This window comes from Crinia signifera, chromosome 3 (assembly GCF_055691185.1).
Source record: "Crinia signifera chromosome 3, ASM5569118v1, whole genome shotgun sequence".
Classification (NCBI taxonomy): domain Eukaryota; kingdom Metazoa; phylum Chordata; class Amphibia; order Anura; family Myobatrachidae; genus Crinia; species Crinia signifera.
The window spans coordinates 162,572,689-162,644,777 of NC_139219.1; the positions used below are offsets into that span (position 1 = coordinate 162,572,689).

At 44.4% G+C, this 72,089-nt stretch overlaps 3 protein-coding genes across 3 annotated transcripts; 1 reads left to right on the plus strand and 2 right to left on the minus strand.

Moving 5' to 3' along the window:
* The first annotated feature begins 3,122 nt into the window (after positions 1-3,122).
* Positions 3,123-9,456, plus strand: LOC146062935 (uncharacterized). The gene is made up of 6 exons (XM_083174944.1): positions 3,123-3,576; positions 4,326-4,403; positions 5,616-5,798; positions 7,228-7,472; positions 7,563-7,684; positions 8,934-9,456. The coding sequence occupies exons 1-4, from the start codon at positions 3,123-3,125 to the stop codon at positions 7,461-7,463; spliced, it is 951 nt and encodes a 316-aa protein (XP_083031070.1). The 3' UTR covers positions 7,464-7,472; positions 7,563-7,684; positions 8,934-9,456.
* Positions 9,457-23,076: 13,620 nt separating this feature from the next.
* Positions 23,077-41,512, minus strand: RWDD1 (RWD domain containing 1). The gene is made up of 7 exons (XM_083176851.1): positions 41,148-41,512; positions 33,579-33,647; positions 31,741-31,871; positions 26,554-26,697; positions 25,888-26,020; positions 24,650-24,712; positions 23,077-23,350 (listed from the first exon to the last, which is right to left on the minus strand). Exons 1-7 carry the CDS (start codon positions 41,218-41,220, stop codon positions 23,241-23,243), a joined length of 723 nt encoding a protein of 240 aa, XP_083032977.1. The 5' UTR covers positions 41,221-41,512; the 3' UTR covers positions 23,077-23,240.
* Positions 41,513-48,159: 6,647 nt separating this feature from the next.
* On the minus strand, positions 48,160-58,340 carry CALHM4 (calcium homeostasis modulator family member 4). The gene is made up of 2 exons (XM_083176852.1): positions 57,184-58,340; positions 48,160-48,912 (listed from the first exon to the last, which is right to left on the minus strand). The coding sequence occupies exons 1-2, from the start codon at positions 57,742-57,744 to the stop codon at positions 48,493-48,495; spliced, it is 981 nt and encodes a 326-aa protein (XP_083032978.1). The 5' UTR covers positions 57,745-58,340; the 3' UTR covers positions 48,160-48,492.
* Positions 58,341-72,089: the final 13,749 nt, after the last annotated feature.

Sequence of the window (72,089 nt, forward strand, 5' to 3'; positions counted from 1 at the left end):
TCACGACCTATAGGGGGCATATGCTTCACATGCAGGTTATGTTCTTAGTACTAGATTTGAAGAGGAACTAGCGTTGTTTAAAAAATGAGCTAAATCCACTTCAAATTTTGTTCACGACCTATAGGGGGCATATGCTTCACATGCAGGTTATGTTCTTAGTACTAGATTTGAAGAGGAACTAGCGTTGTTTAAAAAATGAGCTAAATCCACTTCTAATTTTGTTCACGACCTATAGGGGGCATATGCTTCACATGCAGGTTATGTTCTTAGTACTAGATTTGAAGAGGAACTAGCGTTGTTTTATAAAATGAGCTAAATCCTCTTCTAATTTTGTTCACGACCTATAGGGGGCATATGCTTCACATGCAGATAATGTTTCATAGGGGCGCACATAAAATGCTGGGCATTCTCATGCCAAAGACCGGTGTCCAACCCCGCCACCCTCCACTACTCGTACGAATACATTGGCAACTGTGCTAGTCACCGAAGGCATTCAAACTGAGAAACTACACATGCACATATATGCACAGAGCCACACCATCGGTCCCCAGCACGAATACACTGGTAATGCTAGTGAATCACCCTCTTTATACAAATTCAAAAGTGGTTCTAGACACATTATAATAAATTGGCTAAATCCACATCAGTTTTAGTATCTGACAGCAAGGGGGTCATAATAAATTACATAAACAGAAGTGGATGAAGGCACAACATAATAAATGGGCTACATCCACTTCAATTCATGTACTAGGTACAATAACAGAAGTGGATGTAGACACAAATAATAAAGTAGGCTAAATACACTTCTGATTCCGTTCATGGCCTCCAGGGGGGAAATATTTACACTAGCAGAAGAGGAACTAGCTGGCATAATAAAAAAATGCTAGTTCCCATGCAGTAACTGTAACTGATTTACTGAAGAGGAACTAGCTGAGATAATAAAAAAGTGCTAGTTCCTAAGGCAGTTACTGTAACTGAAGGGGATCTAGTCTCTACCCTTTCCTTAGGTCCGGAGTGTAGTCAGGTCCGGTTTTTACACAGTCCCTATTCTCTGCTTTACGCGACGGCGCTGTCTCTCTGACGTCGGCCGGAAGTTGGAGCTGTTACTAACGATCCACACCCAGGCTGCATCTCCTCCCTGATGCCATCTCATTGATTAGGAGCAACACTTTTTATTCAACTAGCGCCGCATTACCCTCTAAACTCCTCATCTCCGCGGTGTTCCTACTCCCTTAACAGTGTAGTCACACGAGACAGGCAATGGTCTTATTCGTGTGAGAAGACTTGACAGGTACCTTTCATTAGTCGTCAATGTTTCTTCGTGTCAATATTTTTATTTTTATAATTTTGCATGTATATTTTCTTTTCTTTTTTTGGTAACTCTAGCCCTTGTCTGTGTGGTCATCTCAATCCTTCTGTAGTGTGCAGGCATAGCTTTCTGGTCACAGGCAGATGAAAGGAACCCAGTCACTGGGATGCCGTCCTCTTTCCCGACCGACAACGTTTCTGTGCTTCCTGTTTCCGTTCACATCACAGACTAGTCAGTGCGCTCCACTCACTTGGGTGCGTCGACTTCGTGGGACTACACCTCCCAGACACCCCCACGAAGTCTCCTCACCAAGTGAGTGGAGTGTACTGACTAGTCTGTGATGTGCAACGGAGAGTGTTGGGGAGAGGGGGCAGGGGGGTGAGCACACTGCCTAATCCAGGCTACAGCCAAGGTGTCTGTTGCGGGCGGCATTAAGCCCCGCTCCCTTAATACCCGCAAATCATGGAACTCTCCGCCCCTTCTGAGCGGTTGCAGCCTTGTTGTGAGGGCTGGGGACTTACTCCCATACCATCGGTCTCCAGGAGGTGCTGCAATGGTGTGAGGGAGGGGGGGTGCTACTCATTAGGAGGTGCCATGCTCTTGTGCACTTTTGCACAAGGTGAGGGCGGGACTTGAGTGAACGCATCACATCCGGCTAGCGGGGTGTGAACGGAAGTGCGCACTTAACAGATGTCACCCTTTGTGACTGTTCATCGGCATGGCAATGGCAGAGAGTCAGGAAGTCAAGGCCCAAATCTAATGCGACTGGGCACGCCCGACAGACTCTACCAGACTTTGTGTATCCGGCTGTATTGGTCTGCTCCTGCCCTATCCTCGACCAGCGGTGAGCTGCCTGTCCCAACACTCTGCTTGCTCCCTTCATCCCATGAATCAACACAGATGCATGATTATTGTATATACAGGGTTCTGTATGTAATCTGTTCGTGGTAAGTTGTGGAGTTCTTGAACAGTGGTGTGTACACAGAACTTGTTGTGATATGAGTTGAGTGGTGTGTAAAATTTTTTGGTTATGTATTTGATGTTGTAGAAGTGGGTGTTTACGCTGTAATATTGGTTGTGGTGGAATTGGTTTAATGTGTGCAAGGTATCTAGAATATTTGTATGCAGTACAAAGATAGGTAGGCGTTAGGTTGACACCATTTCTTGTATAAGCACAAAGTTAGACTTGAAAAAAGTTAGACAATCCAATTTTTTTCCCAAAAAAAACTTTAATTTGAGAAAAGTTGACATTGGAATGAGTCAGTCTCTAGGCCAACTGTGAAAACAGACAGGCAGTATTTAATGACCTACAATGCACTAAGGAGAGATCTAAAGTTGCCCATACACGTAAACATTTTCCTGTAATTTTTGTGCTAAAATAGCAACGTTGTGCATGCAGTGTACATGCGATGCAATGCTATTTTAGCACAAACACTAACGGGAAATTGGTACGTGTACGGTCAACTTAAAAATAAAATATTGTCGCGTGCCTGAAGCTTAGCGAGCTAAATAAGCAATGCGAGGGACTGCGTTTCAGTTCTAAATGTGTTGACTGTGTCACATTTTGTTACATATAAAACTTGATAAGAACATGTTTGATTTTTGCCTGTTGAGCTTGACACTGTGAACCGATGTTTTAATTTCCTTTGGTCATAGAATGGTGGTATAACAAGCTCACATTGTTCATATTTTTTTTTTTTTTATATACTAATGAAAATACATTTTTGATCAGTTATGCCCGTTTCAAAATGGTTTTACTTTGCAATTAGTATCTGTGTTCTTAAAAAAAAAATTTTTTTTACAGTTTAGAAATATGACAGAATCACATACTTTGACACAACACTCCCTTGTTCAAGAGGGACTTCAAAAATCCCCGAAACCCCCCCCAGAAAAACAGGTTGATCTGCGCAAATATGCATCATCATCTAAAGTCAGCAGGAAAAGGGCGAAAAAGTTCAATGAAGTTGAAACAGAGACCCTGGTTGACCAAGTGATTTATCATACTTGTCTTCTTTTTGGTTCGGATTATTTAAATGCGCATCGAAATTTTGAAGATTCAACTTGGGCAGATATAGCAAAATCGGTGTATTATGCAGGAGGAGTTCAACGTACGGCTGAAAGTTGCAAGAAGAGGCTACGCGATTGTAAAATTAATACTATGCATAAGGTGCAGTGTAGACGAAAACTGCCAACGAATTGGGAAAAAAAGATACAAAAGCACTTTAAAATGCAAGCAAGCGAAGACCGTCCACACAAATGTATGAAAGGTAAACTTTATTTAATATTGTGATACTGCTGCATATTGTAATATTTACCGGGCTATATAGATAAATTCGAGTATACCTAGCTTTCTAGGTCTATGGCTGGGTCTATATAGAAAACATGCTAAGCCACTCCACTCTTGTGAAAAAATCTGTGTTATGTTGTGTAAAAAAATGTTCAGACATCTCATACCGGTGTTACCACATTTCTAAACTTATCATGTAATTTATAGTATGTTGCAATCTGAATAAAACAATTTCCTCACATTGTATGTGATAGAAATTTGTGATAGATACTGCATGCAGTGAAGGTGACATTAGCTGTTGAATAGTGCTTATTGAACGGCGGCCATCTTGACCTGTTTAGATGGTTTTAATTGAAATTACATAACTGCATCAATGCATCTTCTATGCATCTGATAGAAGTCAATATGAACAACTAGTGCCTTCCACACTACTTAATTTCTAAAGATTACATGCAAGTTTGATGTGCAATTTTACACTTTTGGACTGCCTGCAGAAAGCCACATGTAAATATATGATTATTTATTATTAAATAGTATTTTATCGCATCACCCCAAAAAATTCCATGAAATTAATTGTTCTTTTGACATAATAGTAGGCTAATCAAATGATTATGCAATAGGTTGTTACACGTAACCGACATAATGAATATGTATTTAGCAATGTGTGTTTGATATAACTTGTTTGACTCATTTACATATGCTAATTGTGCAATTTTTCTCCTTTTAAAGCCCAAAAGGTTGACCATGATAAAAAGACAAAGAAAAAAAAAAAAAAGCAACGTAAGACATTGGAACAGCCTAAGTCTGGTAATTACATTACAATGAATTTCATTGGAAAATGGAATCTGTTTGGAATGTTTAATTATGTTAGATAGGAGGGAAATTACGGATTCATGCAAATGGTCCACATAGCTGGAACGCATTGTAAAATGCTTTCATATCCCTGGGATGGTTCATCACTGTGACTGCAGGGACAGGGCTCATAAATTCGTGATGTCCGTATCTGGAAGCCAGGGGGCTGTGGGGCAGCGCATGCGTGATTATTTCCCTGTCCCCCGCCGACCTCTCATATCGCAGTGATGTAATCTCACGGTGGAATATGTAGTCATATGGTACAATAGGCTCTGGCCCACCTCAGCCGGGGCAATTTTTATACAATTTTTTATCGCATCACATTGTATGGCATTGTATGCCGTATACAATGTCATACAATTTTTAAATTGTATGCCATTGTAAAACATCAGACGGTTTTGCGTCACATTGCATGCCTATTGGTATGCGATGCGATTGGCGCGGAACAGGTACACAAGTACATGATTGTTACTCTTTCACGAAGAAGACAGGTCATGGGTCATGATTGTTTGTCTATTAAGACAATCCAGACTTTTAATTCCAATCCCCCTTTTTTTATTTTGATGGTATTAAATTTTTTTTTTGGTAAAACTAACAATTGGGCATAGATGTGTTTGTAATTTTGAAAAAATTTTAAATCCACTAACACGGGCTTCATCAATATAGGTAGCTGTAGTTGTTTGTGAACTACACTTCCCTGTATTCCATTTTTTGAAGAAAATGCAATCGTTGTCGGTATACCATGTTTGTTGTTAGCAGTATCTTAACTAACAATTGGTGTGTCCATTAGCCAGATATCCAAATGCAACAAATCACATCACACCAATATAGTCGATTTATAATATCAACATTCCACTGTATACTCTGTGTTATTAATTTAAATTTTAGGGTGTTGATCATGACAACAATGGTTGAGTTAACTTTAATGATTATTGAGTATGCACACATGTCCTTACTTATTCAGCTGATTGCTTGTATTGTCTACTTTTCGTTTACTTTAACTTGCTAAACAACAATAATGGAAATTCGTTCCATTTCTAATATATTTTAATGGGCCCTTTCAACTACTCACATATAACATAGTAAATGGCCTGAAAAAATCAACATGCCTATTATAGCAAGGTTATCCTTATGTTACAATGCTACTTTTATTTGTTTGTTCGACAGGAACACACATGTTGAATGACCAACAAAGGCATGTAAGCGAAAATGTGGACGATGTGTCTCATACTCAAGACAATGATTTTCAAATTCTGCATTTGAGAAATACACAATCGAATACAGAGAATGAAAAATCTACCATGCTAGTCCCAGGCCTTCAAGTTGACAACATTGAATCTACCAATCAAGGTAATTGACCTATAAGTATTAATAGCTTTTATATGGCTCGTCTTGGCTGTCGTTTAGTGGCTAACAACATTTCCACTAAATTTGGTGGGCAAATATATAATGCTGGATGCACTTTACACATTGTACTCTGAACGCTGACCCAGGTTGACCTATCGGACTTTCACAACGACATAGCCTTCAACCCCGGCATACCCAACATCCATACTTGAAGTTTCATGATTTGTAAACTGTAAGCCTAAGGAAAATCTTTTTTGAATATTTTCAGTAGGACTTTAATTTGGTTAATGAAGGTTACGCCTGTAGGGGACACTATTGTGTAAAGCGTTTTGGTAAGGGGCTTACTGTTGATGGAACCGCACATACAACTTTCTTTGGATAAATCCAACCATGTACCTTCTAACTACACATTATCCAAATGGGCACCTGAATATACTGTGCACATTGGAAGACTATAGTTTTTGGATTTGAACAGTTTCTATCGATCTTTGCGCACCCACACCATTAATATAACACATTGCAAAAATGATGTGCTGCATATACTTTTTTAATTGTACTGCATATCATTGTCTTACTTACCATTCAAAACATCACATATTTGCTCTTCAATTTTCGAATGTTTTAAGTGAGGATTCTGTGGATACTTATGCTGGAAAATACTGTGTGGCTGCGTGTCCCAGTTAACACCAGGGTCATTAAATATACAGGCAATGGGTACCAATAATGCTCAATGCTGCCTGCATACGGTTTAATACCCGTCCAGAACGGGTGAGCAAAGTGTAGGAACCTGCTTTTCGACCATTTTAAAATTACTCTGATTTTTAAATGGTAAAATCAGTCTGGACCTTTCAGACCGCACATATTATTGCTTTGAAATGGTATCGAAACGTCAATATACAGTTTCATTGGTAGGGTCTTAAAGTGGAATAATATCATTTACACTTTTGGATTTAAAAGTATGTCTATGTCGAGGAAGTAGCATTAAATCTTTTACGACGATGCATTCTCATGGTTAAACTTGTGTATTAACTTCTTATTTCAACAGTTGATGAATTGTATAGAATGAATTACACCATGACAAAAGACTCTATACAGGAAGCCTTTCTGCTTTTTCAAAATAATTTCAATGAAGACATCGAAAAAATGGATAATAAACTGAATTGTCTATGCCAAAAATTTGATAACATACAAGAAACTCAAAGAATACAGAATGACACAATATTAAGTATGTCAACTTTACTGGATAATATTGCATCATCACAGTATGTGTCAGCGATCCACTGGCAACAAATTCAAAATAGCATTAACAAAATAGTTTTGACACAATATGAGTCTTTCAATATCACACGCAGTATTTCGAATAGCATGCAAATCTTGACAGAGGCAAGAAAATCACAAGCTGTTTTAGAAAACACTTCCTCTGTTTCCGTAGCTGCACCAGAATCAGTTAATTTGATGACTTCAGTGACCCCATCTGAAGACAGCCTTGAAAATAGTAATTCAACATCCTCTGCTGTGGCATCTGATCTTCAATCTCGAATTAATATGGCATACAGAGCAAGGTCCCGATATGATGAGATAATGGATCTCCGAGTCAGATTGGAACATGCAAATCAACAGATCCAAAATTTTCAAAGTCTGGATGAGAATTCTATTATTGATGTTTAAGTAGTTATGGTAATAATAAATTTTATGAAAAACAAGTACCAATCAAAAATTTAACGTCAAGAATACATGTGTAATAATTTCTTTTTTATTTTCTGCCAGGTTTCCCATGTTGTTTTAAATCTTATACTCGTTTGACTGAAGAAGTTGGAAACTTTACAAGCCTGTAGGATATGACCGATGATACCTTTTCCGCCAAAGTTGGCAACTGTTTAAAATTAATGGTGAGAATATTTTTTCAAAAATTTCCAAAATGCATTGGTGGTAGAGTTATTATTCCAATTTGTAAGCCTGTGAATTCAATAGAGTGAAGCTGATGTGGTTGCAACATTCAACTGAACAACGGACAATAAGAAAAACAATGTACCCTATAGTCAGCTTTAAAATGGCCTAATATGTGGACAGGGACATTAATGAAATAAGTTTTTGAGGGAGGTGTAAACTTCTTTAGATCTGTTCTTCTAATAATCTGTTGAAAACAATACATCTGCAACCACATAGGCAGAGCCGTGACCAGGGTTGGTTTCAGCCGGTGGTTTGTTCCACCTCCAAAACCCCCCACCCACCCCTCCGGCCTGGTGGATCAAGTACTTGACAAGTCTTGTAGACCATTACCCCAGTTGTGCCGCTTACCCCCAAAATAAATTCAACATATGTATTGCTCCTTACATACATAGCCTCCACAATTGGCGCATACACATATAATACCCCTTGTCGTTACACTTACGCACATAATGAGCCCACTTTTGCTGCATACACAGATAATGCCGCCACTATTGATTCTTACATATATAATACCCCCTCTAGTGCCACTTACACATATTATGCCCTATACACATCTATTTCACCCCAGTATTTCTGATTACAAACATAATATAGCCATTGTCTGACTTCCGGTTCCGGCTCCATGGTGGGAGGACACAGGCTCCCGGAGCTCCCCCACAGACCGTCCCGCCGCATCTTTGGCAATCCTAATCTGCATAGCATCTGATGCGATTTAATATTCGCATGCGAAGTACGATTGTGCACCGAGATATGACATATGTATAGAATCTTCCAAAACCCTTTCTCCTTCATTGTTGATTTGTAAGCGATGTACGAAAATCGATTTAAAAAATTAAATAAATTCACGATTAACAGACAATAACCATTTTTATTAACTTATTACCCAAAGGTAATGTTTGATTATCAAAATTTAAATACTGAAAGAAATTTAGAACATTATATGTATATGTCCTTTGCCATACAAGTATAATACTTAGTGTTTGATTATTACACGAAAAATCAACATAGGGAAGCGTGGATATCCAATTGCTGCAGAAATTCGTTACTTATGCTTTTTAAAGGCATCGAATTAATAATGAAATGGGACTTTTTTCCTTTGAAAATTCAGTCAAGGAAATAGATATAAACACAATCTCAATGTATTGCAAATTTCAGAATTTTACAATTGTGTTGTAATCTCGTTTTCAGGTGCCCTTTGATCGTCTTTTAAGCCACCGCCATGCATGCATGTGAAGATCAAAGGAACCAAGGTCATTCAACGTTTCTTCACTGAAATAGAAGCAGTATAATAATATGTCATATACGGGCCCAAAATAAACTAAAATAAAATAAAACGTGCAACAAAACACACTAAGGTGAGCACAACAAAAATATACCTGCAACGCAAATTCAACATCAGGCTTTCCCAACCATGGTCCTCAAGGCACACCAATAGGGAAGGAGTTAGTGATATCCAGGCTTCCGCACAGATGGTTTATTCTGAATCGCTCAGGTACTAATTAAGTCACCTGTACTCAAGCCTGGATATCTACCAAAACTGCACTGCCTTGAGGACCGTGGTTGTGAAAAACTTATCTACTCGAAGAACATATTATTTATGACATGCAATATAATATCGAAGTGCTTCACAACGACGTGAAAATTCTGCCTTTGTAATAATGATTCTTTTAAATATTCTCCCTTTAATGGATCACCTTCTATTTTTGTGAAGAAACACACCTAATTTACCGGTTTATCCAGTTAGTATTTTGGTCAGTATTATTTCTTTCTAAGAGTATACAGTTAGACTCACATTCTGATCTCACAAAGTTTAAATCTAAGTTAGCGTAATGCCTTTAAGACATGTTTACACCAGATTGTGTATTAATCGGTGTATGATCATTCTTTTTGTAATCGCTGTAATGTTATATTTGGTGACAGCAGTGTCCAGTAAATAGTTCATTACTTAACTCCTGTATAACTAAGAGGATTAACACTCATAGCTACAGTCATTGATAGTTACTGAAAGTGCGTCAGCCGCTCCGAAGCTTGACCATAACTGCATAGCAAATGTGCGCATCCACCTGGATCACTGCTTGAATTTTTGGATATTTGGACACTGTTTGGCGGATGTCAATGGTAGTACGTGTTGGGTGCTGGGACTTATAATACATCCAAATTCAACTTACCAACATACCAATAGTTTATTCCTGCCATCATCATGGAAGACCTGCAAAGATTTAAACTCTGTCAACCGTATCTTCAGTATCATCATGATACAGCTTATCAATCATGTTCCAATGCTAAATGTTTGAAAACAAAATAAAAATTGTTTGTTTAATCATGGTCCATTTTAACTTCTATTTCTATTATGTATAAATAAATTCTGCATTAGATTGTGTAAGAAAGGGTGTGCGATAGGGAGCAATACTTGGTCAGAGATTTGGCTGCTGCAGCCTGACCTGCACCATACTGGTAAGGCAGTAACTGTCATGGAAGAGGCACAGGGGCAGACTCAAGAAGAGCATTTCCAATTGTAAGGGAAAATTACGCTCTTCCATGGCCTACTCCAATGTCTTATAACAGCTTTCAATGAACCAGTTCAAACAACCTTGAAAACAATAGTAAGAAATAGTAGAGGCAAAGCATGTGCAGTTCTTAATTGGCTGATAATTTAACATCAATTAGCCGATGAAATGCTTGACTAACCATTATCCAATAGATTTGCAAAAAGGTAGCTCTACAACCAAGTTAGTTAAACACATTGCATTAGGATCTGTAACATTACTAAAAGATTGAACTACAAAAGGTAAGGTAAGTTAGCATAATATAATTACTTTAATAACAAATAGAGGCACCCTCTGTTTGTCAATTGTATATTACATAGCAACTGATTGTTGGATAAAGGTTTGCACAATCACTGTCCAGGATCATTATTGTCCACATTTCTTAAATTTGCAAACACTATACAAGACTAAATTATTTACACAGGGGACAGATATGTTGCTTTACAAGTTGTTCCATCACTGGACTTGAGTTTCCTTGAAAAATTAAGTGGCATGTCTGCTTTGGTTTGAGATGCAGTGGCCCATTTTGCAACATTTTATTCGACACTACGTTCTGCCTGGTATAATAATGGCCATGATCGTTTATCAAAATAACATTTACTCTGGGGGAATAACCATTATTAAGGGCACATGAACAGGTCTCCAAAAGGAGCTCTTCCATGACAAACCCTATCTTGACAGCAAAAGTGTCAAATGGACTTTCACAAACTGCAAATGGCGAGATCACGGTGTTAAAAATATGATTTTACCTTTGTTGATTGATTCATCAGGCATCTTTGCATCACCCATTTCAAACTATGTTGGATGCTCGAAACGACTCAGCAGGGGTAATCACTTTAATTTTCTGGGATTCATGCATTAGTGCACTTGCAGTAGGCAAAATTTATGGCATACCTACATTGAAAAAATGAAGTTAACGGTGTAACTGTTAATGAGTAGATATCACATTTAGTTAAATTTCCTTTATTCTAAAACGCAAAAAAATGTATTCCAAAATTACTTCAAGGCCAAAATAAAAATTATAGTAATATTTTATAAATAATGCACTTTAGAATCGATCTTCAAACTTAGTCTATGAAATGTTTAAAGAAACATATTACATGTCTTAGTGTATTATTTAATTTTTTGGTAAAAAGATCTGTATAATTGTAAAACTTAACAGTAGGATAAATAAGGACTAAATAACGAAATGTTAACTTGTTTACTAGCTCTCCGACCAAGATTTTTATTGTATTTATTGGGTTTAAAAAATCGCGTCAAACGCATCGCCCGCAAAACAAAAACAATGTACAAAGGTCACTATTACCTGAGTTTACATTTATTTCAATGTAATAAGCACCAAAACCACCCATTTCAATTGCTAACCCCACCTGATTTGAGAAATGGACCTACATTGTAAACGCCACCCCAGTATTGACGCTAACCAGAAGCGTGCCGAGCACAACTAGTGGCGGCGTTACGCGTCCTCTGTCCTTTTCATACCCCCACTATCCATGTTGACGTGGACTTGATTTTATATAGTGTGGCGAGACACCGAGCACACAGCGTGGCAAGCACAAGCGCATTCCTTGAAAGGTATATGCTTCCACTCGCAGGGCTCGCTGCGCTGGTCACGCCTCAGGATCGCTATGCTCGCCTCAATATATAAAATCAACTACACACTGACATGGATAGTGGGGGTATGAAAATGCCGGAGGATGCGTAATGCCGCCCCTCGCCGACTCGCTGCGCTCGACACACTTTTGGTTGGCATTAATAATGGGGGGCCATTAACCATACTTTGTAACCCTATACAATGATAAATTGCCCATATTGGCCGAGTTCACATTGTTCCCTTATGTAAAATCGGGTTGATAGACCGGATTTCAACTTTAATAATAATAATTGAACAGCATTATCTATGGGAAAATAGGGTTGATTGTGTGTGGCGCATGGCACCCCTTAATAATCGAATGAGATGAACACGAACTACGCAATTTTTACTGTCAACAGCAAACTGACCGGTGATTGCCATAAAACCGGGTCCATCACGTCGATCGCATGCCTTAAGTACATTAAACCAAAGTCATGTGATACACCCAATGGGCGCCGTGCTAGGATTTAATATAGTCTGCCAAGCTATGCAATGCTTAGGGCTTGGTGGCTCGCTACACTATATAAAAAGAACTCAATAGACATTTGTATAGTGTGTGAATAAATGTGCAAACAACCATACTTGAGTTCAGCATAAAAAAATCTGGTCCACATCGCTGCACATGCAAATTTAAAATAGCATGCAAAGTGAAAACTGGCTTCAAGATCTTACAGAAGGAATGAAATTTAAAAAATAGTATTTATTTTAATAATAAATTTAATATTCAACTTACCTGAGGTGGTATGATCCAAATTTCGAAACAGAGAAAAGTTAATTGTAAATTCTATCGTCCAAAAAAGTTTAAGTGAAAAACAGTAACTGTAAAGAAATGCAACTATGCACAATGAACACGTGCAATATGAAACTTGCTTTGCAACAGGAATAGTAATCTTGAAATCCATAAAATAACCTTCAATCCATCTTGAGATGAAACGCAATCGCATGTAGAAATTCCATGAGATCTAATACACCAAGTTGCACAAAACATCTTTGCAGTGCATTTTCTCTTGACACAATTTCCCTTTTAGATGGTGTGCGCAACACATTGCAGGTGACCTTGTCTAAGTTAGCCATGGTCATCTGCTGCTCCTTGTGCAGATATGATATAAGTTTGTATACTCCAAACTTCTTTTCACCCAGAAGAATGCTCCATCTCCTATGCCACCCTTCAAGTTTATTCTGGGTCCTTGGCATTCCCATCAACATATTATCATGAACAGACCACAGACATGGTGGGAAAAGTGGTGGGGTACGGCTCTGACTTCTGCTGCGTTCTCTGACCCGCCCCAAAACATAGTTTTCCTCAAAGTATGCAATTACTGGTGCAGAATTTGGTGGCATTTCAGATTTTAGTTGCTCGAAAGCAGCCGGAATCTCGTCAGCAGGAAGAAAGGCAAGGGCCTGGAGGTGTCTCATTTTCATGGCAAAATCATTATCCCGACCATATTGCACAGCCAACCCACACGCTTGAATTTTGCGCCACACATTTTGGCCTAGGTGAAATAAGCAGCACTTATGAGTACTGCTGGGAAAGACGTGTTTTGCAGCTTGAATTGCTGATGTTTCAAAATCTGTTAGTATGTACAGTGGACAGAAATGGATGTTATACTCAAGACCATAATCCTGCAAATCTTCCAAAAAACGTATGTAGCAATTTTCTGTTTTGCTACTGAGCAAGCCATAAACTAGGGGGACAAATCTTTGAGTTGTAAGATCAGTCCCAACCATAGCATGAATTGTATACAACTGTCTAAAAAGATTTGGACACGTTTTAAATGTCCCGTCCATTAGCCAGTAGGGGGCCTCCTGGAGCTTGCGCATGTTGGCCTCGGTACTAAATAACATGGTCCGCTCGTTATGAAAACTACTGTCTTTACCCAGGAATTTTATGCCATCAATAAATTGTAAATGATCTGGAACTGTAATCTCATCTAGAGTTGTTGGCTCTGGGGGGCCATCCTCTCGCCTAACACGTTTGACCAGTTTCCGCAAAGAATCACTGTTCGGTAAACATGCTGCACTGGAGGTGGGCATTTGAGCCGTTACACTTTGGATTATAACCGATGGGGGATCATTGGTTTCTCTGGCTTTTTTTTTCATTAATGCCTTAGCAAGAGCAACGTCTGTTTTTTCAGCCTTGGGAGTGTGCGTATGCTCCCCATGTGTATTGACATGGTGTTGGCCGTCTATTATTGTGGTTTTAGCATAGCTTCCACAAGGGCCTGAAGTTTTTTCAGAGCAATGCCAGTACACTGTGTCCCCACGCTGTTTGTTTTTGGCCATGAGATAGCCATCTATGTTTAGAAGCATACCTCGTTTTGAAGGGATCAAGCGACAAGATGGCTCCACAGACATAGTTGTAAAAATATAACCAGAGCACCGTTAATCTCAATGCAGGAATGACTGTGGAGGATTCCGACCGTTTGGATTTTTATTTATATCAATTTGTAATAAGTAGGAGGAGTTTTTGATACGTATATATAAATTAACCAATGGCATTGATGCAATTTAAAAAGTGCTAGGCAGCGTTTATTAGAAAGTATCCAATTTTCACTATTGGTGTGATTTGCCATTGCTCTATGGGTGCAATGTAAATAGAGGTGGCTGCCGTAAAAAGTTTAGGCGGCCATCGAAGGTATACAAGTGTGGCGCGGGTAAGGGGGGTGGACTGACAGACAGACAGTTTCATTATGTCAGTGTGCATTATCGTGATGGAAGGGTCTGATTTCCCATAAACTTCAACTTGTCTATTTAACACCGCGTGCAGGGAGCAGAGCTATAGTAGAATGTACTTGAAGCTGCGGGAAGGGAGCGGGAGGTGTAGGGCTCTAGGCAGGGTGGTACCTTCGGAGGCGCCCTAATGGAAGCAGCGGGCGACGGTGCATAGAGTATCGAAGGACGTATTTTGGGCAGAGCGGGGAAGGGGGGAGTTGAAACTGGGGCTGGCAGGCTGAACACATACCCGGTGATGCTGGGAGTACAGGGGGACCGCAGCGGGCATGAAGCGGGAGGCTCAGCGCTCAGGGAGCGGAAGGCGCGGTGGCTTTGGCTTCCCCTAAGGCGCCCTATGGAGTAGCGGAGGACGTATTTTGGGCAGCGCTGGGCAGGGGGGAGGTGAAGCTGGGGGCTGGCAGGCTGTGACATACCCGGTGATGCTGGGAGTACAGGGGGAACGCAGCGGGCATGAAGCGGGAGGCTCAGCGCTCAGGGAGCGGAAGGCGCGGTGGCTTTGGCTTCCCCTAAGGCGCCCTATGGCTGGCAGGCTGTGACATACCCGGTGAGGCTGGGAGTACAGGGGGACCGGAGGCTCAGCGCTCAGGGAGCGGAAGGCGCGGTGGCTTTGGCTTCCCCTAAGGCGCCCTATGGAGTAGCGGAGGACGTATTTTGGGCAGCGCTGGGCAGGGGGGAGGTGAAGCTGGGGGCTGGCAGGCTGTGACATACCCGGTGATGCTGGGAGTACAGGGGGAACGCAGCGGGCATGAAGCGGGAGGCTCAGCGCTCAGGGAGCGGAAGGCGCGGTGGCTTTGGCTTCCCCTAAGGCGCCCTATGGCTGGCAGGCTGTGACATACCCGGTGATGCTGGGAGTACAGGGGGACCGGAGGCTCAGCGGTCAGGGAGCGGAAGGCGCGGTGGCTTTGGCTTCCCCTAAGGCGCCCTATGGCTGGCAGGCTGTGACATACCCGGTGATGCTGGGAGTACAGGGGGACCGCAGCGGGCATGAAGCGGGAGGCTCAGCGCTCAGGGAGCGGAAGGCGCAGCGTCTTTGGCTTCTTCTAAGGCGCCCTATGGAGTAGCGGAGAACGTATTTTGGGCAGCGCTGGGCAGGGGGGGGGGTGAAGCTGGGGGCTGGCAGGCTGTGCCATACACGATGAGGCTGGGAGTACAGGAGGAACACAGCGGCCAGGGAGCGGAAGGCGCGGTGGCTTTGGCTTCCCCTAAGGCGCCCTATGGAGTAGCGGAGGACGTATTTTGGGCAGCGCTGGGCAGGGGGGAGGTGAAGCTGGGGGCTGGCAGGCTGTGACATACCCGGTGAGGCTGGGAGTACAGGGGGAACGCAGCGGCCAGGGAGCGGAAGGCGCGGCGGCTTTGGTTTCCCCTAAGGCGCCCTATGGAGTAGCGGAGGACGTATTTTGGGCAGCGCTGGGCAGGGGGGAGGTGAAGCTGGGGGCTGGCAGGCTGTGACATACCCGGTGATGCTGGGAGTACAGGGGGACCGGAGGCTCAGCGGTCAGGGAGCGGAAGGCGCGGTGGCTTTGGCTTCCCCTAAGGCGCCCTATGGCTGGCAGGCTGTGACATACCCGGTGATGCTGGGAGTACAGGGGGAACGCAGCGGGCATGAAGCGGGAGGCTCAGCGGTCAGGGAGCGGAAGGCGCGGTGGCTTTGGCTTCCCCTAAGGCGCCCTATGGCTGGCAGGCTGTGACATACCCGGTGATGCTGGGAGTACAGGGGGACCGGAGGCTCAGCGGTCAGGGAGCGGAAGGCGCGGTGGCTTTGGCTTCCCCTAAGGCGCCCTATGGCTGGCAGGCTGTGACATACCCGGTGATGCTGGGAGTACAGGGGGACCGCAGCGGGCATGAAGCGGGAGGCTCAGCGCTCAGGGAGCGGAAGGCGCAGCGTCTTTGGCTTCTTCTAAGGCGCCCTATGGAGTAGCGGAGAACGTATTTTGGGCAGCGCTGGGCAGGGGGGGGGTGAAGCTGGGGGCTGGCAGGCTGTGCCATACACGATGAGGCTGGGAGTACAGGAGGAACACAGCGGCCAGGGAGCGGAAGGCGCGGCGGCTTTGGCTTCCCCTAAGGCGCCCTATGGAGTAGCGGAGGACGTATTTTGGGCAGCGCTGGGCAGGGGGGAGGTGAAGCTGGGGGCTGGCAGGCTGTGACATACCCGGTGATGCTGGGAGTACAGGGGGAACGCAGCGGGCATGAAGCGGGAGGCTCAGCGCTCAGGGAGCGGAAGGCGCGGTGGCTTTGGCTTCCCCTAAGGCGCCCTATGGCTGGCAGGCTGTGACATACCCGGTGAGGCTGGGAGTACAGGGGGACCGGAGGCTCAGCGCTCAGGGAGCGGAAGGCGCGGTGGCTTTGGCTTCCCCTAAGGCGCCCTATGGAGTAGCGGAGGACGTATTTTGGGCAGCGCTGGGCAGGGGGGAGGTGAAGCTGGGGGCTGGCAGGCTGTGACATACCCGGTGATGCTGGGAGTACAGGGGGAACGCAGCGGGCATGAAGCGGGAGGCTCAGCGCTCAGGGAGCGGAAGGCGCGGTGGCTTTGGCTTCCCCTAAGGCGCCCTATGGCTGGCAGGCTGTGACATACCCGGTGATGCTGGGAGTACAGGGGGACCGGAGGCTCAGCGGTCAGGGAGCGGAAGGCGCGGTGGCTTTGGCTTCCCCTAAGGCGCCCTATGGCTGGCAGGCTGTGACATACCCGGTGATGCTGGGAGTACAGGGGGACCGCAGCGGGCATGAAGCGGGAGGCTCAGCGCTCAGGGAGCGGAAGGCGCAGCGTCTTTGGCTTCTTCTAAGGCGCCCTATGGAGTAGCGGAGAACGTATTTTGGGCAGCGCTGGGCAGGGGGGGGGGGTGAAGCTGGGGGCTGGCAGGCTGTGCCATACACGATGAGGCTGGGAGTACAGGAGGAACACAGCGGCCAGGGAGCGGAAGGCGCGGTGGCTTTGGCTTCCCCTAAGGCGCCCTATGGAGTAGCGGAGGACGTATTTTGGGCAGCGCTGGGCAGGGGGGAGGTGAAGCTGGGGGCTGGCAGGCTGTGACATACCCGGTGAGGCTGGGAGTACAGGGGGAACGCAGGAAGCGGGAGGCTCAGCGGTCAGGGAGCGGAAGGCGCGGCGGCTTTGGCTTCCCCTAAGGCGCCCTATGGAGTAGCGGAGGACGTATTTTGGGCAGCGCTGGGCAGGGGGGAGGTGAAGCTGGGGGCTGGCAGGCTGTGACATACCCTGTGATGCTGGGAGTACAGGGGGAACGCAGCGGGCAGGGAGCGGGAGGCTATCATTCATTGATATCATATCATTCTATCATTCATTTGTCAGTGTTAGTGTTGTCGGCGTAAGTGTATGATTATCTTTGATTTGTCGGTGTTAGTGTATGCGGACAATAATGTTGTCGATGTAAGTGCATGTCTATCATTAGGATTTGTCGATCATTGAAAGTGTCGATGTATTGGCTGTCTATTTCTGAAGTGTCTAACAAAGTACTTGTCTATGAAGTAGTTGTCGATGTTTTAGTTGTCAAACTAAATGCAGGTCTATATGTTTGTTGTCGATCATTGAAATTGTCTGTGATAGGAAATGTCGATGTATTAGCTGTCTAATTTGGAGTTGTCTAACAATATATTTGTCGACGAATTTGTTGTCTACGTTCTGGTTGTCTAGGTGTTTAATGTCGACTGATAAGAATTCTACTTAGAATATTGTCGATGTGACATCTGTCTAGGTTACTGCTGTCTATGTATCATTTAGGTCGGCATAAAAAGTTTCCATATAAGTGTTGTATCGATATTGGAGCTGTCGACTATTGAATAATGTCTGAGTAATAATATTCGTCAAAATGGCATCGATGTAAGTTCTGTCTATCCAACTGCTGTCGATAATAAGTCCGGATACCCTATATCTATATGGTTCTTCTATCCAGAAAGCTTGAATTTGCCTCACTCTCTTAGCAGATGTAATCACCACTAGAAACAGGACCTTCCATGTGAGCATTTTAAGTAAAATGTCCTTGAGTGGCTCGAACCGGTGGATACCTTCACAGGTATCGGAGTCCCCTCGCGGCCTTCACAGGTATCCGCATGCGCTCGCCACGATTCGGGCTCAGTGGCTCGCCACACTTTCTATTCTCAACTCCACGCCGACGTGGATAGTGGGGGTATGAAAAGGTCGGAGGACGCGTACCGCCGCCGCTCGCCCTGCTTCGGGTTCACGTTTATAGTGGGGGGGTGGCGGGGGGGTGCATTTAACATTGTAAGCACCCATTAGGGTGCTTATACAATGTTTAATCGCATCGCATTGTATGCCATTGTATACAAGAAAGGAGTGATACTAGTATACACACATGCGCTTTGGAAGCAGCAGGTTAGAAAACAAAAAAATGGTGTCCCCACACCATAAACATGAAAATTGCAAAAGTTCTGTATTTCTATAAAAGACACACAGCTGATTTTGTTTCCTTCACCGGCGCTATACATAAAGAGAAAAAAGGGACATCCCTGGTATGGGGTGAACGTCTCCTCTTCTCCGTTACTCGATAGATGATCGAATAAAGAAACCTTTGTAGATGTTTACCACCACGTGAAAAAAGAATATAATGGTACCGTACGCCCCTATTAAGGGGAGGACGGCTCCTCTTCTCCGTGTGTTAGAAAGCTTTAGATTTCCATATGTGATAGAGATTCTCTGTCAACCCAAGGTCTCCACATAGTCGATTTCCTAAGTATGAATGAGAGAAACATGGGAACATGGTGTAATACTGATAAAAATAATTTATTCGTATATACAATAAAACATAAATAAGAACAGTGGGAATACTGATAAGTACACCCCTAGGGTAAAGGCTGGTTACCGGAATTGGTGAAGAACTGAGATGGAAAAACAGTTCTCATCAAGCGCTTAATGGTGCACAGTCCTGGGTGCTGTCCCACAGTAAGGCAGTCAAGTCCGACAACACAGTCCTTCACAGCAGGGGTGGAAGGGTTCATACTTATGAAATCTACTATGTGGAGACCTTGGGTTGACAGAGAATCTATCACATATGGAAATCTAAAGCTTTTGCCTAACACACGGAGAAGAGAAGCCGTCCTCCCCCTAATAGGGGAGTACGGTACCATTATATTCTTCTTTTTTCACGTGGTGGTAAACATCTACAAAGGTTTCTTTATTCGATCCTCTATCGCGTAACGGAGAAGAGGAGACGTTCACCCCATACCAGGGATGTCCCTTTCTTCTCTTTATATGTAGCGCCAGTGAAGGAAACAAAATCAGCTGTGTGTCTTTTATAGAAATATAGAACTTTTGCAAGATAGATTATGCTGTTTATTCGGATTAGGCTGTCTTCTGCTCAATCTCCATACCCTTTGACATAATATGGCCGGATCTGGATTAACACCGGGCCTTGACATAACACATCTGGTGTTGCGGGTAACAGCCATGGTTTTTGAATCAACATCTTCAGTACGTAAGTAAACCAAGTCCTCCTCGGCCAAAAGGACAAGACTGCTAGTACCTCCATCTGATCTTCTTGAGAACTTTTTTTTATCATGGGGACCGATGGGAACACATAGGTTGAACTGCCAGCATTCTAAGAAGGTAACCAAGGCTAGCTCCTGGGGATGATGGAATTTTGCGTAAAAGTTGTTCGCCTTTCTGTTGGTGTAACACGCCATAAGATCCACCTTTGGTTTGCCCGACCTGGCTACAATCATCTTGAACACGTCTGTATTGAACTCCCACTCCCCTGGGAGAACTTTCTTTCAACTTAGGAAGTCTGCAATAGTATTCTATGGTCCTGGGATACATACTGCCGAAATGGACTGAAGATTCTCCTCCACCCAGGACAATTTTTTCTGATCCTGCCATCAACGTCTTGCTTTTGGTCCCCCCTTGATGATTTTTGCGTGAAAGCACAGTCCCGTTGTCTGACATTACTCGTAGATGGAAGTTTTGAATTTCACTCATAAGACAACACATTGCTTTCCACACAGCCTGTAATTCTCTTCCGTTTGATGATTTTTGACTTTCCTCCCAGGACTAAGTTCCATGTACTGATATATACACCAGATGTGCACCTTCTGCCCATCAGTGCCCACTCCTACTCACCCACTAGCTGCTGATTACATAAGGGCAGCGCCAAACCCATATTCGGAATATAGGAGGAAAGTGAAGGCACTTCGCACTTCCGCCCACAGGAGCGAGCTCAACACACACCAGCATCTGCATAATTGTAAAGTTCCAAGTTTCTTTGCAGGTGCCAGTACCAGCTAATCCCAGGGTCCAAGGCAAAAAGCGGGACACCCTGGCAAAGGTTTTGCAGGACATAAACCTTTTTAGTGTAAGAGGCAGGAATCATAAAAGGCCACACTCCCCTACACTCTTCCTCTCCCCGGGAAACCACCCGAGCCAGCTCCTGCTAGAAAGAAGTAACCCTGTTTAAAATAAATCAAAACACCCTACACTGTCCTCACTAAACGGAGACAGGAGTAAAAAAATACACAGGGATTAGGGAGGAGCAGACTGTTATGCCCAAGGTAAGTGGTCCCTGAAAAAAATCCTGTGTAAACTAGAAGGAGGGGAATATCCCAGTGTCATGGCTGCCATGGAGATCAATGAAGAAATAGTGTAAGGTTGGATAAACATTATATGGGGGAAAAAAACATTCAGGGATGCAACCAATAACAACTATTTTAGCCCAAAATTTTAACAAAATAAATAATTCAAATGGGGATATCACATCTAGACCATTGATCATGTAAAATGTTGAATTAGATAGTAGTTGAGGTTGAACATCCATGTTACTATAAGGGTGGGTGTGCAGGAGTAGTGGTGTGGGATAACTCAGATGCCGGAATAGAGACAGATGCATTTTGACTTTTTGCCACAAAGTGGGAACACATATGTGAGTGCAGATTTTCAGGATTGCCTGCAAACAAAATCACAAGGGCAAGTACTCACATTCAGGGATGCCTGATCGCAGAAACACAGGAGCAGGATAACATGCAGGATTCATTTAGCCAAAATTACTATACTCAATGTGAGCTGTGCTATTGGCAATCCTTTGCCAGCACTGGCTGTTTATAGAGCACCAAAGCTAGTGAGTTGTCCACAAAATCACATGGGCAGGACCTGCAGTTCACCGGTACAATAATGTCATCCAGATATCCAACCTAAGATAGCAGGAGCTGCAGACCAGTAGGAGGATGCCAGGAACATGTAAGCAATTATTTGGAATTGTGGGACAGCACAGTGGGGAACATGTAGGAGTGGCCACTGGACTAAGTTGGAAGATCTTATATTGACAATGAGGGTTGACCACAAATTATATCATTATGGTGCATATCATTTAAAAAAACGTCGCACCATGAAGAGAAGTGTACTTTATACCATATGGTTCTTATTAGTCTTACAAATGTAAAAACTCTCAGAATAAAGCTTCAAAGCTAGCTAGCCAATGTAGATTGCTGCCCCATATTATCTATTTAGAAGCCTTCAGTTGTCCCATCTTTAGGGTGAAAATTCTGGAAAAGTTATTTGGAATGTATATACAATATGTGCTATGTGTCTGACCTATGCATTTGAGAAAATTCAGGGACAGTTTTACATTAGAGAGAGATGTTTTTTTTTTAAATTTCAAGTACGAATCCGATTGAGAGCTTGAATTGGAGTTGCACACAAAATGGCTTGAGCTCAAGTTAAATGATAGTAGGCATAGCATCAGGAAAGGAATGCATATGAAATAATAGCAGCGCTTATTCATGGACCTTCCCATTTCATGTCCTAATGGTGCATGCAGTAGAGTATGAAGAGGGCGAACATGGGATTGAGAAGAGTGCGTGCATGAAAGTAAAAAAGGTAATAACTATACTCATGCTGACCAATTTCAGATGCAAATCACTGCAACTAGTGGAGAGCGGTGCAAATCCTGATACTAATGATGATGCATCATATGATCATTGGATAACCAATTGAAGAGAAGTATTAAATCTTAAGACGTGCACTGAATTACATTTTTTTTTCAGGTAAATGATGCACGAACACCCAGTTCAGGCCAATTTCTTTCATTGCTCATTAGTCCAGTACTGACACTCCTGCCAGCAACCAGTCTGTGGCTATGCAGCAAGCTGTGATGCACGGTGTGTTCTGACACCTATTAAAGTCAGTATTAGCTTTTATCAACAAATTTGCTCTATGGGATCAGTACAGATAGGCAAAGCCTTTGCCTCCCACATGCATCAATGATCCTTTGGTACTGTATGCTGTAAACCCAAGGAAAGTATTCTATGAATAAAAAAAGGAGAACAAGAAACCATGTATATAAAATACATTCTCCTCAATGTCACATTTCAGTTTACTGCTGCGTCACATGTAAAGTATAAACATACTCCTATATGGTCTCAAATATAGAAGTACAACTTAACAATAAAAAGCTTTTCAAACAACTGATTTTAAATCAATTTATTGAGCGTCAACTTTGAAAGTGATCAGAAGAATATTCTCCTGATAATTAAAATAGGACTTAAAAAAAAAAAAAGAAAAAAATATAACAGCAGTGCGTGAATGCTTATATATAGTCACAGATACTGTGAACTTTTTATTACAGGACTTTAATCACTTTCTAGATCAATTGGGTTGAAGTCTGGATCATCTTCATCATCAAGTTCTAAGTCATCCAAATCTTGGAATAGAGATTCATCCACTTCAACACTGTTTCCAGCTGTAAGGTAAAGAGCACAAGTTATGCTTTCGGTTAACCTGATTTCCAAAAATAACTCAGAAGCTGATTGGTTGCTAGGACCACTTCTCTACTTTATGGAAATTGTGACAGTAAGCTATGTGGAGTTACAATATTTAATTCGATTTGTTAAATGATTAATTCATGGCTGTTCAAATGCAATATAGTTGTAAGCATCCCTCTCAATACTACCAGGTACAGATCACAGCCTGGGAAAAAATTTTACCGCAAAAAAAGTAGAAAATTATAAAAAAAATCATAAGCCATCTAGTGGTTGCAACTTCCTGTGCACTACAGAATGGAGTTCTAAATAAATATCCTGTAATAAATGTCATCATATAGACTGAATGCAAAACCCAATAAGTTAATTGCCCATATAGTATTTCGAAGGCTTGAACAAACATACACATCAATGTTCTAAATAACAAAACTGGTACTCAAATGATTTGCAAAAATCCTCTTGAGGTTTATAATGCTATAATGAAGGTGGCTTTAAAGTGCACACTATCAGCTTTAATTTGATTCACATCCAAAGCGTAAGGAAGGTCTTAAGAATTATAGCTGTTCAACCCTTTGTGCCAAGGGAATTTGTCAAAACCGGTGTGAAAATTGGCAAGCAAACTTTTTTTTTTATTAAAATAGAGGTGGCTACATATTAAAGGGACCAGAATTAATTTGACAATTGACTCAAAATCTATATCCTGGACAGGCCTGGGCTATTCCTTTGCCATCTCATCAGTTAAGCAGAAAAATAGAGTCTGGAGTTGATTCTAAGGTGCCAATCCTATTTATTGCGACAAATTCACGAGTGCAAATCATCGCGGCAGTGGCTAGAATTCACACAAGAATGCTCTTTGACCCATAGCGTATCAAGCAATTTAGTGTGAATTCGGGCTTAAACCAGCCTGCAAACGGTGGGAAATCAGGTGCCGTTGCTGGCATTTAAAAGCAGCAGCAAGGGCACTTCACAACCTTTGCAATTAAGAAGATCGATACCCAAGTGTGGCATTTGCAAGCTGTTTCTGTGAACTCATAACATGCTTTTAAGGGAGCTCTCAATGCAATACACACAGGGCATTCTTTGATCGTAGGAACCATATGCATGTCCTATTCAAAAGTTTGGCAAATTCTAGATTAAAAAATAAAAAAGTACCAGTGAACTTGGCAACACAAAATGACCTGGACATTGCTCAGTTATGTATTGTTAGGCGCAGCCGAACCCTTGTGGTGCCATATAAATAAGCGATAATAATAATTATAATAATAGAAACAACAACCAACCTTCTTCCAGGAACTTGATGTCGGACGTATCCAGGTTATGATCGGTTTCAAATAACTGTTTTCCTGGACAAATACAAAAATAACAGATCTATTAAATCTTGTAAAGCATTTGCCTAAACAAAGAGCATTTGTTAAATAAACAGCATATTTTGATAAAAGGTGGCTTAAATTAACCTTAGTATTTTTTGTACTACATCCCAAAGAAAGTGAAAACATAGCTGTTCCGTAAGGTACTTTCTAGTAATCATTATCATAGAATAGTCAATTTGGGAAGATATTTTAAATAAAACTTCTCAAACTGGTGTTACTTGTTTTCTGGAGTGAAGGCACACTATAGGAAATAGAAGTTTCATTAACCATTTTCGCGGCAACGTTGCATTAGAGAAGACCGTGCCAGGTTGGGTCTTTTTCCAACATGGCCACATATGACGTGATCAGTCAAGAATGCCCCAGCTGGAAGCTGACAGAAGATGATCGTCCAGCATCTACTAATCTCAAAATGGATCTCTTGGCCCCTCTGCATCCCTGTTCCATCCCCCACGCCTGCTGTGCATCTGATCACTGCCAGTCTGGTGGTACCTCTCACATGGGGGAAAATGTAAATGAAGAAGACCCAAGCATACACAATTTCAAAGCTGCAGCATCACGATTGATGATTCAATATAATGGTTATCGATGGATAAAACAATTTGCGTGTGGCATTATTTTTTTATATATAAAATCATGTTGGATAACTTTTAAAGTAATGATTTGAACTAAATTCATTCTAAAAATTACAGTAAGTGTTTTTGAAAAATAAAAAAAATTATATTAGCCAATTAAGTGGTTAATAAATATAATGTGAAAAAAGCAACAGGTGTTAAGAAATACAAAAAACCTAATTGCAAGTCCTTCTTGAATACATTGCCTACAAAATTAACTAGTGAAAGCAGTGGGATGATGGCCCAGATGACTTTTCATCACGTATCTTAGCACTTAAGAGAGAGCTAATGGGAGCATGCTGTAGTGCAGTGATACTCAACCTCGTTCTTGAAGGACCCCCGACAGTTCATGTTTTCCTGGTCTCCAAAAGGAATCGCAAGTGAAGTAATTAGCTCTACCTGTGGATCTATTAAAATGTGTCAGTGAATAATAAGCACATCTGTGCACCTGCTGGGTGACCTGGAAAATATGAACTGTTGGGGGTACTTGAGGACCGAGGTTGAGAATAAACACCATGCAAGCTGTAACAAGCTCACCTGTTAATTTACTTTTTCCGGATTGCTCTTCTTCCTTCTGTTTATTCCTTCTCATTTCTATTAAATCTGCTTCAAATTTAGCTTTCCAATTCAGGAAGCTTTCTATGGTTACAGGAGTTCCATGGAACACAACCTAAGATAAATGATCAGTTAGTGATGCTGAAATATTCCTGCTAATCTTTAGAAATTGTGCATTACACTGTATTTCTTGTACACCAAAAATTCTACATCAGTTATACAATGCATACGTCAAAATCCACTCATCGCGTGCCATGGACACCACTCGTAACAGGAACATTGAGAAACCAACAACGTGATCACTTCTTCTTTCAGCACAGATCTGCCCACAGCACCCATGGATGTACATTATGCATATAATAATAAACATGTACGTCTGCAGCAAACCAATACGCAACAGTCTGGTGGGTTTAAAACACATTGATTTATTCATAGAAGAATTCTAAGATTTTTTCCTAAACATAAACACAAGTACTGGATGGATTAGGTCTTACCACGCACACACAAGTGGCACACACAGGGGCTGGATTCACATTGCATAAAACGGTTTGTATTTACAGCTGTGATAGTGGTAGGCATAGTCTAGAAGAAATACGGTTTAGAACCCCTTACGACCGAGTATCATTATCATGCAAGAGATAGGCTTACTTTCTCTGCTTCCTCTGCCTCTTTATCCTTCTTTACTTTTTCCTCTTCTATTCGGGATTTTATTTGGTCTACAATTTCATTTAGTCTGTCTTGGACTGCAGACACTAAAGTGAAAATCATCACCATTCCCAGGTTCTCCTGAGCCTACAAAAGATTAGAACATGGAATTTAACAACCCAAGCCGATTCTGGCTTGTATCCTGCATCTGTGCAAAAAAAAAAAAAAAAAACATTTTATTCAATTAGATTACAATATTCTCTACATTTCATTATCAACACTTGTATTATCCGATGTTTTTATGTATCAAGAAAGAATAGGCACCTCATGCCATTAGACTTGGGACAGACTTTAAGTCCCATTTTTGTGATAAAAAAAACTCACAGATTTTTAAGGTTAATGCTATTTAAAATGATAGTACAGAATTTAAAAGTGCATGGAATGGAGTTTATTTTCACTCTAATTTAAAAAAGATATCATCATTCTTGGCCTTCAGTGTGTAGAAGCCTTTTAAGAAGCTGAATTGTTTTCTTTACAGTAATAAAAATTCTGCTTGGTAAAGTGTGCTTCATCAAGAACTTGCAGCCAGAAATGATCAGCGGAGTGATGCAAAATTCAGAAGGCAACTACAAATGTGTATCACCATTTTATATAATTAAAAAAAAATAATTAAAAATAAACTGTATTTTATGTCAGAGGTTCTGTTGCAACTGTCTTCAGACAGAACTAGAGGTGGTGGAGCGCTGAGGTATAAAAGGAACAGATCAAATAGTTATTTTAGATAATTTACCTTTTAATACCCATGTTAGACTAAATGTTAAATAAAAAAATATACAATATAAACAAGTGGACTAAATTGAGTACCATTTAAAACAGATTAGAAATGGACATTTAGCGAGGTATACTTAGTTCACTCAAATCCTGCAAAGTTTATGGACTCCCACAGCACCAGCTCCACTCATTAACGGATCTTTCTTGGGGAACCAAGTTTCTCTTGCCACTACAGAGAACAATAGGAACAAGCGAGACTCCAAATTTTAGGTATACATGCCTTTCTAAATGTCCATTTTTAATAGGTTTTAAAAGTGAATCAATTTAGTGCACTTGTTTATATTGTATATTTTTATTTAACATTTAGGGGGGTATTCAATGTTAGTCGTGCTCCTGCAGCCATCTCCCGACGGTGGAGATAGCTGCAGGGCCCTATTCAATGCTGTCTTCCCCGACAGCATTGAACAGGGGTTCTCGGCAGAACGAGCCCAACATCACAAGAGGTCGGGCTCGTTTTGCCGATAAAAGCCAGAAATAGGCGAGCTCCCGGCCGGAGCTCGTCTATTTCCGTCCTCAGCGCACGGCCACGCCCCTTTCTCGTCGCTCGGGACATTGAATCCTGACCGCCGAGCTCAAGTCGAGCAAAGTGAGAACGGGACAGGGGCACGGCTGTCGAGCTTGCTCGTCAGCCGTAACCCTGACATTGAATACCCCCCTTAGTCTAACAAAGTTATTTGAGATAATTGACATTTGAAAAATAAATAGAACAAAACTTTTAATACCTAATTGATCCAAATCCTTTTATACCTCAGCGCTCCACCACCTCTAGTTCTTTTTGTACCACCCTGGAATTGACATTCCTCAGTGTGAGCCCCAGTAGGCGCCTGTTTTTTTGCAAAGTGTGTTCAGACAAAAATAAATTTTAAAAAAACTTGCCGTTCTGCGCTACCTATACACAGAAGAATACATAGTTACATAATAGTTAAGACTGAATAAACACGTGTTCATCAAGTTCACCCAATCTCACAATCCAAGGAGTTTCTACCAGGAACAGCTCCTTAGATATCCCAGCAGGTGACTAGTCACTCCTTTCAGTGAGATACCCACTGTTGATCAGGCTAAAGCAGAGTAAACACTAATAGATATATCTACAGATGGATCGAGCAGTGTGTTCTCCATACACGCTGCCCTGTCCATTGGAACTGACCTCCCAAATGGCCGGGCACATTTGCATTCGCCCGCCCACTAAGCTGTCAATCACCAGCGGTTCCCGGCGTGGCTGTATGAGCAATCGATGGATCGCCCGCGCACACAGCATGATGCACCAATATATCTTTAGATATATCGGACATCAGCTGTGGTGCATGCTGTTCATATATATAAATGCTCGTACACACTAGCCAGTGTTGCATCAATATATCGGCTATTCAATCAAACAGCCAATATATCGGTCAGTAAGTACGCATCTTTACAGCCTTTTGCCCCAACCACACAGGTTATGTCCCCAACTAGCCTTCTGTGGGGCTGATAGGACAAAGAACCTGGACTGTGCCTTTCTTCTACCATCCAACCCCAGGACCCTATCCAAACAACCAAAGTCTCAAAAAAAGAGCAAATACAATTACATAGTAGTTAAGGCTGAATAAAGACGTACGTCCATTAAGTTCAACCTTTGGTTAGAGTGTATAATCTATTTGCTACATCCCTCTATATAATTTGCGTATTCTGATTTAATTTTAGACCAAATTATGATTGTCGGTTGTATAATTCGCCAGGGGTTTAAAAACATATAGCTCAGAAATAGGCAAATACCTGCTTTCCATCACTAGTCCAGTGATCTTGTCACAATGTTAACAACATTTTTAGCACAGCTGCAAAACATAAGGTTTCTAGTAAAAACATTTTTTGCTTTCCTCTGTGGGGTGTTGTAGTAGCAGGTAGCATGACATGACAGGTCTGTGAACATTGGCAAACATTTAGTAATAGACACCATCGTGCAGGCTGATCAGCAGCAACATGTGTTTTTCAGACATTAGTACAGCGATCCTTTCTACATTATGCATTAGACCAAATATTCAAATATATTCATATATAACTCATGGCTCGACAAATCCCTGGCCTTGTCTTTCAGTGAGCGCTTATAATTGATCAGTCTCTTCCTTTATGTGTGATATCTAGCCTGAGAAACTAAAACACTCAGTCAGCCAGGAAAATAAGAGGTGGATTGGCCAGACCCTGAGCATGCAGCTCCCTCCCCTATCCACTCCTCATCTGTCATCAGTGACATCGGGCAGAGAGAGTTATATTTGGGTGGGGTTTGTATTTCAAACCAATATCTATATTGCAGTTTACAAATAATGACGCCAGTATTTATTCTGCACAGAAACAAAATAACTAACCCAAATCTAATCTCTGCACATGTTACATCTGCCCCACATCTGCACATGGTTTTCGCCATTAGACAGAGAATAAGCTTTTGCAAGTGAAGCAGAATCAGGCCCATGGCGTAGAATTCTCTATCCCAACTACCCTACTGCAGGTTGCCCCAGTGGTAGGCAAGAGCAATTCTGCCATGAGAATGAAGTTGCTCAGCCCAGTTGAGCCCTGCAACTCCCACAATCCTGCTGTGACATCCCAGATGCAGAATACATGTATAGTAATCCGCGTCCGCTCGCCACGCATCGGGCTCGGTGGCTCGCCACAATATATAAAATAAACTCCATGCGTAGTTGGATAGTGGGGGTATGAAATCACCGATGGGTGACTATACAATAAAAAATCTGGTCTTTACAATGAAAAATCACATCGCATGCCTTAAGTAGTGGCATGCAATGATAAAATCGGGCTCCCAGATAATACACAAGTGCCAAGACTGACTATATCAATTACAGGTTTCTTAGGTGCTTGTGTCAGAACACTCCACCTCTGTGACGAATGTGCGAATGCCTCACTGATATCAGCATGGATGTAGCAATTATGACACCCACTCACTTCATATCACAGTATCATAAGAACTGCAAAGTAACTAAACTCATCATAAAATGGTTCTTCTGAGTGTTCTTTTCATGTCTATATATGGACTTTGCTTTTTGCAGCAACAAGGATCAAATTGTTTTGAACGTGTTGTATATGCTTGCATTACAAACTTCCAGCAAGGATGACATGACTTCTTCATTACTTTATTTTTAAGAGGGTTGGGGGGGGGGGCACTTTGCTGTGGCATAGCATTTATTGGGGGATTACTATGCTGTGGCATCCTGTGTATTAGATTCTGAAGGTGACTATGCTAAGAAGCACAAGGGGAAAGTATGTCCCATAGAAGGTTTCAGACAGAAATCTGGCTCCTAAACCTTTAGGTTGGCTTATAGATTTTAGCAACAATTTTCATACATGATAGATATATATATATATATATATATAATTTATCATTAAATTAGTAGTTTTACTCTCACACAAGGCCATTAACCAAACTACCCCAATGTGCATCTTTTCGCTCATCTCAAAATATCTCCCAACCTGACGTCTTCGCAAGATCTACTTCTCTTCCATTCTTCTTTTCAGGCAAGCTTCACAAATTCCGGAAGAACCCACATAACCATCATAAACTTTCCACTCAAATTACATCCACAAATACAGTATCCTCACATTTTCTTTCTTAGCCTTCCCATCCTCCTGACTCCAGACCAACATCGTTGTGTGACTAGATCATAAAGCCCACCAAGAACGTTTGCAATCTGGTTGGATCATATTGAAATAAATAACCCTATCCTTATGTATCAAGGCCTATTTCTGTATAGATTGTTAGCAGGGCCTTCCTATGGCTATCATTGTCTGTTGTCACCAAGTTTTGTTATGGTCATTTGTTGTGCTATATAAGAAACAGTAAATAGATAATAATCACATAGGTATGGATACTTATCCATGGGTATTACCTGAAAACTGAATATTTTTCTAAAAAAAATATGAAATAAATAAATAAAAAAGGAAAAAATATGTTATTTGGATAACCCAATAATGACCACCGGCCAAGTATTGCACACATTTTTTTCAGGAGAAATGTGATCATGGCTAATATGATTCCCCCTTTAGTGTTCGCTTTCAATTTGTGTTGGAACAGATGCATGAACTGTTAGATCTGAAATACACATCCAGAAAACGAGTGAAGACACTAGATTAGCAATAGGTTTTCTGGGGGTTATTCAGACCTGATCTGAGTAAATCTAGGGCTGCCCACATTCATAAAATTGTACAATTGTGAGCAGCTGGTGAATTTGCAGCTAATCTTTGCAAGCCATACTAAGCAATTTTCAGGCTTTCACTCTGGCGGCATATTCCTCATCGTAGGGCTCAGGTCTAAATAACCCCCTCTTACCAGTAGCACCTAGGCAGAGCAGAACTATAGAAAAGTCTATGACTTACCTGCTCCTCTATTAAGGTCAGGATACCAGATGCATCAGTATCTTCAAGGTTCTCTTGGGAAATGATTTCATATAGAGGAGCTTTGTCTGGATATGACCCCACATAAGTAAACTTTAGTGTTACTTCTACATCTGTTAAACAAAAAAACAACAGTATATTGGTAGAATTATTTTGCAATCATTTTCATCTTTAGCAGCAGCAGATTCATATTCACAATGGTTTACCCAGGACAGCACTGTGACAATTTCAGCCTACAGACAAGACTTTAGGTGAAGTCCTTTTTCACAAGTATAATGAATATAGCAGAATTATGTATGAAGGATAATAACTTTATTGAGGAATACAGAAAGTTATAATGCTACAAAAGCTAAGAGTTTACACAAGACGTACATACTAGTTTAGAAATATTAATATTTTAGAATATGGGTATGACACATGTGTACTTCTATTTAAACCTAAATCCAAAGAAGGTCTACATTAAAGTAATTAGCTACCTTAAAAAACAATAACTGAATTGAATCTAGATTGAATGTAATAGCCAGCCCAATTCCAGTGAGATTCTTGCTAGATTTAAGGGGTGTACACACAGTGCGATTTTGCAGACAACTTTTACTATATGGTCAAAATGGTCTAGCAAGTTAGCCAAAAAAAAAAAAAAATCACACCATGTTTCCCCTGCAGGCGATGGTGATGCGTGGCCCCATGGCGTTGCTATCTTCTAGGTGAAATAGACTGTGCAGGCAATTCAATTTTGACTAAGACACACCAAATCACACTAAAGCCCCGTACACACGGGGGAGATATATTGCTCAGCCATATATTGCTAGCAATATATTGTTCAGTTTCTCCTTTTCATCAGCGACCACAGATGGTGGCTGATGAAAGGGAACCTTTGCCGGCGGTGCCGCAGAGGTAATCAGCTGGTCGCAGGAGCAAGCTCCTGCGACCAGCGATTAGAACGGGGCTGAAAACGGGAGTGCGCACCCGGGGATTTATCGCCGGGGCACACTCCCATCACTGGCAATATGTTCGCCTGCGACCATATTTCCAGCGATTTCAGCCTTTATCGCCCCCATGTGTACACAGCATTAGATAAAATTCGGCTGAGTCAAAATTGGCCATAAGCAAATATCTAACCAAATTAATTGCTGCTTTAAATCTAGGAACTACCTCCCTGGTTCCTGCAAATCACGGATTATTACATTTTGGCCCCTGGACTGCTAATATATGTTCCAAAGACCAATATCAGATATCGGGGCAGATGTATTAAGCCTGGTAAAGCAATACAGTGAAAAGTTGTAGTGCACCAGTCAATCAACTCCTGTCATTTATCAAACAAAGCTGATTGGCTGGTGCATTATCACCTACCACTTTACAACTTTCCCACGCTCAATACATCTGCCTGAGTGTGTTTTTACTCACTCTGTCTTTTACATATGCATTAGCAAAAGTGTTCCTTCGAATACCCTGCACCTTCCAAAATCCGTGCAGTTCCTCCTCCCTGCCTGGAGTGTCGCTGTCTGCTTTGGTGCTTCTAATACAGTCTGGTTTTATCTCAATACAGACCAGACTGTACTAGAAAAACTACAACAGACAGCAAGACCCCAGGCAGGAAAGAGGAACTGCAAGGGTTTTAAAAAGGTACAGGGTGCTAGAATGAAAACTATATTCTGACAGTAACAGATGTGTTGTGCAGTACGCATTACTGAAAATACAAATGACAAGGAACCATGTACAAAAATAATGTACATTCAGTTGTGCAGTACGCATTACTGAAAATACAAATGACAAGGAACCATGTACAAAAATAATGTACATTCAAGATTCTACACACATACTTTCTTCTTCTTCTGCTGCTGCTTCAGATGTCACAGTGATAGAGAAACTTGCTGGTGATTTCGTCAACACTGAAACAAAATAAGATGAAAATTAATTGTGTGTAAAAATTCTGTCATTACCCGTTCATATTAGTGTTGCAGGAAGTTTGCATACGCACATTAATTATTGGTAACATATCCTGACAGATCTCAGTATGTGAGTTCTTCCCCTCAAATGCTGCAGATACTACAGCCTGTTGTACAATACTAGTAGGTAAAGCTTTCCTACTAATGGTGGTATACAATCATTTTTGCAGATAATAAGTTGAATTTACAATCGAAACTTTCCCAGTCGGATAGCCTGTTGATAGGCAAAAACTGCCGCAAACTCAGTTCAACTATGCAGCTTTGGCTCTGGAAGAGCTGACGTACCGCTTTCAGCTGAGAAGTTGAGTGGTGTGAAGAAAAGACCATGGCTTGCGCTGACCACGGAATTATGGTAAATTTGTGAACCAACTTTTACATATATAGATATAAATATCATACATCAATTTGTTGGGGGTGCTCCCTAGAGTTATGGATAACCATATATTGAGAAAAAGAAAAAATACTTTTTAGGGGGACTAACTTTGGCTGTTAAAATTATTGGTACTTGTTTCCTAGCATGCCGCCCGTCGTGGGTCATCGCATGCCTTAACTTAAGGTATGCGATGCGACCGACGCGATTTAACATTGAATGCATTGTATTCAATGTTAAATTCCTATGTAAAATCGGGTCCATTGTATGCCATTATAATGGCATACAATGCGATCGATGCAATGGATCCGATTTTACATAGGGAACAATGTTAAATGGCCCAATGGACCCGATTTTTTATTGTATACCCACCCTGATGGGTAATTTGTATGTGAAATGCCCTCCCATTGTTAACGCCACCCCACGATGAACGTCAACCCGAAGTGTGGCGAGTGGCGGCGGTACGCGTCCTCCAACCTTTTCATACCCCCACTATCCACATCGGCGTGGAGTTCATTTTATATAGTGTGGCGAGCACAGCGAGCCACCAAGCCCGAAGCGTGGCGAGCCCCGCGAGGGGACACGTAATACCTGTGAAGTAATGCGCGTCTGCTTGCCACGCTTCGGGCTCGCCATACTATATAAAATCAACTCCACGCCGACGTGGATAGTGGGGGTATGAAAAGGTCGGAGGACGCGTACCGCCGCCCCTCACGGGATCGCTGCGCTCGGCACGCTTCAGGTTGGCGTTCATCGTGGGGTGGCGTTAACAATGGGGGGGCATTTCACCCATCAGGGTGGGGATACAATGAAAATTGGGGTCTGGGGGGCATTTAACATTGGGGCCAATGTAAAGTTGGGTCTCAGGGACCATTTTACATTGGTTCCAGTGTAAAAATCGCGTCCATCGCATGCGATGCAAGCAATTTTTTAGGACCCGATGGATACAATTTTTATTGCTGGCGCCGTGCTAGGAAACAAGTACCAAATTATTTAAATTTTACTCATATATATTAAAAAGTAATACACTGTACAGCACCAATGTAGCCCGGAGAACAAAAAGTAAAAGGGAAAAGAAAACAACGAGAAAGAAGAAGGGGAAGAGAATTTTTAGGGGAAAAAATCCCTTCCAATAATAGTGAGGAAAACAATGCAGATATTTGTTTCCTCTACAGGAACAGCTTCCTGTCTCTATGCGCAAGCGTCATACCTATACTCTGATGCACCTGTGTGTAAATTTTGCATTATGCAGTGAATATAGTACTGTGATTGAACAATTTATAGGAAAATAATACAATAATATGGCAAGAATTAGTGCATGGTTAAAGAGTGATAAATGTATGAGCTTTTGTAGTCAATGAACACCACTTGTGATCCTTTACCGAACCCCTTGGGTCATTTGTCAACTCAGCTGAAACTTTAGTGAATATTAAACCATAAAAAAATATATAATAAATCAAAATAAATAGTGAAATGGCGAAAATATCGTTTTTGAGTGGTGTCAGCCACTTGAGGGAGACCCCAGTATCATAAGTAGTATTCAACTTTCATTTATTTATTTTGCACATCCAAAATAAGTATTGCATAATTATATCTGAGCTGATAGAGCAATCAAAAAAAAAAAAGTATGCACCCCCTAGAGTCCCAACTGACTCCTACTTATTCGTGTGCCTCAAGGGCAGTGAACGAAAAAAGCATGGTACAGATTAAGGGGCTGCTAGTATGGAGGCAACTGACGAAAGATGACTGGTGTGTCAGCACAGTGGGGGTGGTGGAATGGCGCACATTAAAAGGTTGTGGCATATTTACAAGTTAAAACATGAAGGGCGACCTGCAAAATAAGCTTAAAAAGTGAACACTACCACAACTTTAATTTATTATGTGTACTGTTCAACCTGTATCTCAATAACAAGCAAGCAGATATTTCTGTGAGATTTGTAGTGTAAAGTCCACAAACATGTAAATATAATGGAATACATATGGATGGCTGGTGGATGGGATGCCGGTGGTTAGAATATGGATGCTGGCATCCTTATAGAGGGAATCACGACTGGGGTTTACAAAGTATATTTACCTTCCCCCTCTAACCCTTTCTGATAGTGTATAACCCTAACATTCCTACCCTGTAGGCGAACCCCCACCACCTGAACACTAACCAGCCCTGCATATTTACATATGGGATTAAATCAATCTGTATTCCAGCATCAGTCTTTTGGGTAAAAGTTGGTATGTCGGCATCTGAATTCTGACTGCCGGCATCCTGTGTGCAGGATGTTAACTACATATCATTAGAACACGTATGCCCATGCTATGAAAAGTCTGACATCCTAGCAATATAAAACAATAAGAAACCCTTAACTATTTAGTGTGTGAACAAACAGTGCTTCTTAATTTTAGGCACAAATGTTGTTGCTTCACTAGTCCATAAATAGATTTGTAAATGTTGTCCACGCCAGAAACATTGGTCTAAATCCCCATACACAAAAGGCAACACTGAGCACTGTGCTTAAGCAAGATTGCTCAGCACACATGGCGCTGTCTGCTGTGGTGCTTCTAGCACAGTGTGGTCTGTACATCAGCACTGATATGCAAACCAGATCTGCATCAAAGATAGCGGGTGCTAGAATGAACACTACTATGCTTACAGGAAAAACACCACAATCTTAACAGGAATACCATGCAAGCATGGTCTTTCCTTGTGGTCGATGGCGATGCATGGGTCATCACTGGGGGTCATATACACAGAGCGATCTGTGCTCCCCTGTGAGGGGAAGCAGCAGGGCCAGCCTATGCACCAACACTTCACCCATCAATTTCTTGTAAAAGTGTCAGTCCCCTGCAAATGTGTGTTCATGTCTTTTCTCTCCCCCCCCCCCTCCTCTCCTGCAGCACACATCTACCCCACCATGTTCTTTTTCCTGTATTGTGTACCTCCGCAGATTGCATACCCTGCCAGCGCTGACCTATGCAGTGCACCAAGCTGGTTGCCTCAGATGGTATCTCCGCGGACAGGATGTTGATCACGTGGATGTTTCTGTGCAGGGTTTATCATACTACTACAGAAGTATTTGCTTTCCAATATATGCATTGGGTCCTTGTATGGCTCGCCCCTTACAGTGTAACCTTCGTAGTGCGCCCTCCATGGCTGCCTCATCTGGTGCACTTGTGAATGAAAAATACATGGACCTGAGTATACATTGAAATCATCCATTTTGGGTAGTTTCTTTTAGGGGTGATCTATTTCACCCTGGGTAATCCTACGCAGAGCGCCTAAAATGGCTGCTGCACTTGGTACCTTGTCAGGGTGGAGTACACAACCCATGGAAGTTATTATCCAAAATGCTGCACCACTCCTGCATTATGCTTACTGTGTGCTCAGGGGTTTCTTTTGTCTGTGACATGTCTGTTACTGTACCTCCAACATCCTCTGTATTATGTGCATTGTTTTTTTTTAATGTCTGTAAGCGCCTTGAGTCCTTCTGGAGAAAGTGCGCTATATAAATTTTACTTACTTACTTACTAATTGTTTAAAAATAGTGCTGAAATCCCCTGTGTGTGCGCCCCTTAAGAGTTTTACTGCATTCCATCCAACTAAAACAATAACTCATAAAGCTTTATGCTATTTGACATTTGATTTGGATATACAAATGTATGAATAAACGTCAGTGAAACTGCACAGTTGTTATTTGGTTCAGGAGTAGGGATACCTATTCCAGGGTATTTTTTCAATCCCAGGATTTGGGATTAATTAAAAAAAAGTGTGTATAAACTGAACATTTTTCAGCCCAGTGATTTTCCCCATCATCGGTCTGCACACACACTAGGCAAAATCGCAGTATGGACCTTAAAACATGAGCAACTGTATAGACATGGGAGCCCCTAGGAACAAGTCTGGACAGTACACATATTTAAATGTGATAAAATGCTCATCAACACTGACACTAGTAACTATGATAAAATTTCTGTTTCTGAATGTATTCCGAGCCGCAGCTGATTTGGCTCATCCAATGAGTGATAACCCATTGAATTCAATGCAGACACCAAGAGGAGAGGGGGCGCGGGTACTAATTACCCAGGCCTCCCTGGCAGCATAGTACCGCAATTAGGCCACACCACCAAGTTTTAGTGGGGCCTGGCAGGCCTTTTGGCAGCACTTCTTACACTGTCGAACCTGCCAGCTGCACTACCGACACCACCACACTACAGACACAACCAAAAACCCTGCTCTGAAGACATTGCTGGCAACTCCACACTGCGGATACCATTGGCACCCGTGTACTGCTGACACAGCTGGACCACCACTCTAAGTGTGGCCATACATCAGAAAGATATTGTACCCAATCATACAATCTCAACTGATTGTAAGATGGATTGTATGCAGATTGTGTGCACATCTTATGTACATAATCATACAATCAATCAGCAGATGGATTGTATGACTGATTGTAAGATGGATTGTATGCAGATTGTGTGCACATCTTGTGTACACAATCATGCAGTAGATGGATTGTATGATTGATTGTATGATCGATTGTGTGTAGATTGTGTGTCCAAAAACCACCAAGGACTGCCGGGGATTTCAAGGGAAATTGTACACAATCATGAGCGCAATCGATCTTAAGATCGATCTTTCTGATGTATGGCCAGCTTAAGGACAAAGCCAACACACCCACATTGCAGACACAGCCGGCAGCCCGTGCTCTAAAGACAATTGCGGCAACACCAACACTGCTGACACAGCCACCAACTGCAAATTGCCAATACAGCCAGAATCCCCTGCACTGCCGACATCTCCGGTCACAGTAAGTGCACTATTGTATCCGACCCTACTATAACCAACCTGCACTGTAAGCAACACTATATCCCTCAATGTCGATCTAATCTTCACTGTACTTCAACCCCCAAAGGTGCCCATACACTTATACAATTGGGACCCTTTTAACCCAATTATGATTCATTGAACAAAGAAATCGGGTGAGGAGTGCCCAAATCGTATGTGCCTAACCACAGATTCCAATGCATGGTCAAGTGTACATCGGATCAGATCCGGAGATCGCAAGTGCTGCACTTCAGATTTAGCGGATGTGGCAGCACTTGCTGGGGTCACATACAATACATATATTAGCTTGCAGCAGGACTCTCCTACCTCCAAGTCTGTCTGTTGTTGCCCAGTTTGTCTTATCACTGTCTACTATTGTAAAGCACAACGGAATCTGCTGCGCTATATAAGAAACTGTAAATAAACTGTAAATAAATATATTGTATGTGGTACAGCCGTTCGGGAGCCAAGTGGCTCCCTGATGGGCAGTTGCTGAGCTATTGCATGCCCATCTGATTAGTGTATGGCCATTGTCACTGCACCCAGACCGCACTGTATCCTACCATTACCTGCACTGAATACAACCCATACTGTAAATGTCCAATACTACAACCAACCCGCACAATACCTAATCTGCACTGTATTCAACACACTATATCCCGACTGTATCTGAGACGCACAGTAACCCTGTGTGTGCACTGGTGCGGTGAGGTGTAACCCTGTTGTGTGCTGCTGGTGAAAAGGGAAGAAAGAATGAGGAGGGGGGAGTGGCTCTACCATGGCATAATCTCTATATGTGGATCTAGTGTAGTGTAAAAGGTGCCCACACACACTGGATAGATAGTGTGCAATCCAATATCTATCCAATTTCCCTTGAAAACCAGAACACCCCTTATCATGCCCACACACAGAACGATTAAGCAATTGATCAGAGGGGTTTACTGGATTTCAAGGGAAATAGGATAGATATTGGATTGGACATGATATCTATCCGTGTAACTCAGAGTGACCCGTGGACAGGGGTAGGTGGGGGAGTGGGAGATGCCACTGCCAGGAGCTGGAGAGCGAGACTGCAGTAGCAGCAGGCGGGCAGATTTCAAAACTCCCAAATAATTCAATGGCCGCCCATTTAGAATAGAATCAACTTTATTGCCCATGTATGCTTGCACACATTAGGATTTTTTTGTGTGGATTACAGTGCAGCATCAAGCAGGGATGAAAAGGGGGGGGGGGGGGACATTACATAGATTACATTTATGCTGGGTACACACCAGGACGACTAGGGCCCGATCCCCTCAATCTAGATCCAATTCCGACCAATTGGATGTAGATTGTGTGGTGATTGGGCCCTTTTCTGTCCTGGTGTGAACCGATACCATCCGATGCGCAGTCCCGCGGATCGGTCGTTATTGAGATCCTACCTGCTGCAGGTAGGATCTGAATGACGACCATACAGCCGGGTGCGGGTCGCCATCGGATCGGACCCGCTCACGGTGCACATCGTGAGCGGGTCGTGCCCCCCCCGAGCGTCACCGTGTGCAGGTCGGACGAGACACTGACGACCCGCTCACTATGTACATCGTGAGCGGGTCGTCGTGGTGTGTACCCTGCATAAGACATTGCAGGCACGGATGTTTTGAAATCTCCTGCCTGCCCGCCGCTAGCACTGGGGAGGGAGGAGCACATCCTTCATCATACCTACACATGAAACGATGTGGCTAAATCCTGCAGGAGGGGTTGACCAATATTAGTGTAAAATGTAGAAGATTGTAAGGTACTAAAAATGTACTTGAAATGAATGGTATTGAGGTCAATAATACCATAGGAACAAAACAGGCCCAAATTCTGTGACTTTAGCAATTTATGTTTTGTTTTTTTAAATACTGTACCAGGACCAAAAAGGGTGCTTTTGGCGAAAAACAAATACAGATCCAAGACTGGATGGAATTACAGAGCCAAAACCACTTCTGAACTTCAATTTAGTGTATAAGGAATGACATGAGTTCTGATGTTGCTGCACCATGCCCATGCCAGAGGGAGTGAAGGGTGGAAGAACCCTCACCCGGCGGCGGGGTAGTATCCGCACTGCTAGCACACAGCGCACTTATATGTGACAGCAGTCAAGCTACACATGACAGCGGCTCCGGTCCCGGATCTCCGGGCGCAGTGACAGATGCTGGCAGTGGGCCGGGACATATGGAGCCCGCAATGCCGGATTCGGGGTATGTTGGGGGGAGGCAGCGGCGCTGCTCACCTATGAAGGAGTCCGCGTATATAGACTCCAGAGCCTCCAGCTCGTTGCGCTGTTCCTCTGCGTAGTCCGTCATGACTGGCCGGCCATGGGACGCGCACACGGGCTGCTACTTGGTGTGGTGCGGCCTCCCCGGTGCCGCGTCCTGGCTGTGAATGTGCGGCTGCCAGCCACGCTTAGAGAAGGAGCGATCGTTCCAACATCGATTGCTCCTGCCTAGGCCGCTGTCCGCCCCGGCTGCTGCGTGTGCTAATACAGCTGCAGGCGTGGAATTTGTCACACTCGTGGTCGCCTGATGACCTTATTACTGCCGCCAACTGCCATTCCTCACCGGCCTACGTACATCGCACAAGGGATTCATGTACTATGGTACCAAAAGTACAAGTCCGGCCTGCTATTGATTGGTTAAGTCTTAATCGGCGCCCATTGTGATGTCATAAGGAAGTGCCGGTTGCATGTGCTGCTGCTGGGCTGGCTATAGGGTTGTGAGTGACAGTGACTCTGCCCATAGAGGAGAGGGCTAGATGAAGCTTCAGAGAGTGATAAAGTGGAAAGTGATAAACAACCAGCCAATCAGCTCCTAACTGCCATGTTACAGGCTGGGTTTGAAAAATGACATGTAGGAGCTGATTGCTTGTTTATCACTCTCCACTTTATCACTTTTTGACACTTGATCCATCTGTCCCATAGTGTAAAGATCTGACGTGCTGTAGCCTGCATTGTGGGCCTTTGCATGAGTTTAGACTTTGAGTGAGTCTAAACTTACTCAGTGCTGCAGGCAGGGGGAAATGCATTTGCAGCTGTGCACACAGGATTTGGGAAGGGAGCTCAGCGGGGCGGTGTTTACCTGTTCACTGGGCTCTGAATACTTGTAGCTCAGCAAGCAGGTCTAAATCTGGCCCTCTGTGCTCAGAGCCAGGGGATTACAGGGGCATTTGTTTATCTCTATCCTGTCAGTGCACCAGCAGTATGGAAAAGGATAGGATCTAAGTGGTTGGTATTTTATCTCTTCAAGCGATGATACATAAAGACTAAGGGGGAATCCAACTCTAGGCGAAGGGTGTGCCTGAAAAAACATTGTGTGTGTCGGGAATAACACAGTTGTGCCAAGCTCAGGATGGCCACTGACACATGCCATTGATGGCTTTTAAAGCAGGAACCATTGATGGCTATAAAACATTCTACCACCTACCATTGATGGTTCCCACTATCACTTTGCCGCGCATGCGCAGAAGAACCGGGTGGGTCGATCAGATGCCTTCCATCAGTGGCATAAAACTATTCAAGCCTCCCCTATTGATGCCCAAAACATGGAGCACTAGGTTTTGGGAACATTGATAGTTGATAACCATCCCTATGCCATGCCATATCAGGGGAGGGTTTGTGATGTCAGCTTTAGCCCGGATGTGCCTGTTTTTCATCACAGCGCATAGTAATGCTTTTTGTGAGCTGTGACAGCGAGCAGTGCTGCCTGCTCGCTGTCACAGCTCGCAGGGTCAGTATTCAACTGACCCCCTGTACATGCCGTTTCCTTCTCGCTTGGTTTTTGGAGTGAGGGGGAAATGGCGTATGTGTCTGCTAAAACAGCGAGGCTGGCGGGTAAATGCAACGGGTTCCCTGCATTAGCCGCGACCCTCGTGGTTTGTGGGAATCCTCACTGTCCTCTGACAGCGGGCGGCATGGGGGTTATATGGAGGGGACCACTTGTTTTTAGCGATCCTTACTGTTTAATCCCCTCGCCAGTCACATTGAATACTGCCCTAAATCTCAGGCTCCGTGGCTCCTGCGATAACTTGTGCCTTATGTAAAAATCATTGATGGAGGGCCAGTTACAATTGATTTCGGACATGTTGGCACTAGATGAGGCCGAACCAGTGCTTTATATATTTAGCTTTTTACATTAAACTCTATGGTCACCTATTATTATATTTTTACCTAGATTATTATTATTTATTTATTTCAATATTGCCAGAAAGGTCATGCAGTATGAACTTCCTCTCATGTCACGATGACCTCTTTTTGCTGGTGGAATTTCCAAAGTTTGTAAAACCACATCTAAGTACGGATTCAGTATGAAATCCCGGCGTTCAAAATCCCGACGCCGAAATCCCGACAGCCGAAATCTCGACAAGGGGGGGACATGGATCGCCCCCCCTTGCGGGCTCGCTCGCCACGCAGCGGGCCCGGTGCCTCGCTACGCTCGGCACGCTAATTTATTCTCCCTCCAGGGGTGTCGTGGACACCCACGGAGGGAGAAAGTGTCAGGATTCCGGCGTCGGGATTCTGAACGCCGGGATCCCGACCGCCGGGATTTTAACTGCATCCCCTAAGTACAGTATGGTGATTGATACAAGTAAAAAACAGGATGATGTTGTACTGGTGGCGATTTGTAAAATGTCAGATTTCCTGTTGTCTTTTAGCAGTTTTACCTTAGGCTCCTGTGTACTAAATCTTCAAAAGAGATAAAGTGGACAGAGATAAACTACCAGCCTATCAGCTCATAACTGCCATGTTATAGGCTGGGTTTGAAAAATGTCAGTTAGCAACTTCTTTTCTGCCCACTTTATCTCTCTCCAAGAGTTATGGTGTGTGCACATGGTGAGATTCCCTTGCTATTCTACTTAAGATTCGAGTGCTATACAATCTTTGCTAACTCTGTATTAGATCTGCACTATATAGTTGTTGGTGCCCTGTCTATCTGGGTTTCGATTTGTGCGGCCACGGGAGCGCGCATCGGGAACGCAAGGTAAAAAACCTGTGCGATCTGCATACGATTTTGACTATACAGTCAAAATCTAATGTCAAATCTCACTGTGTGTAGACAGCATTAGTACATAGGCCGCTATACCTGGTGGTTTAAAAATCTCCACAAACTGTCAGTTTGATAAAACTGATATTTAGATGGGAATTCAGTTATCCACAGGGTTTACCCCAGTCATTAACATTCAATGCGGCCCCTCTGTCTATGGTGCCTGAACTGCACATGTGCATAGTCTGCAATGCGCATGTTGCCTTCGGCAAATTTTTCCTTTGGAGAGGCGCTTGCAGCCCTGATTTACAGGGGGCGTTCCAGGGTGGACATTTCATGGGTATGCCAGTGGGTGGGTCCCAGCGAATGCAGGCGCTTCCCTGCCTGCTCAGGGTGGGTGCATGACATCGGCGGCCGCCCAGAATTAACTTTGCTACAAGCAGCGGCCAAGTGACTCCGCCCAGAATTAACTTTGCTACAAGCAGCGGCCAAGTGAGCGCTGGATATAGGAGAAATCCTTTGATGGTAAGTAACCATTGAAGGATTTACTCACTTTGTGGGGGTGTTAGCATACGCAGCCCTGCACATGGGCTCAGACAGCAGGAGGGGGGCATACATTCGGCGGGCCACTGTTAACCTGCACGCTGGGCTCCTATCAGAAGTATGTACTGGCAGACAGAGACAGGGGCTCCCTGTGATCTGCTGTGCAGGGAGTCTGCGCTGGCACGGTTAGCACAGACCACACTGGCCCGCGGTAAAATGGGCTACCACCGTCTCAGAATGGCGATAGCACCCGGACCCGAAGTGATATTGGTACACTGGAAAACCTATGGGGGATGCAACTGTGGGTGGGACAGGAGGGATCGCAGCAGGTATCGGTGATTACTGCTGTGGTCCCTCCATAATACATTCTGGAGGTACTCAATATATGCGGCTAACCCCCAAAAACGGGGGATTAGCAGCAAATATTCAATGGTAAATGTGCACCTTAGACTGCTCTTCAAATTCCTCTGTTGTGTTACACTTGCTCATAATGGTGGTGATTTTGAAAGATAGCGCTCAGTGTGTAACCATATACAAGGCACGATACAAAATAAATTGGGGTATAGAGCAAATACTCCCTATTTGGAGATACAGTGATATGGAGGTGCGGCTCTCTAAGGCGGAGATGAAGTGGATTCACCGTTTGAGGACCCTGGTTCCACAGGGCCTCAACGGTGAATTCGAGCTTAAACCATTTCTGCTGTAGGCTAGGTCGCTCCACCATTCAGGTCTTTCTCTACTATCATCTCTTTTTATGTTGATAATATCAACCCATTATATTGTATTGACATGTTTTTCTTTTCTTTTAGAAAGAACCAATTTTATGTATTTTTTAAACGTTTACTTAGAAACAAGATGGCCGGAGCTTTCCGAACACGGAACTGCTTGAATGATAACTCCCAGCATTTGTGTTGAATGGAATAGCGATCGCCGCGTCAAACCGGCTTGATTTCACTTCCGCGTTCCATACTAAGCCCGTGACACGCACGGCCATCTTGGTTCCGGTGACGCGATACGGGAAATCCGGCTGGGTAATCAATGCGGAAGCGTGCACAAGTGTGTACGCTATCCGCAAGGACTATATATAGGGACATGTTCCCTTCATGGACATTATACACTCCTGAGGAAGAATTTTATTTGAAACACGTTGAGTGTCTTTTATGGAGGATTCCCTGGTCTGCTGACAGCTGGCGGTGACGTGTTATCCCCTGGTCTCTGGTTCCCCTGTTCCGGACGGGTCGGTCATAGACTTCTGAAGAGGATCTACACGCTATTTACATCTTCACCTGTATGCTGTATCTGCCTTTGTGGAATCTAACCAATGCTGTTTTACTGTCTACCAGTTGTAAGTGTGGACTTTTATTAAAAACCCCCTGTTTTAAAAGGTTAATTTGCACTATCTGCTTTTCCTTTATTGTACCCCCTTGTCACATATCCTGTGAAAGGGAGGTTATTTCTACAGGTTTCATCTAAACCCTGCCAGCATCTCATTTGGAAGCAGTGCTGTTTAATGGTGATATAATTAATTTTGTATCGTTCCTTGTATATGGTTACACACTGAGCGCTATCTTTCAAAATCACCACCATTGTTGCTCTCTCTATCCCTATGGTATCTTGTTGGATGTATACCTAATTGTGGTTTTGAACACAGCTGCACAAGTGTCTTTAATCGCGCACTTATTTTAGAACATTATTTGTCTCACACTTGCTCATAAGCCAAACTATCTGTGAGAAGGGCAAGCTTTGTTACACTTACTATAATGACAGCTTTTATGGCAGCCTTTGCATAAGCAAATTGATGTATCCCACTAAAATGTTGGTGGAAATGTTCTTAAATGGTGATGTATAATGAACATTATTAAATAAGTATATTTAGTCCCCGAGAGTTGTCCAAACTGCACTAAATATTTTTGCAGGATGATATGTTCTGCGTGTCTAGGACACCAGGGAATATTGGCGGGAGTACCGGATTGTATAAATTTATGTGCTGCTAAGCACACTGTGTAAAACATGCATTTTTTTTCTCCTGATGAATATAGGGGGTAATTCAGTACCGCTCGCTAACCAGCAGTGGTTCACTGCTTAGCAAACAGCTTAACGCCATCCGGTTACTCCTGCTCATTACATCTCAGTGGTTGAGTTGTATCCTGTCATCACCAGCAGAGGTCACAGCTGGCCCTCTGGCTACCTACCCCTTACTGGCTCCTAGGCTAGTGTCCTTGAATTGTCTCCCAGGCCAACTACCTGTTATTGCACTGCGTCAGTGACTAAACACCATTGGTGTCCTGACCGTCGACAGCTACTGTTGGCAATCAGGCAGTTAACATCTCCTAGCAGCTACCAGGCCGTCAACAACTCTTAACGGCTCCCAGGCTTTCCATACTTACCTCCGGCTCCCAGGCCTTCGATACTTACCTCCGGCTCCCAGGCCATTAGCAACCAACTCCGGCTTCCAGGCCATTGATCATTTACACCATGGGTCTTCAAACTGTGGCCCTCCAGATGTAGTGAAACTACATGTTCCAACATGCATTGACACATTTTTTCCTATAGGAGCATACCAAAACTGTCAGGGCATGCTGGGAAATGTAATTCCACAACATCTGGAGGGCCACAGTTTGAAGAACCATGATTTACACCCTCAGTTCCTAGACTGACGGTCATAGAATTATTATATTTCTCAACATCTCCAGTTTCCAAGTTCCAGTATCCTCTCTACCAACCAGCTCAGTACCAGAGGACCATTGCAGGGGGCCGCAACCTGCTCGTCAGGCGCAGCTAAGTCTAAAGCTTCTTGAGGGGTTCCCTGGTGAAAACCACCAGCGAGTTAGACTTCGCACCCCTGTCCTTGGTCTCCGGCAACCCTTTGGTCCAGCTGTTCCCTGGTATCCTAGTGTATATCCTCATCAAACAACCCTGTTTCCAGCACCCTCCACTGGTCCACCCAGGTCACAACCAAGAACACAGAACTCCCTGGTACTGACAGACATTTTTGGGGTGAAAATATGCAAAATTATGGAATTTTGGGTACAAGGTATGGGACAGGTATATTGGGGTCATTTATGAGAGGGACACGTCTTTTTAGGCTTGATGGTTAGAGTAATTCGATTTTTTTACTTTTTTAAAGGGGACATAAAATGACCCAAATATATACCCATACCCATTTTTATGTATCCCCAGTTTCAGTTTAGCACTAACTTTACTGAAAAATGCTTTCTATCATTTACATTTTTGCAAATGCACATAATAGCCAATTGATAAAGTACCCCAAATGCTTTCATTTTAACCACTAATAAACATCAATACTGTTATCTGATGTAAGTTTAGTTTGTTTTTTGAGGTACAGGCAGCTTTGCCCATTTTTCACTGCCAGCAACAATTTTCATGGTAACTGAATTTATGAATTTGGAATTGAATAGGCAAATGCCTATTTTTGCGAAAATAGCAATTACTTTAAATTACCACAATTTTGCATCTAATTGAATTTGAATTTACAAGTGGATATTCAATTATTTGATGTATATTGTTTAGTAATTTAGTTATTTGTATTATGTATCCCTTTGACTAGAGTATGAGCACACTTTGTTTATTTATATTAATTTCTTATGTTCCCAGTCTTGAAGTGTATAGGAATAACATAACCTGTAGCCAGTGAGATAATCAGAATGTTTAGTACTCATTTTATGGACCCTTATTTTTAAAATGAATGTCATACTGCTTAGCTTTAATATGAAACTTATTTAATGGACAGTACCATTAGTCATAAGATGTGTCATTTGATTCAGTACTAGGAGAAGTGGTCTGTTAGGCATAAATAATACAGAAGCCTTGTCGCCTCAGTCTGCTCCATCTTTACCCCTCTCAATCTGCTGCACTGTCTCCCTGCTGCATCCTGTGTGTCATGACCAAATTTGCCCTTTCAACATCTCAACTGGCTAAAGAAACAAAGTGATACATTTATATGTTATGTTTTCTCCATGTAGAGAAGTTCATGGGTGTGACATTTCAGCTCACTGAGCCAACTGTTAAGAAGTACAGTAATTGACAGAAGATTATTTATGCAGATACAGGTGGAGGTGTAGTTACAGGAACTTGTTCTACATCTATATGAATAAATTTTCCATCTGTTGGATCTTCATCTACCCACGAATGCAAAAGACTGTAATGATAATAATCATTATTAACCAATTTTATCAAGTCAAGTCCAGAGACTGCCTTCCAGTCCGAACTCGATGGGATGCGGATCTCAGAAACGTTTTTACTCCCAGGTGAGAATCCGTAGAACTTCTTGATGTTCTGCATGGCAAAAATCTTTGAGTGCTGATCTGTTGCTTGCTCAAAGAGAGTCTGCTCATTATTGACATAGCTGGTCCAGTATTTCAGATGAAGGTAAGTAAGGGGAGAACAGCACCTTGCCACACATAGGACAACGAAGAATGATATGGCCACCAGTGCTATCAAAAGCCATCCACTGACCTAAAAGGGATGACAATGGAGATAACATAAGTGTTGTTATTTGCAAACATTTGCTAAATTACTTGACCCATCTCAGTTCCAAACTAAATAACTTATTGTGCATATTAAACCCTCCAGTGGTGTTTTTTTTGTTTTTAGGGAACGCTCCCCACTGGGCGAGTTTTTTTCTGGGGAGCACTCCCTAAAAAAAAAACCACGTGGCAGACGATTAAGGGAGCAATTTTTTCCACGTGAAAATGCTGGCAATAATGTTTATTGTCATAATGTATTTTTTTTTTATAAACTAATCAAATTACTACAATTACTAGAAATGACTACAATTAATAAAAGTCAAGCTTTTTGTAAGCAACACTTTTTTGCTCTAGGTGGGAACATAAAGCACAGGGACCATATGTTCCAAAAACTTAGCTGTTATAGCTGTACAACGATTAAACAGTTGTGGAAATTTTAATTTTGGGGGTACCTTTTATTATAATTTTTTTATTGCGATGATGATTATATGAAATAATAAGGTTCTGAGTTACAGTATGATGCTAATTCCTTTTCGGTGGTAAACCATTAATGTAGTTTATGGTTTGAAAGTACTGGAATATGTGAATCCCTAATCAGTATACACACATTGTTAAAATTAGTGCATAAAGAAGAAGTACTGTATACTGGACCTTTGTATATCATCTCGGCGAATCTTTGAACATCAGACATAAGTGAGCATGGGATTAGTAGATCCAACAAAATCTAATTTCCTGACCTCAGGTGCAAGTGAATTTGGGATTAGTGGATCCAATACCCACACCCTAGGTGGCCTTCACCCATCTGTACCATGTACTTGGGAGCAGAAGTGAAATTAGTGGTGTCCCAGAAGTCCCTGACTTACGTAGATACTTTGAGTAGCATAAGTAGATAAGTCACAGCCAATCCCCCTTGAGCCACCAGCAGGATCGCAAGTGATCTTTTTTTCATGAAATATATTGCATACAATCCCATTCCCTGCTGCGGTATTCGATGGATCCTTGGTGCAGCAGTGATCATCTCCGGCTCCGATCCAATGTGCACAGGACCATGCATCAAATCAGAATTGGAGGTTAAACCACATGCAACCTTTTTTCATCCAATGCCTCGGAATCGGATGAAAAGGGCCCACATCACACTAGTGGATGTGGGCCTTGAAAGCACAATATTTAATGTCAGTGGAAAAGGGGAATTATTTGCTACAAGTATACATAAATATACAGGGCTATTGCAATATGCAGAACTTAGGGGTCTATGGGCCTGATGCAAAAAAGCACAACATTGGAAAAATTCACTGCAGGTGATGAAAATGTAACGAGCAGAGATAGTTATATTGGGGTGAAATGTTTTCAAATTTAAATCTAAATTGGGGTCTAAAAATAAATCGGTCTAACATCTGTGGGGTACATGCAAAAACAGCCAGTACTTACCCTACAGAGCAACAATATAAATCAGTGGTTACCAAACTTTTTTGAATCACGGCACCCTAGTGCATCAAAATATTTTCAAGGCACCCCTAGGCCAAATGCTTCTTATAGAGAAATTCAGAAAAAAATATTAAGTGAAGTGCATTGTGTGTATATATCACAGTTATCTGGTGAGGGACAGGATTTGCTTCTGTTTGTCCACATATATTATGATTGGCAGCCACCAGCACTGGTTTTGCCTGGTACATTGGCCATAAATAATATGAATTGATCCTAGTCCACCAACCCAAGGCACCCCTGCAAGTGTCCTGAGGCACCCCAGGGTGCCTAGCCACACAGTTTGGGAACCACTGATATAAATGTTGTTTTGCATAGCAACATGGTTTATTCAAGACACAAAATTACTTGATATTTTGCTTTACTGAATCTGGGTCTATGTGGACTGAGAGAAAGTACCAGCCAATCAGCTACAGCCATGTTATCAGCTAAGTTTAAAAATGACAGTAAAGGTGGCCATAAACTAGTACAATTTGTCCCTTCTCTACACATCGAGCCGATAAATCGTGTGAAAAGTTACAAATCGGAATTACTTACAATTCTGATCTGATGCACTGTCCTGCATGTGATACCTCAGCTTAATGTATGTGGGCCTTTATTAGCTGGTTGGCTGGTACTTTATCTCCATTCTCTTTATCTCTCTCCAAGTAAATAGACCCCAAAGAGTATTCATTGTAAATTATTCTAATTTGGGGTCACAGCAGAAGTACCTTTCAGCATTGTTATGTAACAAGGAAAACAACTGTAATCAAATGTATATGGCAGACTTGGTCAATAAAACATATTTCATTTACATAAACTGGCAAACGTCCCAGATAAGGTTAAACAGTGGATGAGATTCACATGCTCTATAAACTTTTGATGTGTGGTAATGACCAGAAGGATTACCACTAACTAAGGAGTTATTTCCATGTAAATAAGTTATTATTTGCAGGTTTGTTAAAGCTGAAATAAAATATAATTGCTACACATTTCTGCGTATAGTTAATTTCTCTGTTGTTTGACAAACACCTACATTATATACAAATGCATACGCTGTTTTGTTGTTTTATAACTGTGAGAAAAAGACAACAACAACTTTAGGGCAACAAATTTTCCTTGTTCAGTATAAATATCAAATATATTACTGCTCTATTTCTACTGAAAGCTTCAATCGCATATAAAAATTGGGTTTGACACTATGAAGCCATTTACCATGGTGACTAGTGTCTGACATGATGCATTATAATCAGTCACATATGGTCCAGTCATGAAGCAGTAAAGTACTAATGTCACTAGTGCTCACTGAATAAGCCTCAAAAATGCATGCTATCATTGACAGGGAGTGGCAGCAAAAAGGCAGCCGTGTCATGGTCATTTTCGGGGCTTGAACATGCTGTCAGCTTTGACTACATACCCTGCAGCATCCAGTCTGCATAGCCATAGACCTACTCGAGAATTCAATGTTCCTAGTTTTAATCCTTTGAGTCCCAATGTTGCTGTGAGAGATCCTAAAAATATCTGTTAAAAATGGCAACGTCGTTCACAGCGACTGTTCTTTTAGCATAAATAAATACAGCCAAGTCAATTACTTGAAGCTCAGTTAAATATTGCACCCAAAAAAAGAACAGTCGCTGTGAACAACACTGGCATTTTTAGTGGATATTTTGATGATCTCTCACAGCAATGTTGGCACTCAAAGGGTGCCTGTAAATGTGTACGGACTTACAAACGTGTTGTGAAGGCTCTCATTTCACTTTGTGCCGCAGCTTCACTTGCGAACACGAGCAGTTATGTGGCCTAGAAAATGTCAAGCAGATAACTGTAATTCAGACCCTTAGTTACCTTTTAGTTACAGTAAAAAATACTGTTAAGCTTGTTATTTGTATGTAGTATTTTAAGCAAGTATAGAAAAAGAATAAACTTTTTTTGGGTACATACTATTAAAAAAACTGTATATTAATCATTATTATTTGCAGGATCACAAACTCAATAAATGCTGTTTAACACTTTTTTGGACTACAAGCTACTCCCTGGTATACATCCGTGTGCATAAATGTGCAAGGACTGAGAAGCCCATTTTCAGCATCCTTAGATGCTCAAATACTGCTTGGTACATCTTTTTACCCCCACACTTGATGTGCTATATACCTATGGTGCAGATTACCTGCATCTCTGTACAAAACCACTATCCAATGCTCAGTCGTGGGTCAATCTGTGTGCACACACTCTGGACTTATACGCAAACATAAATACAAACACTGCATCCTATGTATCAATTTTTTTGACTCATTATCAGCCCCATATTGCATAGTGTGTGTATTACCATGTGTATCAACGGCTTTGTGCCCGCCACCAGGTATAAATGTAACTCCTTAAGCGCTCCTTACACCAATTATAACTAATATATACTATTGGAGCTGCTATATTCCTTAAGGTGAGTACACACGGGGGCGATTTTGTACAATATCGCGGGAAATATGGTCGCTAAGCGACCATATTGCCCACGATGGGAGTGTGCATGTTGATGAACTACACATCCCAGGATGCTTTGCATTCGTTTTGCTATGTGGCCATGCTGAAACTGATGCAAGGCATGCTGGGATGTGTAGTTCATCAACATCTGGAGGGCCTCAATTGCCCAGCTCTAGTGCAATCACTGGTAAGATGACGGCAGCCAAAGAGGAGGGACCAGCTTCCTGCAAGCAAGTTAGGCAGTGGGTCTGATTCAGTACTTTTAATTGGATGTATCTTGCACCCTGTGACCGCACTTTGGCAAGAAAATCATATCTGTAGATGTAATTTGCCCAACGTAAAGTCGCATACAGACTAGACAACTTTTTAAAAGTATCGCCCTGAAATGCCCTCCTGAGCGATATCTTTTAAAACAACATCTAATGTGTACACTCTATATCAATATCTAACCCCCCTTGCCCCCCGCATGCTCGTCGACAGAGCATGCAGTTTGATTTTGGCTATGTAGCCCACGACCTACATGTTCAGCGGGTCCCAGTTACATGACGAAACAATAATGTTTACCGATCTTGTTCAGTGTATAAGCTCCCTTTGGTTGTCCGCGGCTGATATAGTTTCTCATATCAGCCGTGGTGCGAGTCGCCTAGTGTGTATGAGGCTTAAGACCACAAAAGCCTCAAACACACAAAAATAACATTGTAATAAACACAATTACAAACAGAGCTAAAGTAAGAAAGGGAAGGAGGGGGAGGACAGGGTGGGCCTGCCCCATCAGTGGTATGTACCCTGGTGGCTAAACCCTTCCCATATACCAGCCTCTATATTCCTACAGCACTAGGAGTCCGCAGCATGGGCTTCTACATGGTAAAAACATGGAAACTAATCAGTAAGGAAGAGAACTCTGATGCTTTCTTCCTTTCTGTGCAGGAAGAGCAGAGTAATGTACAGCTGTATGTCAGACACAGCTGGGGAAGGAATGTATGTGTATGCAGGGCTGTAGCAGGAGAATTAGCACCCTGGGCACTCTAAAACTCACACTCTGGGCCAGATGTATCAAGCTTCAAAAGCTCCTAAGTGGAGAGTTATAAACAACCAGCCAATCATCTCCTACCTGTCATTTTTAAAACCCAGCCTGTAACATTGGAAGTTAGGAGCTGATTGGCTGGTTGTTTACCACTCTCAATTTTATCACTTTTTGAAGCTTGATGCATCTGGCCCTAAACTCTCTACCAACTGGTTTGAACAAGGCCTAATGACAAGTTGTTCACACCAGATGGGCTCTTTATCAAATAATATTTGAAGAATTAATATGCAGGTTTTTGTGTGAGAAAATCCCTTGGCGCCTATATGGTAATAGAGCGTCGCCTATCTTGAGTTGGAGGATATTTCCCTAATATCCTAATGCATAAGAGCCCAGAAGTAAAAAAGAAGATTTTCAACTCAAAAATGGCGCCCCTCCCTCGGATTTAAGTGCAGAAATATATCCCAAAAATTTTTTTATTTGACAAAAAATACTCCCCTTTTTTTCAGGTATGCTTATCAACGAGGCTTTACTTCACACAAGCTCTTTTTCTCTCTCTCTCAGGTGGAGTTGTTCAGTGATTCCATATAATAGAGATAGGAGATAAAAAAGTATATCCAAAAATGTGAAGTATATCTTAAATATCAACAGATTATATTAGAGTAGGCTGATATCAGCCTACTCTAATATAATCTGTTGATATTTAAGATATACTTCACATTTTTGGATATACTTTTTTATCTCCTATCTCTATTATATGGAATCACTGAACAACTCCACCTGAGAGAGAGAGAAAAAGAGCTTGTGTGAAGTAAAGCCTCGTTGATAAGCATACCTGAAAAAAAGGGGAGTATTTTTTGTCAAATAAAAAATTTTTTGGGATATATTTCTGCACTTAAATCCGAGGGAGGGGCGCCATTTTTGAGTTGAAAATCTTCTTTTTTACTTCTGGGCTAATATTTGAAGAATATATCTATTAAGGATCCCATGGATGGACTACAGAAGAGTCAGTGTATCCAATATCTACTGCAGTTCCATTTAATTCAATAAAAGTGTTGGCTCAAAAGTGATGAGGTGGGACTGTGATGTTGATGTATAGACTTTTGCACAATGTAGGCCTGATTCATGGCCACAAACTGCAAGTTTCTGCATACAGCCCATGCACAGATGCATCATTGCATATATTTGTCCTAACTGCGCTGGACAGAATAATGCCGGGTCTGTTTTTCCATGAAATGGGGTGTTTCTTAGTGAAGACTAGGCAGCAACAGTGCGTATGAGGAAAGTCTGCTTCTGATTGATCACTTGTATCTAGCATAGTGCTAGTGCAAGTTCCAATACTATTGCTGATGGTTGAGACAGCTGCTGTAAAATCAGTGCGTGGTACTGCTTTTCACTTGCATGTGCATGAACCCTGGCATTAAAACCACAGAATTTGCATTAGCATAAAGGGCCCAACATACGCAGAGATTTGTGCCAGAGATTTATAACGGGAGATTCAGCACGGGAGATTTCAAATCTGTCACAACTGTCACTGAAAAAGTGACGTAAAAAACTGCACTTCATCACAAAAATAAGAACTAATAAGAAAAAACGTTGTGCTTCATTTCAATTTATAATGTCAAATTCTTTAATCTCTTTATTATGCGGCTAAAAAACTGTGACCAACTATTGAGCTGCAACTGTACTTGCATTTAGAGGATGATGCAGTATATATCTGTTCACCTTCATATTGTGCAGGCTCCATCATATACATTTGCGAGTCATCTGTAATTACACCTTTATTGCCTGCATGGCTATTTTCCCATATGCTGACTTATATGCAACAGTGACACCCCCCCGTCCCCCCCCCCTCAAACATTTATTAATTGGTGGTAGTGTTCCCCCACAAAAAGTTTAATCGTTGGTGGTATAGTGTGGCATCCCCCTCTCCCCTCAACCGTTGTTGGCACAGTGTAAAAAAATAAAAGCTTACCAACCAACTTCGGAGTCTTCCAGTGTTGCATCCTTTCAGCCTCCATCCGACTGCAGAGGGCGGGCGCTGCAGGTCAAAGTGGTGTCTGTTTGTCTTCAGCGCCTTCAGCAGGGCTTTCGGGTGGCAGCAGCGGGGCTGCCCATCTCCAGCAGTTGAGGCAGGAACCGCTGCTCATCATCTTCATGATGGCGCAGGGTAGAGGTAGGAGGCAGCCGGGACCCTGGAGAGGGAGAAGCGGAGGCCAGCCGCGGATGGAGCCTGCAGCTTCTACTGCAGGCAGGATTCAGGGCACTCGCTCAGAATGCGCTGTGAGCCTGCTATGCTGGCGATGTTCTGAGCGAGTGCTCTGAATTAACCAGCGGGGCTGTTATTAATCGCGGGGCTGCTACACACACAGTAATTCTCTGCCATTTTCTGAGCGATTCATTTAAAATATGTAAAATCGCTGTGTGTGCGGGGCCCTTAAGATCTGCCTGCCGTTTCCCCTATTTCCAGCATTTCTACCAGAACATAAACTTGCACTTTGAAGTGAGCTAGGCATATAGGGGTATATTCAATGCTCTGACAGCGAGCAGTGCCGATAGCTCACCGTCAGTATTCAACTGCCCCCCCCCCCCTCCACTCACCATTTCCACTCGCTGGTTCTTTTCAGCGAGGTGGAAACGGTGAGTGCAGACATCAAAACTGTAGGGCTCAACACAAAATGCAGTGGGCTCCCTGCATTTGCGGTGAACATCGCAGTTTAAGGGAATTTCGCTGAAACAACCAGGGGGTTGGACGGTGCCATAAAAAAAGCCATCCTTGCCATACAAACCGCCCTCACCGCTGCAGTGTCTCCCCATATATACCCCATAATGGTGCATTGGTGCAAAACCAGTATGATTTGGCAGTGCTCCTACAGTTCTCATCATAAATTGATCTTACTGGGTACACAATATTTTAATGATAAACTATAAATAACTAATAGTGTATTTCTCAAGTGTTTTGCAGTTGGAGAATGACAAAGTTGTGTACAAACTGCCTTCCTACTTGTGGAAATGTCCTAACTTCTGCATCATTATGTAATCCTCATCTTGCCCACTGGTGAACCCGCCTCTCAATCTGTTTTCTTTCATATACCTATTTCATGACCCGCAAGTATTCAAATATTTTGTGACCTGATATTTTCGTTTCACGCTGCATTAACCATATTTCAATTTAATAATACTGAATAAAAAATAACCCTGATCGCAGTTAACAAGGGCTGCCACAGGTAGCAGTCCTCAAAGTGTAAACTGAGCATTTGGTAGACTCCAAGTAACCTGTAAAAGATGGCTACATTCATGTACCTGGGACTGGTATCTGAGCTCCAGGACCACTTCATCTTTGACCCTGGTTAGATTGCTGGCCACCAGCTGGGGGCAGGGGAACTGGGCCAGAGTGTGCCTCCTTGCATCAGTACTCAGGTTCCTGAGCACATCATAGTGCTCCACACTGGCATACTCAATGATGGCACACGTGTAGTAGGTGCCGTTCAGCAGAGTGACTGCCAGCCAGGTGATGGGGGCCACAAGGGCCCTTCCAATGATGTTCCCCAGCACAAAGCAGATGAGTTTATACTTCATAAGGATCCTCTGCGAACTCATCTCCTGCAGGGACGAGTCGTACGTGGAACCCGTGAACAGTCTCCATGTATTGTCATTGAACACGAAGCCCACGATGAGCAGGACCAAGGCAGGTACTCCCAGGAACGCGATTCCGTACTTCAGGTTCTCCCCGGGACTGCACGGGCAGCTGAACGCAAAGAAGGAGAAGAGCTGCTGCCCCCCCACAGTCAGCAGCGCGATCACCGCATTGAAGATGATGGACTCCTTGCTTTTGAGGAAAGATATGAGAGCCGCTAAGGACATTCTGGCTGCGATCCCTGCGCCCTGGGGTCTCCCGTGTCAGGCAGTTGTCTCCCCGCACAATAGTGACTGTGCCCTCCCGCGTCCCTCCCTGCGCTGCCGCAGCCTGACTGACTCCTGACTGAGGTGATCTTTCTGGTTTTACTGGGTGTTCCCTAATAGACGCCCGGCCTCTCCCCCGCCCTATTCCTGGTCCTCTCGTCGTCCTGTGTGGGAAGCGACAGCAGCAGCAGCGATGTATAGGGAGGGTGGGAGGCATTACACCCGGTCTGTGTGCTCCGGACCGTTCCGGTTTGACTAAATCCCGGATTAAACACGAACCGGACCGGACGCGACATTACAAGCTCCGGAATTTCATGAGTGGTGCCTGTGCGGCGTTTCTGGTTCCGGTTTTTAACTAATAGTACCCCAAACATGAAAACTGTAATCTCTCCCTCCCGTTTCCACCAGCAGGGACACCCCACGTACGGGAATTGCACGGGGTTGGGGGGCGGTCTGGGGCTGGTTGCAGGGCTGGCAACAGAACTCTTGGGGCCCCATACACGAATATCTCTAGGGACCCCCCACCCCCTCAAACGCTATCACCCCCACATCTATGCTGGAACATAAACTGGACGCACTGCAGCCTACATTCTATCACACTGACACACTCTCTCACCCTGTGACCTGCGCTCTATCACACTGACACACTCCCTCACCCCACAGCCTGCGATCTATGACATTGATGCCCTGCCTAACCCCGTGGCCTGCCCTCTATCACTTTGACGGACTATTTGACCCTGCGGCCTGCACTCTATCACACTAAGGTCATCCCTCACCCTACAGACTACAAAATTGCACAATGACCACAGTACTGGCTGCCTGTGCACAATTCTCAGAGTAATTCTGCTTGTGCATAATGTCCACAGTGATGTCCTTGACCCATAATGAGCCTGAACACAATAGTTAAGTTACCCACCTCCCAATGATATACACCCTCCCCTGAGACACAATTGCCCCCCTCGCCATAGTAGACAGTTAAATCCCCTTCCACATATTTTGCAGTTCCCTTCCTCCCCCATGGTACAGTACAGATATACTCACAGTTATGATAGTATGCACCTTCTCCGTTGTAGACTGTTCAGGGCTCCAGGGGAAACTTTGACAGTCTGCTCGTGGTCTCATGGTGCAGTATACATTGAGTCCTCCAGCACCGGCTGCCTGTGCTGTGCCTCTTACAGCAGCCCAGTGGTCACTGTGCCGGCTCTGTTTAAGTGGTGGCTGGGAAGTACTGCTGCTGCCGCCGCGGACTTCACTCCCACCTAGCACCAGTGGCCACCGTGCACCTCCCACCCAGCTCCAGCACCCGCCGTGCGCCTCTGCCACCTCGCTTCATCCCGCCCAGCCCGCGCCGCTGACCTCTTTGGCTCCCCTCCTCCCAGCCGCAATTTCTGAGGAATATAGTGATACACCTCCCGCTGCCGACCTCCTCTACTCCCAGGTCAGCAGTGCCGGCGGCGTGGGCGACTTCGAGGTACTATAAATCTATGCCTGATGATCCCTGGGGCCCCTCTCACCCTCGAGGCCCGTCACGGGTGTCCCCCTTGACCTCCCTGTCGCCGAGCCTGGCTGGTTGGGAGTCCCTGTGCCTGTTGCTGCAGTGCAATGCATATTAAAGTAGCATCAAATAAAATCTGTGAGAGGGACGGGGGCATGGCCAGGAGCTCACAGAGAACTGGTCATGCCCCCCAGAGACAAAACCGGGAGCATGGTCTCGCAATTGTGGCCATTTCCCACAAAGCGTTATGTGCAGCACAGTCCCCCACCATTGGAGATGGGGCTGAATTTGCTGCTCCTCGAGCAGGCCTGAATCGGACCCATTATCAGCAGCCACTGTATCACTTTACCAGGGTTAATAAGGTTGGGATGTACTAAGGGGAAAATGCGATAAAACCCCGAGTGTAAAAACCCATGTCGACCTTACCCATGTCGACCTAATGCTTGTGTCGACCTAGACCCATGTTGACCTAGACACATGTCGACATTGTTGCCTGTCGACCTAGTGGTGTCAACCCAATGCTTGTCGACCTAGTTGCTGTAGACCTAATGACCGTATCCCTTTCCAAAAGCACACATCACCATATATACACTACATAGATGGTATTGCATACTTGCCTACTTTAAATTTCACCTCTCCGAGAGAAGCCCAGAGAGGCAACACGTCAGGGGGGCAAGGACAAGGCTGACATCACAGCCCCCATGCCGGAAATCTCAGTGATTTGCGGGCTTAAATTATGTTAAATGCGTGATTGCGTCATTTGCATAATTTAAGCCCCTCACCGCGGACCCACGATTTGCGGTAATTAAACCAGTGGGCAAGGGGGGAGCGGGGGCTATGAACAGAAAGACTTGCCCATCTGCCTGGGGGGCTGAGAGGCTCCAGGCCATTCCGGGAGGGTTGGCAAGCCTGTGGTATTGCAGTTGATTAACCCTTTCACTTTAAATTCTTCTACATTATTTTCTCTTTTTATTATCTTGGTCCCTCTCAACCCATGTGAACACATTTTGAAATGACCACACACACACAGAAAAACCTTGTGATCTTGCAATGAATGTGCAGGAGTTTCTGCTTTCAATAAACTTGGTGATACTGTACAACAAATTTTTATATTGCTTGCTTTCCTAAATACCAATTGTGGATGATTAATACCTTTTGGTTCTTTTATTTCTAATTTCTTACTCTCCTTTTGTATTGCTGGGGTCTTTCCTCCTCTTCCCTCTTCTAGATTTATTTTGTCTGTTCTCATGGGAAAGAGCAATACTTTACTCTCTTCTACCACTTTTACACCAGAATGCCGGGTAGGACCCGGGAAATTGAACATGGGAAATTGCCAGGGCATGCCCTGCCTCAGACCCAATTTACACTGCACTTCAATCTGGGTTATTCCCTTTTACACTGAAAACGGATCAGCCCTGTCTTTCCTTGCTGGTGTCATTAAAAACTGACCTTTTGGGCTGTTTGAGATGAGGTCACAAAAAAGGGAAAAGGGAGGGGGTGGGGTCTGCCAAATAGTCAGGCTGAGGGAGATGCTGTGGGACACACTGCGTGACAGCCAGCGTGTGTTGCTGCAGATGAGGCTGTAAACACACTGGGGAGAGTATAAAGGGTGGGTTTTTGGGAGGAGTTGCGCCGTGGACTTTATGAGGTAACCCTGCTGCAATGAGTGTAGAGGTATACTACCAGTACCTCTTGTTGAAGCTAGTCTGGGGGGGGGGGTTTTCACCTTGCGGTGTACACTCTGCGCTAAGGGTATACCTTTTAGAAATATTTGTACAGGTTATCTATCTCCAATAATAATGCAATCACCACAGTTGGAATTTCTTTGAAAAAACAATGATTTTTATTTTAAAAAGTACATGTTTTTTTTTTAATTAAATAACAGAACAAGGGACGTAATGGGTAGTTTAAAAGGCATAAATTACCTTAGTAAAAATAATGTTAAAACGTGAACATATAGTAATAATAATCTGCGTGTACATGGGCTCTAGTACCGGTATACACATACAGGAGGGTATACAAACAGGGAGACACACTGGGGGTAATTGTCCTCAGCAACTGATCCAATTCTTATATAGGCAGTAATACAGTTAGGCAAGTCTCCGTTTTAAGTGGATTGTCCACTAAAGCTTGATACCTGATTCTCCAGTGGGGTAGGTGGTAACGTGGAAGTGTCTGCCGGCAGACTCCCGTCAGTATCCTCTTGACCAGAGGGGTACTCAGCGGGTCCAGGTGCAGCGATGTGTCAACTAGTTTCACCAGGTAAAACAACGCAGTGGCTAGGATAGACATGGAGTGAATTAAACTGAATAGCTGGGTGTGGCCAGGACTAGCATGTGACATGGGCAGCCTATGGCTGTGGCTCTTAGTTTGTTAGCATAGGAATAAGATAGCAGGAGAAGGGAGGAGTCTCCCTCTTCTCCTGGAAAATTCAAGGTGGACACATCTGTCTCGCTGTTCCAGTTCTTTCTCAGTGCTGTGAGTACAATTATACATACTTTGTAGGATGCCCCGCGCTGCCGCCAGGCGCCCCAGGCGTGTGGCGAGGCCACCCGCCCGCTTCATGGAGGATGGTGGTGCTGTGGCGTTGGAGAGCCCAGGGGCTGACGGCGAGTGCCCCCAGGCCGTTACCGGAGCCGCGGGAGGGAGGCGCGCGGGTGCCGCTGCGTATGCAGCGGTGCAGGCGCCCTCTCGTTGTGGACGCCGGGCTGGGCTGAGGGGGTCCGCTAGTCGCGCCAGTCAGCACCCCGCCGGGAGTTCAGAACAGGGACGCTGGCTCCCTGCATCCTGCAGGGACGGCTCCCGGGCGGCGGCTCGCTTCAACGAGCCCTGGGCGCCGGGGCAGAGGTCGCGCTGCTGTGGCCGTGTCCCGGCGGGTGCCTGATGACGTAGGCACACCGCCGCGCGGCCACGGCAACACACGCGGCCGGGGTTCTTCACGCGGCGGGCGCAGGTCTGTAGACGGCACCCGCCGCGAGGCACAAGGGGAAGGTAGCGGCGAGCATCCTGAGGGAGCTCCCTCTCAGGCTCCCCGCGGTAGGGCGCGGCGGCCATTAGGCGCCGCGAGTGTGCAGGCCAAAATGGCGGCCGGGTCCGGCCGTCCTCGTGGACGGCGGGGCCCTAGTGCTAGGAGAGGTGGGCCAACATGTGAGTCAGGTGCCTCAGGGGTCCAGGGGGAGGATTATGAATATTATCAGGAGGATGAAATGCCAGCACCCGCCCCGGACCCTGATACCCCTCTTTATGGCTATAGGCCATCATGGGAGAGGGGGGACTCTGGTGACAGGGATGAGCCTGCAAGCTGCCATGGCAGGGGGGAGCGCAGAGGGGCAGCTCCGAGCCGCAGCAGCCGCCAGGGAGCTGCTGCGGGTCATGGTAGGGACAGGGGGGTGGATAGGCCAGCCCCCGGTGCATTTGACCCCGCCCTCTTGTCCGCGGCCCTATCGTCTATGGCAGGGGCCCTAGCTCCATTAGTGGACGATTATCCTGGGGAGGCTTCAGGTTCGGCATCTAGCAGGCGGGTCCCTTCCCTTAGGGGGCAGCAGATCCCGGGTTGCTCCGAGTTTGTCCGGGCCTTTGGGGGCATTAGCCCTCCAGCTCCAAAAGGGCGACGGGCTTCCCACCGGGAACCCCCCGCAAGCAGCTCTACTAACAGACGCCAGAAGGGACGTGGTCGGAACGAGTGGCCCGCCAGGCCTTTGTCTTTTGTTTCCCCAGATGCTGATGAGCCAAATGTAGAAGAGGGGGGCATTGACTTACCGGAAGAGGATACCGATGACGATGATACCACGTGGGCTGCGCAACCGGAAGACACAGGTGATGAATCTACTGACGGGGGGCGGGCTGATTCTGTGGTCGACTCCTCCACGGTGGGGTCAGGGTCTACTCGCCACTCCTCCTCCTCCTCTTCCTCCTCGGCTGGTGGCTCCGAGGCGGGTAGCGCCAAAAAAGCGCGTAAGCGGGCAGCTAAGTATGCGAAAAAGGAGGCAGGCCGTCAGGCTCAAAGTGTAAAGCGTAAGCGCAAGGCCTCTTTGTCCAGGAGGGAGCGTAAGCGCAGGAACCTACCCGGGGTGGTACATTGCGATTACACAGCAGTGTGTAGGGGTCTGCGCGAGAGTTGCAGGGCAAAAATCCAGAAAGGGGAATTTGTGGACCTTTTTAGCCTCACTGATGAGGCCAAGAAGGCTTACAAAACTGCCAAGGCAAAAGGGGGCGTAGGGGCGGAAGCCTTCCGCTCATACGATAATTGGCTTTCCGGGTTCTGTGTTTTTGCTGCATGCTACCTAGAGGACAGGCCAGACGAACATATGAATATAATTCGTTATATTCACATGGTCCATGATATGTATAGGTCTCACCAGCTACCTGTCTCACCAGCTACCTTTCTGACCACTCCATCCTAGATCCCCTTCAATCTGGCTTTCGCCCACTTCACTCCACTGAGACTGCCCTAGTGAAAGTCACCAATGACCTGCTGTCAGCCAAATCCAAGGGTCACTTCTCCCTGCTTATCCTTTTAGACCTATCTGCTGCCTTTGACACTGTGGATCACCCTCTCCTCCTCCACACACTCCAAAACATTGGCCTCTCTGGCACAGTCTTCAACTGGTTTTCCTCTTACCTCTTCAACCGTTCCTTCTCAGTCTCTGCCTCTGGCTCTACCTCACCACCTTCTATCCTTCCTGTCGGGGTCCCTCAGGGTTCCGTCCTTGGCCCCATTCTGTTCTCTCTGTACACCTCCTCTCTGGGTGCACTCATTAACTCCATTGGCTTCCAATATCACCTCTATGCAGATGACACCCAAATCTACCTCTCCTCTCCTGATCTGTCCCCCACTGTTTTCTCTCAAGTTTCCAACTGCCTCGCTGCCATCTCCACCTGGATGTCTGAGCGATTTCTGAAGCTGAATATGGACAAAACCGAACTTATTATCTTTCCCCCACCCAGAGCTATGCCCCCTACTAATATCTCTATCACTGTTAACAACACCATCATCTCCCCTGTTCCCCAACTCCGCTGCCTGGGTGTCACTCTTGACTCCTCCCTCTCCTTTGCACCCCACATCCAAGCCCTGGCCCATTCTTGCCGGTTCCAGTTACGCAACATTGCTCGCATCAGGCCCTTTCTCTCACAGAGTGCAACTAAGCTGATCATCCACTCATTAGTCATCTCTTGGCTTGACTACTGTAATGCTCTTCTCACTGGCCTCGCTCAATCCCAACTAGCTCCTCTCCAATCTGTCCTCAATGCTGCAGCCAGGCTTATCTTCCTCTCCCGCCGCTCTAACTCTGCTACTCCCCTTCAACAAAATCTGCACTGGCTTCCATTCCCCTACAGAATCCTCTTCAAACACCTCACACTCACATACAGGGCCATCTCTAATTCCATTGCTCCATATATCTCTAACCTCATCTCCGTTCATACACCCTCCCGCCCTCTACGGTCAGCTGACGACTGTCGTCTCTCCTCCACCCTGATCACTGCTTCCCATGCTAGAGTCCAGGACTTTGCCCGTGCTGCACCCCTTCAGTGGAACGCACTCCCTCGCTCCATTAGACTCTCCCCGACCTTGCAAAGCTTCAAACGTGCACTGAAAACTCACCTATTCATCAAAGCGTACCCTTCCACTGCATAAACCAGCTGGTTCTCCGACCCCTTGCCTGCTTACATCCTGCTATCTAACCACCACCCCCTCGCTTGCACCTCTTGTAATCTGTCTGTCTCCCCTTCCTACTAGATTGTAAGCTCCTCCGAGTAGGGCCCTCTTCCCTCCTGTTGTCAAAGCCCACTTCTCTTCACATGTCACTCACTGCTCTCCTTTACTCCAACACTCAGTGACCATCTTCATACTCATCTCCATCATTGGCCTCAAGCCTCTAGTTGTATGTTGATTGGGTCCTCACTACTTACATTTAAGCTGTAATGTGTATTGAACTGTGGTGCTCTTTATTTGTACTGTATTTTTGCTATTTATTCAATGTTATGCCAAGTTTTGTCTCCCTGTATTGTTCCTTTGTACGGCGCTGCGAAACACTTGTGGCGCCTTATAAATAAAATTATAATAATAATAATAATAATAATATGGGGGCGTCGCCTGGAGGACATACGACGAACAGTTCAGGCGTAAGCAGGACTGTTTACATATTATGGATTTTGGCTGCAAAGATGTGGAAGTATGGATGGGCTTGACCAGGGCCTATGTTGAGACAGTGGAGGCTACACGCCCGGTAACCACAGTGGCAGCCGCTCCCGCAGCTCAACATCGGCCAGCTGGTGAGGTAGTTCCCCACAAGCGTCCCCCTACTGGGAGCAGGCCCTTCAACCCTGGCGCGGCAAAAGGAAAATGCTACGCGTTCAACAATTCCTTTTGCAGCCAGGGGCAGCGCTGCCGGTACAAGCACATATGCATTAATTGTTCCGGCAACCACGCTGCCTCGCATTGCTTTCGGGGCGGCTGCCCCTCCAGAGGGGCGGTTGCCTCATCAGCACCCAGACCTGCAGCATCCTCCAATCCTCGATAGGGCATTTACCCCGGTGCGGATACAAGCCATGTTGCCGTGGCTCGACCAATACCCGGATGAAGGGGCAGCCAACTTTATTAGGGAGGGTTTTACGCACGGTTTCCGTCTTCCCATTTCGGGGGAAGTTTCAGGAGGTAGTTTTAGGAACCTCCAGTCGGCACGTTCGCTGGCTTCTGTTTTGCAAGAGAAAGTGGGCAAGGAGCTCAGATTAGGGCGCATGGCCGGTCCCTTCCCGGCGCCTCCCATACCGAACATGGTGATCTCACCGGTGGGTGTGGTTCCGAAGAAGACACCCGGTAAGTTCAGGCTCATACAGCACTTATCTTATCCTGTGGGTTCCTCAGTGAATGACTCCATACCTCCCGAATTCTGCTCAGTGGTTTACCAATCATTTGATGAAGCACTGGCCATGGTCAGAGAATACGGGGCCGGAGCACTTATGGCAAAAATCGACGTGGAGTCGGCCTTCCGGCTCCTCCCGCTGCACCCCGATGCGTTTAGGTACATGGGCTTCCGCATTGGTGACGAGTACTTCATCGACAAATGTTTGCCGATGGGGTGCTCCATATCCTGTGCATTCTTTGAAAGGTTCAGTACCTTCTTGCATTGGTGTGTTGAGAGGTCGGCCGGTGTGAGCGGGATCGCTCATTACCTGGACGATTTCCTATGCGTAGGCCCGGCCGGCTCCAGCCAGTGCTCTTCCCTGTTGGAGCACGCCCGTCATGTCTTTCAGTTATTTGGTGTGCCAATTGCGGAAGACAAGACGGAGGGTCCTGCAACTACATTGTCATTCTTAGGGATTGAAATAAATACCATTAAGGGTCACTGCTGCCTACCCCTGGATAAGATAAGAAAGCTTAGGGAGGCGGTGGCGGAATGCTGTGCTGCAAGGAAGATAACTTGCGCCAGACACAGTCCCTGCTGGGTCAGCTTAACTTCGCGTGTAAGGTCATCCCAATGGGCCGCTTGTTCTGCCGCAAACTGGAGAGGGCAACCACCGGGGTATTGCGAGCGCACCATTTTGTGCGTTTGTCAGCCGAAATCAGACGTGACCTTCGGGTCTGGTCGGTTTTCCTTGAGGAGTTTAATGGCATTCGTATTTGGCTTACCCCGGTTCTTGACAACTCCAGGTTGCAGCTTTACACCGACGCTGCGGGGTCCACCGGATTTGGGTGTTTTCTGGAGGGCAGCTAGTGCGCACAGGGCTGGCCGGCATCGTGGTTTTCTGAGGGGCTTACAAAGGACATGCTGCTGCTCGAGCTATTTCCGATCATGGTAGCTATGGAGATATGGGGCAGGCGCTTAGCAAACCACAGCGTACTTTTCTGGTCTGACAATTTCAGCACTGTGCATGCCATTAATAATCAGAAAGCCAAATCCTTGCTAGTCTTGAGAGTCCTCGCACAGCTTTTCCTGCAATGTCTCCGCTACAACATTTTGTTCAAAGCCAAGCACGTCCCAGGAACGCAAAATGAGGTAGCTGATGCAATATCGCGCTTTCAATGGGACCGCTTTAGGGATCTGGCTCCTGATGCTGATGCTGTCGGGGTCTCGTGCCCACTTTATGTTTGGCAGGTCATCAGGCCGGATTGGAGGGGCTAGCTGAGCTATCCGTGGCGCCTGCTACCCTCAGAACGTACCAGCAAGCGTGGTCGGAGTGGGAAGCTTTTTCTGGAAGCGCTGGGCAGCAAGGTAGGCGAGGTCAAAGGCTGCTGCTTTCTTTTGTATGGCACCTTTACAATGCAGGGAAGTCTAGGGCGGTGGCTATGCGCTATCTGGCAGGAATATCCTTCTTTGCGCAGCTAAAAGGCGTAGCGGACTTTACTAAGTGCTTCCTAATACGTAGGGCCATGAAGGGCTGGACGCGTCTGGCGCCAGCTGCTCCCGATTATCGGCGCCCCATACATTTCTCCTTGTTGGTGTCTCTCTTGAACAAAGTTAAAGTGTTTGCGGAGTCCGCATTTGAGACATTGTTATTCACACTAGCCTTTTCAATGGCTTTCCACGGAGCTTTCCGTGTGTTAGAGTTAGTTTCCCCGTCAAAAAATAAAGTAGCTGCGCTGCGAGCCTCAGACATACGCATAGAACAAGAAGTGCTTTGGTGTAGGGTTAGGAAGGCAAAAACTGACCAGGCAGCTAAAGGGGTGTGGGTGCAGCATGCCCCGTTGCGCTAGCTAAGCATTATGCTCTGGTGAGGCCCAGCATAAGCGAGTCTTGGCTGGTACACTATGATGGCTCTCCGCTCACGAGATATCAGTTTAGTTGGATGATGCGCAAATGCCTGGCAGGGCTGGGCTTGTGTCCTGGGGAGTTTGGTACCCACTCCTTTAGAATCGGCGCCGCAACTACAGCTGCGGGCTCTGGCTGGTCAGTTAAGGATATTAAGAAGCTAGGGCGTTGGCGCTCCGCGACCTACAGAAAGTACATCTGCCCTAACCTCATGATCTAATGTCTGTGTGTCTGCAGTGTGAGCTGAGTGGTTGTACTCCTGTGTTACCCCTACCCATCAGTTACCTACTCGGGGATTAGCTACGCTCTGTTGTTGGGCCAGCGTCCGGAGTTTTCACGCTTTTTTACCTGACCTGACGGACTGAATTCGGCTCATTTTAATTCGGCTAATTCGGCACCAATTAAGAGTCCCTCAGCAGGTCTTGACGTTTTTTCTCCGGCCGAGTAATCCCCTGTTTTCCTTTACCTATCCAATTCCCTTACCTACCGATGTTTGTCTCTTCCCTCTCGTTACCAGGAGTGACTTCAATTGTGATTGAAGTGGTTCTATCGCACCAAATTTGTGCGCCAATCCAAATTATTTTTTCTTTTGGCAGACCCTCCTAAAATGTACCTGTTGATAGACTAAACCTGATTGAATTAAGATAAGCATTATCTAATACCCCCTTTTAAATAATTTTCCCCATAGGTTTGGGCTTCGATCGTCTCAAAGTATGGATAGTGGGCCACTCATTCGTATATTGGGCGGCCAGACTCGTGGCAACGGGCGGTGGGCCCATCTTTTTGTGCTCCAACATGATAAGGTGGTTGAGAGTAAGAGGAATGTCCTGGCGCGAGCTAAGGGCCTTCCTCCTGATGAAGGTGAGATTGTTTGGTTTGCCTGAAATATTGGTGATCCATTTGGGAGGAAACGATCTTGGGAAAATGTCCCAGTTGGAGCTGAGAGCATTGATGTTGTGTGACCTGGCTGCTATAAAAGATGCATGGCCCTCATGCTTTATAATCTGGTCATTTGTTATCCCTAGGTTGTGTTGGAGGGGTGCCAGGGATTGCAAGGCCATAGACGAGTCCAGAAAGAAATTGAACTCTGCAGTAGCGAGATGGGTTCTGGGGGCAGGTGGCGCCATTGCCACACGAGCGTATTAGGTTTAGGTACCACCAGCTCTTCAGGCCCGACGGAGTTCATTTGGTTAAGGAGGGTCTGGTTATGTTCATTGAGGATATACTGATGGTTTTAGACTCAGTAGTTTAGTTTGGTGGCGGGGCGGGGTCCCCGGGATCGGTGCCCCCGCTTTGGCGGGAAAGAACGGCAAGTTAGGAGTTTTTTAGGCGTTTGTGGTTTGAAGTTTATGGCGTATTTGGTATCTTTCGGTGCGCTTGCCCCTCATTGGCTTAGGCCTTTGCTAGATTACCCGACCGGGGATAGCAAGCCCACCCGGCTGGGTGGGCAGCCAATGTGTGGGTGGAGTGGAGACCGTTTCCTTTGTTAGGCCAAATTACGTATGTTGGTTTGGGGGTGGAGATTAATAGTAGCCGTTCTTTCTTGGCCACCATTTAATAATAAAATAAAATAAAAATAAAATAAAAATAAAATAAAAAAGAAAATAAAAACAAAAATTAGTTTAAAAAATCATTTCTTCAATAAATTTCAGCTAACAAATTTCTGCCAAACCATGTCTCCGTGTCTTCATTTCTTTAATAGAGTGTTAAGATTACAGATGTCAACTTTATCATGCAAGGGTCACACATCCGCTATTGCAAGGTTTAACTGGCTTCTTCAGGATGATCGCAACAGTGGTGATTGCATTATTATTGGAGATAGATAACCTGTACAAATATTTCTAAAAGGTATACCCTTAGCGCAGAGTGTACACTGCAAGGTGAAACCCCCCCCCCCCACACACACACTGGGGAGAGTGCTTCCAGCACAGACTTATCAATACCGATATTTATATGACCAAAGAACAATAAGTGAAAAGCGTAGGTTACGTACTTTTTCCGTAACTTGCGTACCCTTTATTCCTAGCTACATGCGAACAAAACGTAGCGCAGCGTAGCGTACCTTTACCGTGTATTGTACAGTACTTAGTCTCTAATCTGTGAATACACTTTAAGGACAATGTCCGTAATACACCTTATCGCTAGATGCGAATAATTAGACGAGACCACGATATAAGAAGTGAGGAGATAGATTCTCCGTAAATAGTGTATTTAGTCCCTGCCTAGCGGACAAAAGGGGATTACAGAAAGAAGAAAATACAGGGTAACACGTGATACAATTTTCTAACAATAATAATACAATTTAAACACTACTATGGAAAGAAAACAGGCACAGGATACAATCAGCCAACAATACAATATAAGAAAGTACAGGGAATGCAACCGTTTACCGTCTCAAATATGCACAGCGCAGTCCGGTCGGAGCTTGCTATATTCAGATTGAACTATAGCCCGGTCAATGGTAAGGGATAGAAGCAGTGCCGAAGTGACCGAGGCAGCCCAGGGTTAGCTATCTTATAGGGTCAGAAGGGGGAGGTCAAAGGCCATTCCTATTGGTCAGGGTTCGAATGTCCAGTCCTCAGTGATTGGGGCAAAGTATTACACCTGGTTTGCATAGGTGCAGGGGGAGTGAACTTTGGAGTCCTTTGTGTGTTGGAATCGTCGTAAATAGCAACAAGAACCGGTTATATCTAGATTCTTTTGTCACACACATTTTAACAGAAATAGTCCTTGAAATATAGATTTTGTCCGTAATTATCGGACCATGTGATTTGCGAAAACTTCGCAACGACCGGAGTACTGAATCGTGGGGGGGGGGGGGGGAGTTGGAGGGGGGGTCGCTGGGGGGTGCAGCGAATTGCGGGTGGGGGGTGGGTGCCGCGAATTGCGGGGGGCGCGGGGGGTTGCAGCGAATCGCGGGAGGGGGGTCGCGGGGGCAGTTGCCGCAAATCGTTGGAAGGGGGTCACGGAGGCGGGGGTTGCGCGAATCGTGGGAGGGGGGGTCGCGGGGTGTCACGAACCGCGGGAGGTGGGGTCGCGGGGGTCACGAACCGCAGGAGGGGTGGTCGTGAATCGCTGGAGGGGGGGGTCGCGCGGGGGGGGTGCCGCAAATTGCCACAAGAAAAAATCAACACAGAAAGGCCAACACATGTAAATGTTGACATAAGTATGGCGAATCGCGGGAGGGGGGGTCACAGGGGGGGTGCCATGAATCGCGGGAGGGGGGGTCGCGGGGTTGTGCCGCGAATCGCGGGAGGGGGGCGGGTGTTTTTGCCACGAATCGCTTGAGGGGGGGGGGCGCGCTTACCTGGTGGCTGTGGAGTAGGTTCCTGGGGAGGCAGAGGGTGTCTGGCACTGTGGGCTCACTGGGCTGGTTCTCTGTCATGTGAGTCAGAGGCTCCACCCAGCGTTACAGACACACTCACACACTTTGAGTGACAGATGTAGCCAAATACTGTATATAAGAGATTCATGTATTTAAATGGTTGTATTATTGTAATGATATATTTTGGTAAATTTTGCAAGTATTGATAAACAGTGCTGCATACCTCCCAACATTTGGAAATGTTGGGAGGTAATGTGAAAGAGGGACAGTATGCCGCGGCGCCAAAGGCGGTGTGGCTTACTCCCTATGTGGGTGTGGTTTGTAACACCCACTGGGCGTGTCTTGACCTGGCTGATATATAACTATATCAAGCCATAAATGTTATATTATAATCTATTTGTATATATATTATATATATTATATATATAATATAATTAATAAAGTGCTTACTTACAGGCAGCTGCACTAAATAGCCAGTCCCAGCATACAGTCTGCAGCCACTGAAATCCAGCCCATCTGCAACCTCCTGATTATTCACTGCACTGTGTGAGGGGCGTAGCTGGATGGCATGCTAGTGTTCCGTGTCATAGAGGGGGCATGGCCAAAGCAGAAAGTGCTCTGCTTCTCGGTTCATCAGAAGGCGAACTATCACTACATTGCTTGGATGGCGCGCGCATGCGCCAAGCGGCAGCGTTACGCTGCACTGCCGGGGATACATTCCACCACTGATTATATC

Bases quoted from the DNA above. Each gene is read 5' to 3' on its own strand.
- LOC146062935 (XM_083174944.1), top strand. From the start codon at position 3,123: ATGACAGAATCACATACTTTGACACAACACTCCCTTGTTCAAGAGGGA. The intron at 3,577-4,325 runs GTAAACTTTATT...CTCCTTTTAAAG, and splicing joins TCCACACAAATGTATGAAAG to CCCAAAAGGTTGACCATGAT. The intron at 4,404-5,615 runs GTAATTACATTA...TTTGTTCGACAG, and splicing joins ATTGGAACAGCCTAAGTCTG to GAACACACATGTTGAATGAC.
- CALHM4 (XM_083176852.1), bottom strand. From the start codon at position 57,744: ATGTCCTTAGCGGCTCTCATATCTTTCCTCAAAAGCAAGGAGTCCATC. The intron at 48,913-57,183 runs GTACATGAATGT...CATCCCTTTTAG, and splicing joins AGCTCAGATACCAGTCCCAG to GTCAGTGGATGGCTTTTGAT.
- RWDD1 (XM_083176851.1), bottom strand. From the start codon at position 41,220: ATGACGGACTACGCAGAGGAACAGCGCAACGAGCTGGAGGCTCTGGAG. The intron at 26,698-31,740 runs GTAAGTCATAGA...AATCTTTTGTAG, and splicing joins TGACCTTAATAGAGGAGCAG to GCTCAGGAGAACCTGGGAAT. The intron at 24,713-25,887 runs GTGAGCTTGTTA...GTATTTGTCCAG, and splicing joins CGGAAAAAGTAAATTAACAG to GAAAACAGTTATTTGAAACC.